The sequence below is a fragment of the Ictidomys tridecemlineatus genome, chromosome X (genome assembly GCF_052094955.1).
Source record: "Ictidomys tridecemlineatus isolate mIctTri1 chromosome X, mIctTri1.hap1, whole genome shotgun sequence".
NCBI lineage: Eukaryota > Metazoa > Chordata > Mammalia > Rodentia > Sciuridae > Ictidomys > Ictidomys tridecemlineatus.
The window spans coordinates 567,141-628,088 of NC_135493.1; the positions used below are offsets into that span (position 1 = coordinate 567,141).

The 60,948-nt window shown below is 37.6% G+C and overlaps 1 protein-coding gene and 1 long non-coding RNA gene across 2 annotated transcripts; one reads left to right on the forward strand and one right to left on the reverse strand.

Moving 5' to 3' along the window:
- Nucleotides 1-8,417: 8,417 nt before the first annotated feature.
- Nucleotides 8,418-14,680, reverse strand: LOC144371652 (uncharacterized). The gene is made up of 2 exons (XR_013431606.1): nucleotides 10,223-14,680; nucleotides 8,418-9,203 (listed from the first exon to the last, which is right to left on the reverse strand). It is a non-coding gene; the product is annotated as an uncharacterized LOC144371652 (long non-coding RNA).
- A 6,380-nt stretch (nucleotides 14,681-21,060) lies between these two features.
- Clic2 (chloride intracellular channel 2) lies at nucleotides 21,061-57,266 on the forward strand. Its single transcript, XM_005342019.5, has 6 exons — nucleotides 21,061-22,788; nucleotides 38,562-38,671; nucleotides 38,794-38,919; nucleotides 53,543-53,649; nucleotides 54,270-54,451; nucleotides 55,479-57,266. The coding sequence occupies exons 1-6, from the start codon at nucleotides 22,732-22,734 to the stop codon at nucleotides 55,638-55,640; spliced, it is 744 nt and encodes a 247-aa protein (XP_005342076.1). The 5' UTR covers nucleotides 21,061-22,731; the 3' UTR covers nucleotides 55,641-57,266.
- Nucleotides 57,267-60,948: the final 3,682 nt, after the last annotated feature.

A 60,948-nucleotide genomic window follows, 5' to 3' on the forward strand; every position in this document is an offset into this window, starting at 1 on the left:
TTCTGAGTTATCACGGACCCCTTGTGCTTACCTGCTATTGACACTGACTGTTAATATGCCTGCCTCCCATGGCAGAAGGAGATCTGCTTGAAGGCAGAAATTGTATGTCTCTCCCCTACTGTGCCCTGCCTTCAGTACTCAGCAGAGTGGTCAGTGAATTTTGATTGTGCAAACGAAGAACAACTGGAAACTTGTCCATTTTTGTCTTTCCTGTTAAGCTGTTATGTTTCTAAAAGAATAGCTACTGCTTTATGGTCCTCATAGGTGGGCTACCAGATAGGGCAAATCTACTTTCATTCTGTGTAAATTTGATGTATGGATGATCCAAATGATCAGGAGTTGAGTCACTCACCATGTTACCTTACAACTACATTTGTCTTTGTGTGTGTGTGTGTGTGTGTGTGTGTGTGTGTTTGTTACTGGGGATTAGAACCCAGGGCTTTGTGGTGCATGCAAAGCAAGCACTCTACCAGCTGATCTATATCCCCAGCCCTAACAACTACATTCAAAAGCCTGTTAAAATTCTCATAGGAGAATATTTCAGTAGGCTCGGCCCCGCACCCTGGTTATTCAGTTGCCAAAGTGTCCCCAGCACATTGCATTTCCTCAATAATAACCCTTTACATGTGTGTACCACTGCTTTAAAGATTTGTTAAAAGGTCCATTTTCATGTTCACTGACTCATAGACTCTTAATAACACCATGAAATAGGCAGGGAAGGTACTCTTACTACCAGTTGACAGATGAAGAAACAAAGGTTCAGACATTACTTGTGTTGCCACGTACCATACCTAGGGCAATTTTGTGGCAGAGCTGGGCCTAGAATGTAAGCAGGTTTCTAATACCAGTCTGGTGTTCTTTATACCACTCATTAGTTCAACACTGTTGCATTTTGTGATGTTGCCTCAATGACATTTTTGCATCTCACCCTATTCCTGCTTCTCAACTGCACCACCCAGTATTTGCCATGGCATTCTCTGTGCTCAACCAGTGCCTCTCCCTCTTTTCCAAACACATCCTCTTGCGATTTCCTGTCTCTGTATCTTTGCATGTGTTTCCACATCTTGGAGGACACCCTAACCCCAATATCACTGCAAGTTGAGAGAAACCCAAGGCATCCTCTTAATTTCACCTCAAAGGCCACCTAGCCTATGATACCTTTGCAGATTAGCCCTGCTGGATGAGATCTCTCTACCCTTGAACTCACAGAGCAATCTGTCTTATTTTGAAGGGATTTCCATACCTCTTTAATTCCCTGTAGTCTCTCACATCCCTTGTCTGTGTCCCCACAGCCCCTATTACTCAGTTTTCAAATCACTTATCTCCCAATGTTGTGAGTCTGCTTTTGCCCTATGACTGTAACCTCCATGAGACCTGGAACTTTGATTCTTCTTGGTATCTCCAGCACTGTGCACAGTGCTTGGAACACAGTAGTTGCTCCAAAAAAAAAAAAAAAAAAAAGAAAGAAATATATCGTGTGAATGAGTGGATGGATGGATGAATACTACCTAGCATGACGCCATGGATATTCGAGTTGCAAAATAATAATGGATTAAACTCAGTTTTCAACCAAATCTCACTATTTTCATCCTATCCTAGTGGGGGATAAAGGTTCTTTGTCCTGTCTCAGGCTGTCTCTTCTACTCCCGCTCTGGATTCTAGCACACCCTGCCTCCCCAGGTACCTCATTCACTCATTCAATGACCTCCTCTCGCCAGGGTATCTACTCGCTTCCTCTTCTCTGTCTGACTCCCTTCCTTGCAGTAACTAACATGCTCTGGTCTAAAAGTAAGTGCCCTCAACTGGATGGGTGTCTTCCTTCGCCTGTCCCTCACATTATAAACCATGCATCTCATGATAGAGTAACCTGGCTGGACCTTTTACTGGGGAATATTCAGTGTCACTGTCCTTAGATATTTTCTATTGGGTTGGTCAGATGGCCCACAGAAGACTCTTTCAGATGCTAGATTTTAGGGGAAGAGTCAGGGAAGAAGACTGGAGGTTCACAGCTTTCAGGATGCATGCATGCACTTAAGCCCCCTGTTTTCAATATGAGAATCCAGCCCTCAACCAGGTTTAGGAATTTCTAGTCCAGAGGCTCTTTCCTTTACACTCTCCAGGGAACGGCACTCCAGATTTCTCTCTGGGAAGGGAGAGGCCAGCCCCTCACTGGCTTTGGCTGCTGGAGGGGATTTGGGAATGAATTTACGTCTTAAACCAGTTTACAGACAACCTCATTATTTTGGTGCCTAGCCACCTTCACCTCCACTTCCAAAGTTACCTGTGGCAATTTTTGAAGATCCTTGGGGGCAGGTGATGATATACATTGGCTTTTGGCTTTTCCCACTAAGGTCTCAGGATTCCTGCTTTGTGGTCTTCTTGGATCTGCTACGTCAACTGCTAGTCATCCACGTGCTTTTCAGCATTCCAACTTTAGTTGCTGCTTCCTTTCCTGTTGTCCCCATCATATCCTCCAAATCCTGTTCCTCTAATCCTTTCAAAAATCATTTTATAGTAGTTTCAGTGGCGGTTCTGAGAGTCAATGAAGCCTCTCAAATGAAGAGGGTTCTGAGAGGCAATTAAGCTATATGTAGAACTATGGGTCCCACCTATATATCACCATGGACATGGGTGTCCACCTGCCTATTTCATTCATTTTCCACACCTGTTTCCCAAGCCACTCTTCCTAAAACTCTGCAGACCTAATTTGTCTCATCAGGCTCTCTGACCATTCTTCTGTTTCATCTCTGAATCTCCAGATCACCCAAGCCACCAAACAACTTCCTATCCATAAACCCTCAGGCCTTAAAGGTCAGATACCTTGTCAGTAGACCTGCACTTCATGACCCCTAGCATTTCCTTGCACCTTTCCAGTTCTGAGTCTCCTAACTTTGCTGCTTCTAAGAAGGCTGTTGATTTCATAGGCTAGCCCCAATCTCTCCTCTTTTCCCAAGTAATGATATTGGCAACAGTAATAAACGGCTAGTGTGTACTGACTGTAAATTATGTGCTGCTCACTCTGGTGGATGCTTTCTACCCAAGATCTCAGTTCATTCTGCATCACAGCTTTTAATTTTTTTGTACCCATCCCCTTTTTAGGTAGTTGGCATTGCATATGAAGAAACAGTGCCTCAAGGAAGGAAAGCTGATTTCCCAAAATTCGTCAGGCTAATAAGATGGAATTTAAGCCCAGGTCATTCTAAAGTCTGTGTTCTTCTTATAACACTATCCTGCCTGAGTCAAGGCATCAGAGAGGGAGCTAGAAAGCATAATCCAAATGTATACTAAATACCTGAATTGGAGAGAGTCCCCACCACCCAATGGGTAAACTGTGGATAAAGATGGATCTAGCAGAGAAAACCTTTACTAACTTCACAAGTTTACACAGCATCCACACTTGTGATCCTCTGTTGTGCACAGGATAAATGACCGTGTTTATCTACCCACACAGAAAGTAAGTTAGAACACTACTACAAATCTGTACGCTATACACCAACATGGCTTAAGATGATTTATCACAATTGCAAAAGATGCCCGATTTTTTTTTTTTTCCAGAAAGGAAGGTTGGATTCCATTAATCAAGCTAAGACTTTATACTGCATTACTGCCTGGCACAAAAAAAGATAGTGCACTCTGTAGTTTGCAAACTCGACTCAGGAAATCGGGGAAGAGTAAAATCCACATGGGAAAGATTTCCATTGACTTCTCATCCAAGATGGTACAGTTAATTCATGCTATGAAACACTTGGCAGTGATATACTGAATTTAACAAAGTAAACTCAAAAAGGCATGGCCAAGACAAAAACACACGAATGTGATCAGATGCTTGTCTCCATATTGAAGTGTCAGGCTTGCTTGTCTGGAAGCAAAGCATGGTGGACAGAAGTTAAGCTCCTACAAGGAATAGTGGCCCGAAAGTACTCTGAGCTAGATGGAGGGCAAAAGCCACATTCACTGTGTAAAGCCAAGGACTAGAATGTGGCTACCCACAAACTCGCCAACCCTGGCTATAAGTCTGAACAACAATGACAACAACAAAAAAGAACATCTACCCAACTCTGCCAGGGTCTTTGGCTCTTAGGAGCTAAAGGTGTGTGGGGATGAGGACACAGGCAATGTTTCTAGAAAATGTTTTTGAGGTCTTTTTTTTTTTTTCAAACTACTTGCAAAACTAATCTATATATGCTCATGGTTCTTTCAAGATCTTGCTGGAAGAACTGTGAAAGTGGGAATGATGATTATTGTCTATGAATGGTTGGTTAGACTGTAAGCATGGAAAGGGTGAGGGAGTTAACAAAATCTATTGAGCAATATGGCAGATTAGTTAAAAGAACTGTCGCTGGAGCCACTGTCTTCAGGTTTCTAATTTAAAGTCTGACACTTATTTTAGCCTTGTGACCTTGGGTAAGCCTCTTAATCTCTCTTTGCCTCTATTTTTTTTGTTTTTTTGTTTCCATCTGTAAAATGGCGACAGGGTTGTTGTGGAGATTAAGTGCACTTAGAACAGTGTCCAGCACATAGACAGCACTATGTAAGAGTTAGCTATTATTGTTGGGCAACAATGTGTGCTGTGAACATCTTAGTTTAATAACCACAAAGTTGTTTAAAAAACTCTATGAGGTAGGTATTTTCTGTTCTGTACCTGTATGAGAGAACTTAAGCAATGAAAAGCCAGACAAAATGACCGAAGTCGCATAACTACTACAGAATGGCAGAACCTTTAGATGCTGCCTAGTCCAAGGCTTTCACTTCTCAGAAGAACAAACTGAAGTTCAAAATAGAAGGGCATGCCTCAAGTCATTTAGTGCCAGAACTGGGCTTAGAAATTCAGCAACAGGCCTCTTCCCTTCAAGTAGTTCTCAAACTTTGGTGTGCATCAGAATCCCCTGGAGGGCTTGCTCAAACAAACTGGTGGTCTCCACTCCCAGAGTTCCTGATTTAGTAGGTCAGGGTGGGACGTGAACAGTTGCATTTCTAAAGAAATTGTCAAATGATGCTGATGCTGCTGGTCTGGGGACCACACGTTGGGAACCTCCACAGCACACCATAGTTCATACATTCTTTTTTCCTTCTCACCACGGACTCCACAGTCTGTGATCTATAAACACTTACAAGAAAGGGAAACCGGTGATGAAAACTAAAGAAAAATAAATAGCTCCCAGCAAGAAGGCAAGGTGACTGACCAAGAGTCCTGGGTTTGTGTGGGACTTTTCCAATTTTACAGTACAGGAAACTCCTCAGCCCCAGGCACTCTGAGAGGGTTGGCCATTGTAGACAAAGGCAAACAAAATTTGATGCCAGTCAGCTGCCAAACAGAAAAGGACATACAGAGAATGAGGTAATTTCTGATGAGTTTGTCTGAAAAGGACTCATTCATTTCTTCCTCTCCCAACAAATCTGTATTATGAAACTACTCTTTGTAAGGCACCATGTTAGGTGCTGTGCTCCTGACACTATTGATCCCATCCCACCAGAGAAGAAAGGTAAAAGTGAGTCTACAGTGAGCTTGGTAGACACAGACCCAGGGTTATATACTCAGAAACACCTGGAATAGGAGTGGGAAGGGAACACCCCACATGGAAACTTTTCAACCATGTTTCAATACATGATCAGCAGTCCAATAATTCCCTTCCTCCCTTTCTTCCTCTGAAGGGAGCACATCATTGAGAAGGATTGATTAAACATTTAGGAAAAGGAGGGTGTGGTAGTGAACTATTTCATTAATAATTCAGGAGAGTCAAGGTAAGGGGAGTCCTTTAGTAAGGGTGGTAAGTTGAAATTTTTGTCCTTGTCTTTACAGACCCAAGAGTATGTCCTTCACTTGTCATAAATCAATGCTAACCTCAGTTATGGTGTAATCTTCAAGGCTAATTTATACAAAACTTCAAAAAAGGCAAATGTCCTGGGGAAGACTAATGGTGACGTATTTTAGAGGAGTGCATAATAGCAAAGAGAATTCTTTAGGTCCCCAAATTAATTCTCAATCCTTTGACCTGACAGGAATAAAGATTTCAGGGAAGACTCCTAAAGATTCATGGTAAAAATAAAATGCAGAAATATTTTGAGAACACATGTTGGAGCACTGGATGGATCAATAAAATAATGCATAGACTACCAAGTGTTTCCTGGGAACTCACTGAAAAATTCAGATTAGGCTCTATTCTCTGTAAGTTTTCTTTCCTTTATGACTCCTATATTTCTTAATGATATATATTTTTTTTCTGTAGGGTGCACCCTGGCCTACATGTTGTTTCATCATTGTGCAGTGCTCAATGTGGTTATTGTACAGCTTCATTTTCAGTGAAAGCCACGGGAACAGAAGCCTCATACATTCCCCACCCATCCCACTTTCACACATCGGTCATTCAAGAAATAAAGGAAAGAAAGCATTAAATATGACCCAGTCACATCTTGGCCATTAACATAACATTCTAAGAGAAGGAAAAATATCATAAATGGAGGAAAACACATTACCTCCTAAAATGCCACCAAATTGCCGAAATACAAGTTTGTTAGTGATGGTGGTGGAGGGGGGTGGCGGGGGAGGGAGGGAATATTATCATGTGGAACCTCAGCAGTCTCTGAAAACCCTACAAATTTCCCCCATATAACTACCAAAGTGATGGGTTTGCTCCACAAGAACTGTTGTGACTTGGGAGTTTAAGTTCTTCAGAGGTGAGTTAGACAGCGATGATTCTTCGAAGAAATTAAAACACTATATTTGAATTCAGTTCCCAGGTTATCACTGAGCTTGGGTTACCAAACAATTCCTACAATGTCTACAGTTCTAGGACACTACAAAGCAAAATCTAGGGTTTCAGCCAAACCCTTCAATCCATAGGCCTATGTAAAGGGCTGTCCCAAGGAACCAATCATCTAGCCCATTGGTTCTCAAAATATGGTCTAAAGAGTCTTGGGGGGCTGGGTAATCCCAGTGACTTGGGGGCTGAAGCAGGAGGATCGATAGTTCAAAGCAAGCCTCAGCAACTTAGTGAGGCCCTAAGCAACTTAGACCTTGTTTCAAAATAAAAAGGGCTGGGGATGTGGTTCCGTGGTTAAGCACCCCTGGGTTCAATCTTCCTCCCCGCCAGCAAAGATTCTTGGGAGTTTCTGAAGCCCTTTTAGTGGGTCTGTGGGATAAAACTGTTTTTCCACATTTTTACTGGTACGTTATATATAATGGTAGGATTCGTTACATATTCATACATGGACACAATACAACAATATAATTTGGCCAGTATTGTTGCCCAGTATTGTCCTTTCCCTCCCCTCTTCCTCTCCTTCTGGTACCTTTCCTCTTCTCTACTGTCTCCCTTTATCTTTCATGAGATATCTCCGCCACCATTCCTTTTCCTTTTCTCCTTTCTAGCTTTGACATGAGAGGAAACATGAATCTTGACTTTCTGAGTTTGGAGGAATGGCATCCAGCTAATCCGCGCTCCTCAGTATTTACCCTAAAGAATTGTATTCGTCATACTGTAGCAATACAGGGATGAAACTATTTTACAATAACAGTAAGGTGATACTTTCTTTTTCACTCCCATCATCTCATCTTTTCCAGAGGTGACATGACATGTGATGTTGTCTCTGATAGCTGAGGGATGTGTGCTTCTGTGTTCTTGAATTTTAAATATTTCTGACTCTCAAAATCTAAGATAATTATTATCAGTAGATACAACCTAAACTCCAAAACTCTTTGGGATCCTCAATAGTTTTTCAGGGTGTTAAGGTGCTTCTTTCTGAAGAGCAGAGTAAACCCTCTTGAGTAAAGAGACAACCTACTGAGCGGGAGAAGTGATTATTTCCAAACAATACACATGGCATGGGGTTGACATCCAGCATATGTAAAGAACCCCAATAACTCGGTTGCCCCAAAACAGATAACCTGATTAAAAATGGGCAATAGGGCTGGGGATGTGGCTCAAGTGGTAGCGCGCTTGCCTGTCATGCGTGTGGCCCGGGTTCGATCCTCAGCACCACATACAAACAAAGATGTTGTGTCCGCCAAAAACTAAAATAAATATTTAAAAAAAAATTCTCTCTCTCTCTCTTTAAAAAAAAGGGGGGGGGGCAATAGACCTAGGTCAATGTGACTCAAAGGAAGACATTCAGATGGCCAACAGAGACGTGAAAATATGCTGAGCAACACCAATCATATCAGAAATGGCAGGCAGCGCTTCGCCTGACCCCCTCTAAGAGGTCAGTTGTCAAAGAAAAAGAAAAAAAACAAATGTTGGTGAGGATGTGGAGGAAAAGGAACTCTCATACATTGCTGATGGAAATGTAAGTTGGTACAGTGATTATGAAAGACGGTATGGAGGATCTTTACGCAATTAAAGGTAGATCTCCCATATGATGCAGCTACCTCACTTCTGGGCATGTATCCAAAGGAAATGACTATGAGCACACCAAAGAGATCCTAGCATGGTCTTGTTTATTGCTGCATTATTCACAATAGCCAAGATATGGAATCAACCTAGATGCCCATGAACAGGTTAATGGATAAAGGAAATGTCATACATATGTGCAATGGAATACTATCCAGTCATAAAAGAATCTTATCATTTGTATAAAAATAGATGAGATTAGAGGACATTATGTTAAGGGAAGTGGATCAGATAGAAAAACAAGTACCACATGTTCTCCCTTGTGGATATTAAGACCAAAATTTAGGTGAATTGTTGATTTATCAGTGTTATTTCTAGAATGGATTTCATTCTAACTATCCTAGTCAGAAGGAAAATTTACCTACTCAGTATTGCTTTGATTTCAATATGGAGAATCAAAGGAATTCTCTATGTTTCTGAAGTATAGTTACCAAAATTATCTAAAAAGGTTTAGAAAATGTGAGCTCATGTTATAGCTTAGGGGAAAGATCTACCCCACTAGATGGTTGACAGAAGCCCCCCTCTCTGTAACATGTTCCCATGCTAGAGAAAGGGGCCGCTTCTGTCTCATGGGATGGGATAGAGAGACAATATGTAGTAGATTTTCACACAATATTATTCTGCTGATATGAAATTCTGGTAGCCAAGGTGGCAGGTATGTTCTTAATCCCAATGCTGTCAAATTTAAGCCTGGAGCCCCAAGAGACGAGTGGTATTTAAGACATCATCTCTTGTTAAGTAGCAGCCACACAGTTGGCGGTAGCCAGTGAAGGATTCCCTGCCATGTAGGACTCTCCAGTTGTCTATAAATAGGACCTGTGAATGAATAAAAAGAGAAAACATCATCAGAACAAGCGCAAACCCAAAGAACCCTAAATCAGAAGAGATCATGTAAAAAGCAAAGCGTTAGGTGGTTCTATGGTTACATTCTGTGCGATATTTTTATTTTTAAATTAAGCAGACTTTTGGAAGCCCAGACGGGTGTAACCCTGTAGCAGGATAAATGGAAGTTGCAAAGGCAATAGTAGGTAATAAATGGGCCCTGCCCTTGAGGGGTTTATGTTTCTTGAATAATTGTCCTCTTTTCAAAGCAAATCATGTAATTTGATTCTTTCGTTTTCTTTTCTACTTCTCACTCTATACTTTCTCAAAGGGTTAAGCTATTTTATTATGTTTTATGAAGATATTCTCCATCCAGAGGAAATAAAGATGAAAAAAAAATGGAATCATGAAGGTGGAGGGACTCTTAGGGATCATGCAGTTAAAACCCCTCGTCATTCACATAGAGTCACAGATGTCAGAGATGGGGTGGGGCCTGCTCCCAGGTCATTCAGTGAGTGAGTGGCAGGACCACAGCCAGCACCTAGGACTTTTTTTTTCCCCCTCTGTTTCCTTTGCAACAACACGACACATACTAAACAAGTACCATTATTGATTGATTTGTTTATTTTTATTTCCATTTTTAAAAATTTTTTGGTACTAGGGATTGAACCCGGGCTGCTTTACTACTGAGCTCCATCCCCAGCCCTTTTCATTTTTTTAAAGGATTTTTTTTTACCTTTGTTTTACTTATTTTTATGTGGTGCTGAGGATTGAATTCAGTGCCTCACACATGCTAGGCAAGCGCTCTACCACTGTGCTACAACCCTAGCCCACCTGTTTTTAAATTTTTGAGACAGGGTCTCACTAACTTCCTGAGGCTGGCCTTGAACTTACAGTCCTCCTGCCTCAGCCTCCAGAGTCACTGGGATTACAGGTTTGTGCCACCATGCCTGGCTTTCTTCACTGCTTCTGTGTAACAAGCTTATTTGATATCTTTAGAGTTTAGGACATACCCTCCCAGGCTTTAGTTTGACCCAAAGCTCATTTTCAGGTCTCCTCAACTCAATTGTTAGAGTCCGGTGTGCTGTATACCAACGATGAACGACATCATAAGGCACAGTATTGATGACAGCTCGGTCATAGTTGTTGTACCTAACGTGGAATTGTGAGAAAAAAAGATCTCAAACACACAATAAAGACATCTGTTGTTTATTGAACTACTTTATATAATGGTTTTCTCTGCATTCACTACTTGTTCTGCAGATGAGCTGACAATATGTCAACATTCTCTTAGGTGCACAGGATTGGAGAGAGGAGCTCTTCTGCCTGCTGATCATATTTTGTTTCTCTCTGGAGAACCTGGGGATAGGGGATAGAAGTTAAGTCCCAGTTGGTTTTTCCCCATCTTAAGATATGATGTTTTATCTAAAGCATATTTCATAGAGTATGTCCTTATTGGTCAAAGCTCATGGAAGCATTGGGGAAAGATTTGAGCTTGCCCCTCGTCAAGCTGAGAATGGCATGGTAGGCTGTATTAACAAAGCTTTCTTTTCAATGACTTATAACTTCTCATGTGTCTCCCTTTGTGAGAGAGATGCCAGCTATAGTAGCTACTGGACAGTTCACCCAAAGATCTTAACTAATTCATTAAATACTAACATTTATATGAGCATGTGCTACAAGCTAGAAAGTGTGTTAGGCTCTAAACACACAATGATGAACATGGCAGACATGATCCCCTTATGTTCTCTTGAGGAAGATAAACGATAAACTAGAAATAAATATATAAATAATTTCAGCTAGTTGCAGATGGAAGGAAGAAAAATTGGTGTTATATGTTTAAGCATGCCTGGGAAATCTATTTCAGATGGAGTGCTGAGTGAAGGATTTTTTGAAATGACATTGGAGCTGGTACCTGTATGATGAGAGACCAGCAATTCAACCAGCTAAGGGAAGAACATTCCAGGCAGAGGGAATAGCAAGTACAAAGCCTTGGGGTGGAAAGGCATTTTATTATGTTTGCAGATCAGCAAGAAGGTCACATGGCTGGTGGTGAGTAAGCAAGGGGAATAACAGTGGAGGAAGTGATACAAAGGAAATCGCCAGGGGTCAGATGATGTGTAACCATGCAGGCCACAGTAAGGACTTTGGATTTTTTGTGAGCACCATGGGAAGCCAGTGGAAAACCCTAGCTGAGATAATGGATTTCTGTTTTGGCTAAGGCAAATTAACTTTTTATTGAAGTATAACACACACGCATGCACACAAACACACAAAAGCAGACAAATAATGATGAATTTCATGATGGGATCGTATCTCTATCGCTACCATCCATATAAATAAGTAATTAACTAGAAGCCCATAACCTTTCCTCATGGCCCTCTCCAGTCACACTCTTTCTCCTACCCAAGGGTAACTACTATCCCAACTTCTGTTGCCAAAGATAAGTATTTGCTGTTTATGAAAAACAAAACTTTATATAAAAGAATCATCATATCTACTACACACACATTGACATCTGTATGTTTCTACATGCATCTTCATACATTTTGTGTCTTGTTTCTTTCATTTAATATTAAAGGACAGCATTGTTCAGCAGTCGTTTATTCATCCTTGGTGCTGTATGGCATTTGATTTTGTGAGCACAGCACAATTTATTTATCCATTGTACTGTTGGTGAATATTTGAGTAATTTCCAGTTTGGAAGCACTACAAATACTACTGCTTTGAACATTCTATTCCATTGTCTTTTGGTGAGCATCTATATTCACTTCTGTTTGATATAATCTTAAGAATGGAATTTCTGGGCCATAAGTATGGGTATGCTCAGCTTTAGCAGACACTGACAAAGATGTTCTTTGCAAAGAGAAATAAACATCCAATGGTTCTCTTCTTGGGTATCAGACAGTGTTTATTGGTTTTAGTACATAGCACAATCAAAGCCAGTATTCTTAGTTTTCTCATATGTAAAATGAGCATAGTAACACCTGCTTAGTGGACCCCATAGGGATACTATGAAAATCAAATGAAAGAATGTAACAGTGCTTCCTCCCAGGCTTGGAAGAGCTATGCCCAGAGGGAGAATAGGGTGTGGAAGCATAGTCTCCACCAGAGTCTTGATCCCCCATTTTTACTTCCAGAAACTTCCAGTGCTGTGCTAGGTACTTCCACAAATATTTCATTCACTCTTTTTGACATTTCAGAAGAGAAGGTGTCATTAACTTCCTTTTACATTCAAGGAAACTTGAAAGTTAAATTAAATGTGCCACAGGGCTCATAAGTAGCAGAGAGGTTTTTAAATCAGGTTTCCCTAATAGTTTGACTCATTGTTTGTACCTGAGAACAGAAATCCAATGTAATTTCTGTGTACATTTTTTCCTAAAGATAACTTTTTTAATGGATCACAACTGCAATCTCTTGGCTTCAAATGGAGATATATAGTTTATGAACATTTTCATATGTAATATCTTATTGACCCTCTATGTTATAATCCTGTGAGGCAAGTAGTACAGCTATTATTATCTTACTTTATAAATAAGAAAAAATAATGACAAAGCCCTGTGATTTGCCCAAGGCCACATGGAATCTAGTATTAAACTTTTTATATTAGATGATGTTGTTTTCTAAGGCCACTAGCAGGAAGCATCCAGTAAAGTCTATTACAAACTAGCAAATAGCTGTGTAATGTTCTTTTGATTAAAATAAGACTATTCCTGGGCTTTTGCACAAAGTGATGCCATCATATTATTGTGTAACTTTTCTTTTTTTTTCTTTTTCCTGCTTTGATGTGAGGCAATAGAGGCCTGGGAGTGAGGGAAAGAAAACAAAGCAATAATTTATTTGATACAAAAAGCCATCCCTCTTATTAGTTGATATATTTTCCAAGTAAAGAGAGCTCAGTGATTGAATAGAAGATATATTTGATGGATTAGAACAAAAAGATGGCTATTTGAAGTGACCAACCAAATTGAAAAATTCTTAGTCTGAACAGGAAAAAGAAAAACATAGAGTGAGATTTACCAATATAAAGAATCTGGCATTACTAAAGAATCTATAGATGTGAAAATAATAAGAAAATATCATGAATGAATTTATGACTACAAATTTGAAAACTTAGATAAAATGTACAAATTTCTGGAAAGAGCCACCAACTAAAGGTAAAATAAAAAATCTTACTAGCTCTCTATAGATGAATAAAGGTTAAATTTAATATCCAAAACTCTCCCCAGAAGTAAACTCCATTTTTAGAGAATTTCCCTGGTAAACTCTAACAAATATTTGAGAATTATGGTGTAAACAAAAGATGATGGGCACTGTAATCAGATGGAGCACCCTTACAATTTAAGAATGTAGCATTATTGCACAAACTCTTTGGGAAACTGAATTTTGCCAGGTCAGGATGATACCAAAATGTGACAAAACTCATTATAAGAAAACTGGAGACCAATATCCCCTGGAATCTGGATGTGAAGTTATCACTTATTAAACTCAAACCAGCTATGTATACGTCAAGTTACCAATTCATTGCCTCTCAGTTCCCAATGTACCTTTCTGTATGCTCTTGATATATAAGAATCCCCCTTCTTTTATAGTAAGCACAATGTTAAGCTTTCTCTGAAGAGAGTGCTGCAAGGATGCTGAAAGAGGAAGACCTTTTCCTGCTGTTTCTGGCCCGGGCTGGGATTCTGTACTGTGAGCGTGAAGACATCTGGTAGAGGCAACTTCAGCCTCTCAGTCAGAATTTGGTCCCTCTGCCACTTTGTAGCTTCAGTGTGGTGATAACCTTTCCATAGGCCTCTTGACATGATAAACCAGAGCCCACATCATATCCTGCATGCAGCTGCCTATCTACAACTGCTGCGTGTAACCTTACCTGCTCAGACTCTCTGGGCAAGCCCCTTCTTGACCTGCACACTAGCCTCCTACATCTGCAGTGATACACACTGAGAAGACATTCTTTCTGCAAGTTCTCACTCCTCACACCCACCCCATGCAACCCATGTGCTCTGAAGTCTTCCTGCTCTCATGGACACCCAGACTTCCATGACGCACTCAGACTATCAGTTGCTAATTGCCTGCCTCCCTCCCTCCGTTCCAGAGGGTGGTCTGTTGTTTGCTCAGAAACTCCAGGTCAGATTCAGCCTGGCCAAACAAGGAAACGGCTCTGCTACCAGGTGGCTGAAGCACGCCACTCATTCTTGAAGGTCTGAACCCCTTCCAAGTTTATCCAGGTTTATCCTTCCTTACCTATTTGGCCTCAGCCCTAGGGCACCATACTGATTTTCCTTTTGTGCTCACTATTTCTATTTTGCACACTCACTATTTTGCCACAGTTCCCAATTCTTTTTTTTTTAAATATTTATTTTTTTAGTTTTAGGTGGACACAATATCTTTATTTTTTTAATTTTTATATGGTGCTAAGAATTGAACCCAGTGCCTCACGCATGCTAGGTGAGCTCGCTACCACTTGAGCCACATCCCCAGCCCCCCCGCCCCCCCCCCCCCCCGTTTTTTAAAGAGAGGGAGGGAGAGAGAGAGAAAAGAGAGACGCGGCTGGGATTGTGGCTTAGCGGTAGAGCACTCGCCTAGCACGGGCAGGACCTGGGTTCGATCCTCAGCACCACATAAAAATAAAGGCACCTAAAAAATAAGTAAATAAAAAAAAAGAGAGAGAAAATTTTATTTTAATATTTATTTTTCAGTTTTCAGTGGACACAACATCTTTATTTTATTTTTATGTGGTGCTGAGGATCGAACCCAGCGCCCCGTGTATGCCAGGCGAGCGCGCTACCGCTTGAGCCACATCCCCAGCCCCCTTTTTAAAAAATATTTATTTTTTAGTTGTAGTTTGACATAATGTGTGTATTTATTTATTTATTTATTTAGTTTTATGTGGTGCTGAGGATCGAACCCAGGGCCTCGCAAGTGCTAGGCGAGCGCTCTACCGCTGAGCCACAACCTCAGCAACCCCAATTCTTTATATTAATATTCCCTGTTTAAGTTACCATGTAGTACCTATCTCCTAACTGGACTGACACCATCAATATACAACCTGTGTGTGCGTGCACATGTTGTGTGCGTGTGCGCATGTTAATATATGCAAGTAGGGCTTATGCCAGGAGTGCAAGGTTGGTAGCTGAGTAAGATGTCCAGTGATCATCTCCCTAAAGGAGCCACAAATTTAAACAGCTGTTTATGCACCAAATTACCTTCACAAGAGCTAAGGAAGCCAGGTGAGACACCATAAAACCACAGTGCTAGGTTTAGTTATAAGAAGATGTGTCAAAGAAGGCAGGAAGGAAAGAGTTGCCTGCATCACTCCTACCCCAACTTCAAACAGTGCAACATAGGGAGAGAAGCCTCCCACTTGGAGGAGGGAGAGGGACTTAAGTCCAGATCTTAGACTTGAAACCTACTACTAGTCCTGCCAAGGTGAAACCCAGTGCCTGGCAGAGCCCCATGATTCCTGTCCCAAGGCTAGCAGTCCCCATAAACTGAGTTGCTGGAATTGGGTTAGCCAAAGAGGCCAAGGGATTGTTTCCACTACCGCTCCTCCAGCCTTAGGCAGCAGAAAAAGTACCAAGACTCCACCTCCTGGAGAACAGGACAGAGCAACTAGCACAAGACTTTGAACTCAGTGGCTGTTCCACAGCCATGAGACCCAGCACCAGGGAGAAAACAGAGGCCTCCTATACCCAGGCCAGAGCTCTCAGATGGAGCTCTAGACTGGAACCCTGGCATCTGCGGGACAAACTCGTTTCAGCCCGCATCACTGTCAGCTGTGGCATGATAGTTGTTGCACCCCTTAAACAGTGCAGATCCCTGCATCTGAAAGACCCATGTTTTGGTTTGGAAGTGAGGTGTCTCCCAAAAGCTCAGGTGTGAGACAGTGCACGAAGGTTCAGAGGAGAAACGGTTGGGTTGTGAGAACCTTAACCCAACCAGTGAGTACATCCCCTGATGGGGATTAACTGAGTGGTAACTGAAGTGGTAGGGTGAGGCTGGAGGAGGCAGGAATTGAGGCATAGCTATGGGGTATATATTTTGTATCTGGAGAGTGGAGTCTCTCTCTCCGCTTCCTGATCACCATGTGAGCTGCTTCCCTCTCCCACTCTCTTCTGCCATGATGTCCTACCTCACCTTGAGCCCCAAGGATTGGAGCCGGCCTTCTGTCGACTAAGACCTCTGAAACCGTGAGCCCCCAAATAAACTTTTCCTCTTCTACAGTTGTTCTTGTTGGGCCCTTTAGTCACAGCAGTGAAAAAGCTGACTAAAATAACCCAAGTGTGGTCCAGCTTAGGATCAGCTTGGACATCCAAGGGACTGCCCCACCAACACTACCCCAACCTTGGGCAGCAGAGTGAGAAGCAAAACCACTCCCTCTGAAAGACAGGGCAGGAAAGGGAGCACAGGACCGTGTCTTGGAACTCAGTGCCAAGCTTGTGAAACCAACACTGAGAAGATCCTAAGAGCATCCACCCCCAGGCCACTGCCTGAAAACAGAGTCTCTGGACCCACCTCAATGCCAGCGTAGACTCAGCCCCTACTAATCAGACCTCTATTTTGGCCAACATCACCTGTGACCTGTTGCAGTGGTCTTGGGCCAGAGTATGCCACAGCAGTAGAAAGCGCATAGCAGAGTGAGTCCTGGTCCTACCCCAATGTTGGGTTGGTCTCAGCAGGTTGTGGGCTCCAGATGTTATCCAGCATTGTAGCGTTGGTGAGCATGGGACTGTCCACCCTTTCCTCCCTCAACCCCAGGAAGCACAACATGGAGAGAGTAATTGTCTGCTGGGGGAAAGAAAAGGGAGGTAGGTGCCAAGTTTTGGCATAGGAGCCTGGGGTTATTGACTTCACAGTGAGGCCCAAATCCTGGCAAAATCACATGGTACTTTAACAAAGTACAGTGAATGTGAATGAGGTATGTGAGCCTAACTTGGTCACAGGTGGATGCTAGCAAGTTCAGACTATACTTCTCAGACACTCTGCAAGTTCATGACAGACAACAAACCAACTGGGGATTTGGGACAGACCTGGACATGGGCACCCTGTACTGCTGAAACATTGATATCATATCAAGCATCTTTTCTGATTACAGGGCAACAAAATTAGAAACCAATAACAAGGAAGACTTTGGAAACTATACAAACACAGAAATTAAACGACTCACTCCTGAACAACCAATGGGTCAAGGAAGGAATTAAGAAGGAAATTTTAAAATTTCTTGAAAGAAATAAAAATGGAAACACAAATACCAAAACCTATGGGATATGACAAAAGCACTACTAAGAGAGAAGTGTATTGCAGTTGACACCTACATCAAAAAAGCAGAAAGGTGGTCTGGGGCTGGGGCTCAGTGGTGAAGCAGCCCCTTAGCACATGTGAGGCACTGGGTTCGATTCTCAGCACCACGTAAAAAATAAGTGGATAAAATAAAGGTATTGTGTCCATCTACAACTAAATTTTTTTTTTAGAAAAGCAGAAAAGACCTCATACAAATGACCTATCACACACCTCAAAGAACTAGAAAAACAAGACAAACCCCAAATTAGTAAAAGGATATAAATAATAAAGATCAGAGCAGGAATAAATGAAATAGAGATAAAATTACAAAAGATCAACAAAATGAAGAGCTGATTCTCTGACAAGGTAAACAAAATTGACAAATTCTCAGCTGGACTAACTAGGGAAAAAGAAGACTCAAATAAAGTTAGAGATGAAACAGGAGAAATTAGAACTGACACCAAAGAAATACAAAGGATTTATATTAGCAAGTATTATGAACAATTATATGCCAGGAAATTTGATAATCTGGAACCAATTGGTAAATTCCTGGACACACACCTTACCAAGATTTGATCATGAATAAATAAAAAACCTGAAAAGATCAATAATGAGCATTGAGACTGATTCAATAATTTTTAAAAATCATGTATCAAAGAAAAGCCCAGGCAGCAAGGGAAACAATCAACAGAGTAAAGAGACAACCTACAGAATGGAGAAAAAAATATTTGCAAACTATATACCTGACAAAGGGTTAATACCCATAATACATAAGGAACTCAAACAACTCATTAGCGAAACAGCAAGTAATGGATTAAAGAATGGGTAATAGACCTGCATGGACATTCCTCAAAGGAAGATACACAAATGGCCAACAGGTATAGGAAAGGCTTAACACCACTAATCATCAGGGAAATGAAAATCAAAACCACAGTGAGATACCATCTTGCTCCAGTTAGAATGGCTATTAGCAAAAAGACAAAAGGGGACAAATGCTGGTGAGGACATGCAGAGAAAGGGACTCCTGGGCTGGGGTTGTGGCTCAATGATAGAGCACTTGTCTAGCATGTGCAAGGCCCTGGGTTCAATCCTCAGCACCACAGGGGGGGAAAAAAAGGAACCTCTATATTACTGTTGGCTGGTGTAAATTATTTACAGCAATTATGTAGAACAATATGGAGAATCCTCTAAAACTTAAAAACAAATCTACCCTATGATCCAGCTATCCCACTTCTGGTTATATTTCCAAAGGAGATGATATTAGCATACCAAAGAGATACCTGTATGCTCTTGTCTATTGTTGAATTGCTCACAGTAGCTTAGATATGGAGTCAAGCTGGATACCAATGAATGGATGAATGGATAAAGAAAACATGGTACATATCCACAATGGAATGCTATTCAGACACACACACACACACACACACACACACACAAATGAAATTCTACACTTGACACAACATGGATGGAACTGCTGGAGAACATTATGTGAAACAAGCCAGCACAGAAAGACAAATACCACATGATCTCACTTATACATGGAATCTAAAAATGTTTTAACTCATAAAAGTAGGTGGGAGATGGCAATAGAAGCTTAGGGGCAGGGTTTGGAGAGACGTTGACCAAAGAATGCAAAATCTGAGTGAGACTGGGAGACGCTGAGGAGTTCTATTGTGTAACATGGGAAGTGTAGCTAATACCAGTGTATTACATATTTGAAAATTGCTATGAGTGTAGATTTTACATATTCTCACCACAGGAAAATGGTAACTATGGGAGGTAATGCATCTGTTAGTGAGCTCAATCTAGCCATTGTACAATGTAAACACATTTCAAAACAACACGTTGTACATGACCAATATTTACAATTTCTATTTGTCAATTTAAAAATAAAGAATTGGAAAAAAAAGATGTTTGAGTGGCCAATAAGTACATGAAAAGATGCTCAACGTCATTAGTCACCAAGAGAAATTCAAATCAATACCCCAAGAAGGTACCCCTCATAAGGGCTGAAATTGAAAGGCTGAGAACATCAAGTACTGGCAAGGACATGGAGCAGATACAATTCTCATCCATTGCTGGGGACAGTGGTAACACGGTAAAGCTGCTTTGGTAAAACTTGTTGCAATTGCTTATGAAATGAAACACTCGTAGGTTCTGTAACCCACCAGTTCCACTCCCAGGTAATTAATTATCTTGAGTGAACTGAAAATATATATTCACAAAATCATTTTTTCACGATGTTTATTTATAGCAGTTTTTATTCATAATGTCACCAGACTGGAAACAGATCAGGCTTGTTCAAATATAATTTCACTGTATATCTGATAGCAGTCTAATATCCAAAAGAGAAAGTTACAACACACCAGAAAGCACTTACAACACAACAAAAACACTACATTTCAATAAAAATGGTGGGGTTGTGGCTCAGTGGTCGAGTTCTTCCCTATCATGTTTGAGGCACTGGGTTCGATCTTTAGCACCACATAAAAATAAATAAATAAATATAAATGTCCATCAACAACTAAAATCACATTCAAACAGTCATCTTTTTAAAAAATGGGTAAAGTATTTTAATAGATATTTCTCCAAATCACAAATACAAGTATCCAAGAAGTACCTGAAATGATGTTCAACTTCATTATGGAAAATAAAATATAAACACCAGTGGTACCACTTCATACTGATAAAGATAGGTATTATAAAATAAAACAAAGCCAGTCAACAATGAGTTTTATTGAGAATGTGGAGACCTTTGGATCCTTGTATCCTGCTGTTGAGAATACAAAAGTGTAGAACTGTCTGGCAGTTTCCAATAAGGTCAATATATATTTACTATTTGGCTCAGGCTTTCTATTTCTAAAAATATGTTCACCCAAATACTTATACACAAATATACATAATAGCCTTATTCACAGCTGTGAAAAGATGGAAACAATCAAAATGTCTGTCTATTGATGAGTAGTTTTTAAAAATGTGGAATATGATTCAGTCATGAAAATGAATTAAGTACTGATTCATGTTACAATAAGGATGAGCCCTGGAAACATTATGAGAAGAATAAGAACATAGACACAAAAGGCCACTTATTCTATGATTCCTGTCATGTGAAATGACTGTAATAGGTAAATCCATAGAGACAAAGTAGCTTAGGAGTTGCCTGGTTCTGCTGGTAGTCACAGGATGGCTTACAAGTTCGAAAATGAGATATCATTCAGTTGATGGAAATGTCTAAAGTCAGATTTTAATGATGGCTACACCTCTTGATAAGTTTGCTAAGAATCCTTGAAGTGTACAGTCAAAACAGGCCAATTTTATGGTATGTAAAAGATATCTCAGAAAAAATTGAGCCGGGGGCGGTGGCGTCCGCCTCTAATCCCAGCGGCTTGGGAGGCTGACTAGGAGCATCTTGAGTTCAAAGCCAGCCTCAGCAAAGATGAGGCCCTAAGCAACTCAGTGAGACCCTGACTCTTAATAAAATACAAAATAGAGCTGGGGATGTGGCTCAGTGGTCAAGAGCCCCTGAGTTCAATCCCTGGTACTAAAAGGGAAAAAAGGAAGAAAAAAAAAAAAACAACTAAGAACATCCTAGGAAGCAAAGAAAAAAAACATATCATCTCTTTGATGATTTGTGAGAGACCATGCAGAGCTCCTTAGGCTACCGTCTGTTGTGGCACTGCTGACTGTGACTGGGTAAGTGGTTTTCTTCTGAGGTCTGAGAGTGAAGCAGTGATTTTGTATTTTAAAATTTAAAACTTTACAAATAATATTGCTGGTTTGAAATTTGGAGTAGTGGGGTGGGGAAACAGATTTGAAAAATATTCAGCATGTGGAAGTGACAAGATTTTATACTGATTACATATAGACAGTGGAGGTGAATGAAGATGCCTAATACTGAGTATGCTTGAAGTTGCATTCCTGGCACAGAGCAGACATTTGTTGATTGTCTTTGGAGTAAACAAATAGGGTGTGATGAACAGGGTAAAAATAGATGAGCAGAATAAAAAAACATAGCTAAACAAAGCAGTCACCCGTTCTTGCCAAATGGCCAGTCCTAAACTCACCCTGAAGGCTGGTCAACAGATGTCCTGCACGATTTCCATCAGACCGTTTGAGAAATTATCAGGCCTCTCCCTCACCCAGAAAAACATTCACTATATATCAGGTCCTCCTTGCTAGAACTTGCAGGTGTGGCACAGGCTGAGCTTCCCCAAGAGTCTTATCCTACAAATTTATGTGTGGCGCAATGGCAGGTTCATGCCCAGACCATATGAGCTTGAGGGACATTTGGCCTTGTAGACAGAGGGTCACAGCGGTAGCCAGTCAGTTGATCTGTTTGGTTTGGCTCCAAGCATCCACCAAAGAGTTTATTAACTCACCAACCCCCAGCTTTGGCAGATAGAAAATACAGCTGTCAGAAACATCTTAAACATGGAGTGATTGGTTTGGATATTTTACTGCCTTCTCAGAGTTGACAAGCACAAATGCAGAAATACTCATCACTCTTGGTACATACACCAAAACAAGGAAGTGATTGGTGTCAGTTCACACTGCCAAGAAATGAAGAAATGGGAGGGGCATACTAAAGAAGCCCCCAGAATCTACCACTCCAGTGTGCATTCACAGAAGAGAAGTGAAATTTGCAAGCCAGAACTGAAATCTGGCTGTGTGGCCAAAGAATTATGGGTGTATACATTTGATGAAGTACAGTTTTTTTAAAACCCTGTTTTAGTTGGTATCATTGGATAAACATCCTTTTCAATGATAAAAATTCAAGTCATTTCTGGCCCTTTTCCTGGAAAAGCTGTGAGGTTACAGGAACAGCCATAAGAGGCCCTTTTCTGGGCATGGAGCCCAGAACTCTAAAAAACATCTGGCTGGCTTGATACACAGAAGCCAGCTCTGCATGCATGTATTTGTGTGTATGTGTTTCTCTTGTGCTGACTCATGGCATTGAAGCCTTTCTGGAAACACCCCCACACTTCTGGCCATCCACCCCTTGAGCTCCTCCTTGATTCAAATGTTAGATCAAGAAGAAGAAGGAAAACAAGTTGAAGAGCTGCTCTTAGAAATTTCTGTGTTCCACCTCTTTAAGAGGAGAGACTAGTCCCAAGTCTGACTCAGTTCACTGAAAGTAACTCTCTTCTTAAAGCATCTACATTCTTCTAGCCTTTGGATAAAACTGGAAGAAGAGTGCACTCAAATTTTTGGTTCTGAAAACTGGAAGTAAAACAGAAAGATGGCAAGCCTGAGGACCAACACTCAAACAGACCCTGAAATTGAGCTTTTTGTGAAGGTAAGTTTTTTAGCTATAATAACAGCATACAGAATGTATTATTGACATAGTGCCTAAGCTTCTAAAAACAAGCTCAATATTTGGGCTAGAGATGGAAAACAACTTTGTAATTTTTTCCTACTCTTAGTTTTAGAAGAATGCCTGGATATTTGGCTGTTCTTATATGACAACCAAAAATAGATCTTATCTTAAAAACAGAAGATGATATGGTGGAAAGAGCACTAGACTAGTTGGTAGTCAGAGTAACTAAATTCTATTTTCAGCAGCTTCCTATGTAATCTTCAGAAAAATATCTCTTCCTGAAGACCTTTTTTTCCTACATCTATATGATGAAGGAACCTGACAAAATGATCCTGAAGGGCTTTCCAGCTCTCAGTATCTGGATTTTATGAGATAGGTTTTGGAAGGTTCAAATGAGTGGAAGAAAGGACCAAGAATGACTTGAGAACTCAATTTCCACACAACCCAGAGAAAACTTTCTAAAATTCTTTCACAATGGGAAAACATCATAGCAGAGTCACATAGACACTGTGGAAGAAAAAAGACAGTAGTCTGTGTGCCTGTTATGTGAAGAGCATGAGGAGGGTTCATTTTAGAATCCTGTACTTCCTCTTTTTGGTCAGCCTTGGAGGTTTTGAAAAATATGTCTTAACTTTTCTTAAAATTACTTTGGAAAACCCCTAAAGCAGGAAAAAGAAACATGCATTTCCAAATTATTCATCAAGCAAAAACATTTTTATATGGGTTATTCCAAGTAGAAATGAAATATTTTCCTAAATCTTTGAGTACATTAACTGTTTAGTTTTACAATTTGTTTTTATTGAGTATTGGGAGTATTCAGAGTAATAATAATATAATAATAACAACAACTTGGTCCTTTTCTAAATACTTCCAAATATTTTATGTATGTTACCTCATTTATCCTAAAATCAAGTTAGGAGGTAGGTTGCTATTAATAGTAGTAATTATACAGTACCATCAGTAAGTAGTAATAATAGTAGTTACTACTTTATTAAAAGTTTTGTTATTACAATGTTGTAATAATATTGTACCTCCCATTGTAAGTATAGTAAAACATTGAATTTTAAGTAACTTGTTTCTAAAACTATACACCCAGTTTATGACTTTAAAAAGACATAAAATAAGGTATACTTATCAGATGTTAAGTTAAACACCTGTTGGCCAAAGTAGTTTTTTAAAAAGTATTTGAGGTTATTTCTCAATTGATCACATATACAATAAGGATATTATCAACCTGTCTTTTCAAAGACCAGTGAATTCCTACACAGCAAAGTCATATAAATAAGTTTTTGCTGGGCTATGGGGCATAAGAGTTACTTTTTGTATCTCTGCATTGTAGCAAAACATGTGACTATTCAGGCAGTTAGGATAAAAATTAGCCTTGGTTTTCCAACTAGCCTTTTACATCTACCAATTCCAAATAAGAGGTAATGTTTCTTCATAGGGCAACTAAATTGTTCCTTTAGTCTAACCTGTTTATTCAATTAAGTCATATTTCTCAAATCAGCTGTTGGCATTGATCTGCATTTAATCCTCATAGACTTCCTATATTTGAGTGATAATCTGGAGAGGAGAGGTTAGCAAATCATACACTGGATGTGTAAATGTTTCATTAAATAACAACGACTTACATTTAAACTAACTTATAATTTATTGAGTACTTTCTGTATGGGAAGCAATATGCTAAGTGCTTTATTACTAACCCCATTTTATGGATACATAAATGTACAGAAATTCAAGCAATATATAGTAACTTTGTCCAAGGTCACCTAACTAGTGAATAAAAGAGTTAGAATTCTAACCCTTTAAAATAGTATGTATGATCTTATTCAGTTATTTTCAATTATGTGAATACTTTAGTTAAAAACTTCCAGAATTTCATCAAATGGAATTCTTTAGGTGTCATTTATCTAATGGCATTGAAACATATTACAGATTTTCTGGAAGAAATTTGAGTTACATGTGGTCCAGGTTTTTTGTTTTGCTTTGCTTGAAGATGTGGGTCCTCAGATCTTGTACATATAAGAATATACCACAGTGAATCTAAATATTGTGTATACCCACAAGATTGGGATCCTAATTAGAATAAGATATGCATACTCATGTTTGTATAAATATGTTGGAATAGTCTCTGTTGTCATGTATAAAATGAACAAATAAAAAATTTTTTAAAGATCTCTAGAAATTTCATAGAAAATGCTGAGAGGGGACATAAGAATCAAGAAGGGAAAAATGCTAAATTTTAAAAATATTGTTCAATATTTATCAATGGTAAAAATTAAATGAATCTATGATTTCCAACGCAGCTACCTCTGGCTATGGTTTTAAAAACTCTACCATGACTTCTTCCCCATACTGCTGATGGGATTCTTAGAAGAGATTAAGACTTTCCTGTCACAATTAAGAATCTATATCATACAATGTTTATATTCCATGTAGTCAATGAAAACTTTGTCCTTCAACTCTGAATGATATGTACAAGCTTTATATCCAGACACTAAGAACAGTGAATTTTATAATCCATATTTTATTTTCTCTAAATGCATAGCCCATCATGTTGGTTTGTTGTCCATTGTTAAATGAATGTTTGCACTCTCTACCAAACACTCTAAAATTAGGGTTTTGTGATCTATACAGAAAATTGTGGAATGAAATCTTTGGGTAAAGATTGTGAATGTAATTCTTTTGTCAAAAACATTGTTTAATGTGTTTAAAAAACAAGGAAGAGATTATACTCTTCCCTGAATATTCAGACCATTTTCAAACTCTCTTAAAACTATTATAAAAATTGATTGAATTAAAAATCCAAGAAAACTATTAGTCAGGAGAAAGCAGTGTTTAATAGTGTGGGTTCTAGAGGTGACAGTCCTGGGTTTGCTGAGTGAGAAGAATATGTTATCAGCTCTTGACTAGATAAGTGTACTGAAGAAAGTCAGTCTCTGAGACTCACCATCCTCACTGCTAAAAGAAGAGTAATGACACAATCCACCTTGAAGGATCATCCTCATGAAAATTAAATACAACAATGATGAAAATCACAGTAGTCAGTTACATAGTAAATGTCAATAAATGTTGGCTATTGTTGCTATTATTATTTTTCAAGTTTAGAAACTTAGGTCACAAACACAGATAAATAGTTGTTTTACAGAGGTTCACATGCTGTCTTGGAGCTAAAGACGTTTAAAGAGGTAAGTACTTGGTCAGTTAAACTAGGGAATTATTATCTTCAAATTTTATGCGATGGCACTTTAAATCAGGATAACATAAACAACAACAAAAAAAAAAACTTGAGTTTTCCTGTGAAACTTTGTTGCATTTCACCCCACACATCAGTGTTTTGACTGTCCTTTTGCTAAAGGAGAGCCACCCTTCCTGCCATATCTAATATCAGACTTTATTCCTCTTCCTGCCTCCCACCCTTAATCATGTTTCCACTCACTAAGCCAAATTCTGATTGTATCCTTTCTCTAACTTTTGTTAAAAAAGAAATCTCTTTTATGGTTGCCTCTTCCCATATCTGTTCACTCCCTGACATCAGAGTGAATCACAATAAATATCAATTCCTCAGTCATGCCTGCTGCTGAGGAAAAGGAAAATTTGCCAAAACCCCGAAATTATCCCCAGGGTTCATGGGACCTTAATATTTCTACAAATAACAGATCAAAGAATCTTTAAGACAAAGTGACTTTTATATTCTTCTACAGGCTACACACTAGTAGCTAAGCAAGACAAAACAGAAAAAAAATGGGTCTAACAGATAAGAGATTCCGATAACCAGAAGTTCAAGATCAGGTTACAAACATGATCAGATTTAGGTGAGGGCTATCTTTCTGGTTTGTAAATGGTCATCTTCTAAGTGTGTCCTCACATGATAGAGAGCAACTTTCATCTCTTCTTAATAAGGACACTAATCGCAACATTAAGTCCCAACCCTCAGAACTCAACTAACTGTAATCACCTCCATCTCCAAATAATGATCACATTAGGGGTTAAAGCTTCAACATATTGATTTGAAGGCAGGACACAGTACAATCCATAGCAGATGGCAGTGCCATTCAGAGACTTAGAAGCCCTAAAGAAAGAGTAGGTTTCGGTATGGAGTAAAGAAAATGGATTGAAACTCAGATATGTTGAAACTGGAGTGTCTCAAAAACCTAGGTCTCTCATGAGAAGACTACATCAGCTGTAGCCCTCTGAAATGGCTTACATTTGTTCCTCATTCCTCTTACTTTTGCCCTTGAGGTATCCCCGTTTCTGTTTCCAGATAATATACAGAGAAATCTCTAGAGTCTCAAAACATCAAACTAACCACCCACTGTCCCTCATAATTTGTAGTTTTTCAATCTCCAGATCACTCTCCCTTATTTCCTGAACATCATTGTCACTCTTTCCAATACTGCTTCTATCATAATTATTGGTGATTTTGATATCTATCCAGATAAAACAACACTGACTTCTCAGATCCTTGACTTCATCATCTCTCAGTCCTTTCCCATGGTCATACCATTACCTTTGTCATTGCAATGTGTGCAATCCCCAAATAACATCATTATTTGATTTTTTGTTCTGTTCCTTTTCAGCTTTGCTATTTTAACATAGTTTATCAAATTGTAATTTACATAAGATAAAATGCACTCATTTTAAGTTTACAATTCAATGAATTTAACATATATGTACATATATACATGTAACCACTATTCCAATCAAAATATAGAACATTGTCATCACCTCAGAAAGTTCTTTTTAAGCTTTTTGCAGTCAGTCCTTCTCATCCCACTCCATAATGCCACCCACCTACAATCAACCACTGATCTGCTTTCTATCAAGATAGATTGGCTTGCCATGTTTTACAATTTTTCTATAGGTGGAATCATATAGTAGTATGTATTCTTCCTGCATGGCTTCTTTGACTTAGCATAATAATTTTGGGATTCTCCCATGTTTTGTGCATCAGTAGCTCATTCCATTTTATTGCTAAAGTATTCTATTGTATGTATTTGCCATCATTTTTTCATCCATTCACACATTGAAGAACATTTGTATTATTGCCAGGTTTGGGATATTGTGAATAAAGTTGCTATAAAGGTTCATGTACTAGTCATTCTATACATATATGCTTTTATTTCTATTCAGTTAATACCTAGAATTGGAATTGCTGGGTCATACAATAGACGTGTTTAACTTTGACAAATGTTTATAAAGCAGTTAGACCATTTTATACTCCAAACAGCAGTATATGAGAATTCTGGTTGCTCCGTATCCCTGCAAAAACTTAGTATGATCAATCTTTTCCATTTTTGTTATTCTAATGTGTTCATAGTGGTGATTTTAATTTACATTTCCCTCATGAACTAGTGATGTTAAAAATCTTTTTGTGTCTTTATTTATTATCTGTGTATATTCCTTTGTAAAGTGTCTAAATCTCTTGCCCATTTTTAAAGTCAAGTAGTTTGTTATTGAGTGTTATGAGTTTTTCATTCATATTTTATTTCAATACAAAATGTTTTTCATTGTTAGGAAATGTTCATTTTCCTAACAATTCCTTTGAAGATTTTATCTTTGATGTATTATTAAATTTTGTCTTCTCTCACTCACTCGCTGAATCACAGTCACATTGACCTTCTTTCAGTTCCTTATACATGTCATATGCAAGACTACTGCAAGACCTTTGCATATGCTATTTCCTCTGTTTAAAATGCCTTCTCCATGACTATTTACATAGTTAATTCATTTTTAAAAAGTATTTTTAGTTGTAGATGGACACAATACCTTTATTTTATTTATTTTTATGTGGTGCTGAGAATTGAACCCAGTGCCTCACATGTTCTAGGCAAGTGCTCTACCATTGAGCCACAACCCCAGCCCCTATGTAGTTAATTCTTATTCCTCCTTTTTTAAATTTATTTTTTAGTTTTAGGTGGATACAGTATCTTTATTTTATTTTTATGTGGCTACCCAGGGCCTCACACATGCTAGGTGAGTGTTCTACCACTTGAGCCACAACCCCAGCCCTCTTATTCCTCCTTTTAACTCAATTTAAATGCCACTTCCTCAATAATGACCTTCCTTAATGGATTTCACATAGTTTTCTCTGGGTTACTCTGTTACACACTCATAAAATGCACTTCTTTATTTCACAGAACTTATCTCTATTTAAAACTGAGAGTTAATTTGGGGGAATATTTTCATTTTAATATCTAGTTCATATATATATATATATATATATATATATACACACACACACACACACACACACATTATATATACACATAGTCTAGTATATGTTAAATATAATTATTTGTTAAGTGAGTACATATTGGGTAACTAAATGAATAGTCGAATGAATGAGAGTGAATAAAAGTTCTACAGATTTAACTCAATATGTACAAAATTTTAAAGCAGAAAAATGGTTGCTACTTCAATCCATTGGATAAAATGGTGGGTTTTTTAATTGAATGGTATGAGGAAACTATTAACTATTTGTAAAAAAATTAAAAATACTAAAGTAGGATTCCCAATACACCTCTCAATCCAAAATACATTACAAATAGATGAAATAAATGTAAAAAAATGAAACCATAAAAATACTAGAAGAAAACATGACAGAAGCTCTTTTTTGTTGTTGTTTGTTTGTACCAGGGATTGAATTAAGGAGCACTGAACCACATTCCCAGCCCTATTTTGTATTTTATTTAGAGACAGGGTCTCACTGAGTAGCTTAGGGCCTCACTTTTGCTGAAGCTAGCTTCGAACTTGTGATCCTTCCGTCTCAGGCTTCTGAGCCACTGGTATCACAAGCATACACCACCTTGCCCGTGACAGAAGCTCTTTATAGTAAAATACAATAAGAAATAAATAGGTGGGTTTTTGTTTTGTTTTGTTTTTAAGAGTGAAAAGTAGAGGCTTTATTAAAGGACAGTAGAAAAGACTTCTCCCAGAGGAAGAATGGGACCCAAGAGGTGGAATCTGTGGAAGTGCAGTTGTTTCCCCTTTTTATAGTTCTTTCAGTGATGGAATGTAGGTGGGCAGGCCCGAAGGGTGGGGCACAGGTGGGGCAAAGAAGTAATCTTCATTAACATTTCTTTGGGATGGACTCTGGGCCTTGGGCTTTTCCCAGACTTCATTAACATTCCAAGAGTTGTTCTGCTTTTCCCTGAGTCATTCTCAGCATGGCCTCCATTTTAGACCTCACTCTACATTAGACCCGATTTACCTAACTACACTGACTACCTAAATTTAAATCTGACTTCACTAGGACCACACTTGGATAAGCAAAGTGTTGTCTGAAGTCCTCCTGGGGGAAAAAGGTATGTAACACTCATATGAAACCTGTCCTCAGTATCAGATGGAAAAAGTCCTTATACAGGCTTCCTAGCCAAGAGATATCATGGAGCTAGTTTCCCACATAAACTGTGTACACAGAGAATAAATGTTTTCAAACACATTCTGCTTGTGTTATCTGAACAACTTAACCTCCAACGCATTAACTGCCCGCCATGTGTGCTCCATGGAAAAGCACCAAGAGGTTTGTTTCCCTCAAACCCTTTTCAAAAAAATTGTACTCATTTGTGAACACTGATCTTCCATTTGTTTTACATGAGGAGAAAGATCTCCGCAGGAATCTTCTGAATAAAGAATTCTAGTTTAGCAGAGCGCAGGCCGAATGCCTGGATGGTGGGCAGCCTCAGAGCAGTGTCAGCAGCAGCTTCAACCCAAGCTCCCCCTGTAAGGGTAAAATTTCTAAGCTGATTCTAAACTGCAAAATTAAAATGTAAAAGACCCGGGCATCGCAAAGTTCCTCTGCTACACCCAGATTCCTGAGATAGTTAAGACAATGCCCTACTGGCCATTTAGCCTAGGGCCCTGTGCAGTTTGTCACAGGGCCCGAACCAATCATTTGAATGTGTAACCCGCTTAGGAATGACCAATCACCCCCGCCTGACCTGTTCCCGCCAATGAATGTGCTAATCATGTCTCAGAGTTGTTGTTCAATTTTCCCGTGCCTCATGCTGATTTGTTCTGATGTATGCAAAGCCCCCCGCCCTCCCCAAAAAGTGTACTTAAGCTCTGCTTGACCTCTGCTCTGGGCTCTGGGCTTCTCTCCCTTCTTGAGTGAGCACGGAGCCCCAGCGTGCTGGAATGGATCCCCAATAAATCCCCTTTTGCCAATTGCATGGAGCCAGTCTCTTGTGTGGTCTCTTTCTCTGACACTCCGCCGAACCCTTACACCCCAAGCCCTCCTAGAGCCCCTGAGCTGCCCGGAACCCCTGCCCCAGCCCCATCACGATCGGCCAGCCTGGCCCCAACCCTGTTGCCAGGCCCGGCCATGGCCGCTCCTTCCTGGAGCCCCCCGCCCCACGGCCCCGAGCCTTCCTCTTTCCAGGGCGACCCCCCTGCTTCTGCATGCCGCCTGACACCAACCCCATAAATAGGTGTTTGTAATCTTGATATATATACAGACTCTATAGAGGAGAAGAATGATATATATTATGTAAATTTTTTTAACCAGGGATTGAACCCATGGGCATTTACCCAGTGAGCCACATCTTCAGCTCTTTTTATTTTTTGAGACAGGGACTCACTAAGTTGCTTGGAGCCATGCAAAGTTATTGACGCTGGCTTTGAATTTGTGATCCAACTTAGCCTCCTGAGCCACTTGGATTATAAATTTAATTTTTAAATAACATGTTTTTAAAATTACATGTAACATGCATCACAAAAAGTTAATGTCTTTAATATACAATAATTTTCCAACTCAGGGAAAATTTATCCCCTTGATAGAAAAATGGAAAACTGTCATGAACAATTAATCCACAAAAAAGTCAAATGGCCAATGTACAAATGGAAAGATACTTTTCAGGAAGAAAATTTGGCAGGGTATATCAAAATATAAAATGTGTGTACTTCTACCCAGCATTCTTATTGTAAAGATTAACCCTAAAGACACAATCTCAGATGTAGGACAAGTTATATGTTCAAGAATGTATGTTACTAAAGTCTTTAGGAAAATTTTTGTAATATTCTAAATGTCTATCAACAAAATATGGTTATATAAATTCTTGTAATGTAAAAAGTTTATCATTTATTCATCACACTTACAATTTTATATATAATGAGATCTCCTTTTTCTGACTGCTTTTAATCTTAAAAGTAATGAATCATAATTATTGGGGAGTCTCATTTTTCATCTCTGTCAGTGGAGCATATTGCCTTCTGATTACCATGTGTCCTGTGTTTCCTGGGATCATTTTTAGCCTGGCCTCCATTTTAGATTTCACTCGGTATTAGACCCGATTTATCTAACTACACTGACTACCTAACTTTAAATCTGGCTTCATTCCCCCCTCTAATTTGGGAACTCCTTACTGCTGTGAGGAAGGGGGACGAAGAGGATCTCTCTGGCTTCTTCAGGCTGAAAAGGGACGGTGTGGTACAAGCAGTTTGGAGTTCCCCTTAAAAATATCGGGTCTATCGAGTGGTCCATGCTAAAAGTCCAATTGAGAAGTAATAAGCTGGAGGGCCATTCGAGTGATAGGTGGTCTATAAGAGAAACAAGAATTCATTAGTACTGGAAACAGATCGATGCAGCAAAAAAAATGCCACAGCACAGAAATATGCCAATGAGTATAATGGCCAAGACAAAGATTAACAATGCTTTTCACCAGGAAATACCAAGAACCAGGAGCTAAAATACTGTCTCCATGACAAAGTTGCTGAGGACATGGCTTCTATCTGAGCATGTAAATCTTTAAGGATATTTGTCACATTGTCAGAAATGTCAGGGATGTCAACACAACAACTAACATTTAGGGTTACAGATGTCTTTTCCCTTAAGATATAGTCTAATAATTTAATGCCATCTGATCCTGCAAAAATCCTTTTACTGCCCTCTGTGTCTAATAGAGAAATCTTTAATTCTGCTACTCAGGGCTGGATAACCATACTAGCAAACATCAAGCCTACCTGCGTTGGTTAGAAATAAAGGCCTTAGACTAAAACTACTCTAGCAGTCCCTTTGACAGTTATCAGGCATTTCTGTCTAAGAATCTCTTTTGTAGCCTCCAGTCTACTTATTTATGGAAGTTACATTTAACTATTATTATCATTTAAGATGTCCAGGAACAGCTGTGCTTTGGCTTTGACTGTCTTTGCTAAGTGTTTAAGATGAAGCAAGTCAAACTGACTTTTGTTTCTACCTATTGTTAACAGTCAGCTGAGTTACCCTGGGAGTCCTCGGGAACTTCACAGCAGCTTTTCAGTTTTGCTAGTGCCATTTGCGCTAGGATGGGTCCAGGCCTTACTTGACCATACGGCTTCCCTCAGAAGCATCAGGGATGTCTCCCTTTTTTGATGACCCTCCTCTTCACAGCAAATGCACTGATTGGCCTTCTGCCCTCCACTGGTCTCATTAATCTCCCTGATCAGGAGGTTATGTGGCCTAGAGTTGCAGAGCCCTTTGAAAAAGTTCCCTATTCCCTGATTCAGACTGACTCAGAGGGCAAGAGCCAAATTTTTAATTTTAAAACTTAATCTTAAACATCTAGCAAATAAGTCAACAGCCTTATATTAAGGGTACTGAACTTTAATGTCTATCTCTCTATCCTGTAGGTGATAACTCCTTATCTTAAGTTAACCCAGGTTGTGAGTTCTTAAAGCAGTACCTCTTTAAAACATTAACAGGCAATCCTTAGACCATCTAAAAGCAAACTACAAAACAAAGCTAACTAGGATAAAAACATATTTAGTTTATGTAATAGCTACCTTGAATTCTGGCAGAGTTATACATTATAATGCCCTGTTTGAGGTCCTGGCAATCGTGACAAAAACCAACTTTTGGGCACAACCTTAAATGCACTGAAATCTGGTCTATTTTTTTTTATAGTTGCTCCCACATGTAGTGAGATGGGACATAGAGCCTTATCTCAAGTTAGGCGGGGTTCTTCATCAATCTTAAGTACTATTGATCTTTGCTTTTTAGACATCATTTTACAAAGCTTACATAAACTGTTGCTCAAGTTTACATGAACATTAGCTAACACAACATAATATCACATCTAAAACATGAATTAAGGGAAGGCTGAAAGCTTTTAACCTCTTGTAGGAAAGTAGCAAAGTACTTTTGTGTTTTACAATAAAACCTTTACCCAGACTAGGCTCTCATTAACTTAAAAATACATTTAAATTGTGTCTCAGTGTAGAAAGCAACATAGAACTTTATATATCTTACTGATAACAAGTCCAGTTATAGAACACAAATGATATAATTGAATCTCCAACATGTTTTTTCTTTTTAAGCCTAAAATCGCCATACAACTTTAGAACACCAGCTTGATATAATGTCCTTTTGAAGCTTTTACCTTACAGACTTGTATACCTGGAAGATATGAACACATTAGTAACATCACAATTACATTGATGATTTTATGCTAACCAAGTTTGGCTTTTAAAGAAATAACATAGCACAATTCTCTAAAACAACAGCACTTGTTTAACCAGATGTTTAATTTCTTTAAGATTACTTGCTCAAAAACTTACTTATAACCAACTTGCACAGACCTTCTTTATCACTTACTTAAACCCTCTTAATTACATAATCACATAGACTCTCTTATCCAGAAACATATTTTCCCTCTATTAAATCCATACCTAGAACCTTCTAGTTTCTCTTTTCTGTCTGTTAACCTCCTTCTGTTCACATCTTGAAACAATACTTGTAAACTTTTTAATTTAAGCAGATTATTTCACAGACATCAACATTTTATCTGTTTACCCAATTTAAATCGAACCATTTGAATCACGTGAATCAAAGATATTTGGATCCATTTTTAAATTTTTCATGAGTGCTCCTTATCTGTCAATTGTCATATCACTGCAGGATATATGGACATACACACATACAGACATACCGACATGCAACACATAACACAAGTGTAACACAACACAATAGTGAAGGCCTTGTAGCTTTTCGCAGATGAGATCTCCATTGCAATGTTTAAAAAAAAAAACTCCAGTTGATCAAAAATAGAACTTATCAGAAAAAAAATTAACTTGTCTGTAGGAACAAAATCATGAGCTCAAAAAAATATAGAACCTAAGAAAAGGCAAAAGTCCTAGAAAAAAAATTGACGGGCCAGTAATTAGTAAATGCCATACAATTTACTCTTTGGTTTAATCTAGTTTGAGTTCCCATAAAGACACTTTTACTCTTTTTTTTCCCTTGGGCCTCAGATCTGTCTCCTACTGAGTGCTCCAGGCTTCTTCTATTTGCATATCAACTTAAGTCCTGGCTGAGGTCTGGAAGGACCTGGGAAAACCGGAATTCTGGGCAGAAACTTCATGCCTAAGGCATTTTAACCTTAAGTTATATTTCCAGGTTTGGATGTTGAAAATTATGATACAAATTTAAGAAGCAATTTATCCTTTTACACTAGAAAAACTTGCTCACATAAAACTGGAAATAGGATCTCTACCATCAGAAGAAATTTCTTTAGGACCTCTAAGCCACTTTGCTTGTTCTGAAGTTCCTAAAGTAGTATTGAGTTACATTAAATTTGCCCACACACTACCATGTATATATGAAATTAAGCTTTGAGAATTTCTAAGACTGTTGTTATTTAATTATCTAATGTCATTTTAATAATCCAGACCAACATTTTAATTTAACACTTTTTTTTTCCTGAATCTTACACACTGAGGGGAACAGATATCATATCATAATTTACTATTTTTATCCCAGTTAATGCACTGGTACACCTTAGTGAAATCTTTTCAGGCTACCCAGTTCAAAATTGAAACATTAATTTTTTATCCCAAGTATTTAAGTTTTCTAGCATGAACTATCTGAAATCAAACTAAACAATTGCTTAAACCCAACTTTTAACTGCAAGATAGTGCAATGCTCTAGAAACCCATTCAGATACCAGATTGTTACAATTAAAAAATTAATTTTGTTAGACACACATGTAACCTAGATTATCTTTAAGAAACAATCAGACAACCAGATAAGAATATATCTCTCCAGGTTTTGAACTTTCATTTAATTATGACTCCCATCAGTGGCAGCATAGACTTTCCCATGAGTGGATCAGATGTTTTCATGTAGGGCAACTATAGGTGTAAAATCAAGGGTCTCAGTGTGACTGGCTTTACTGCATTCAGTGTCCCTTTTTTTTAAGTAAACAGAGGTGGTGTAGATAAGAACTGAGGACACTCCCCAGAGCTAAATGGCTCTGGCAGCTGCTGGGAGTCCCTTAATCTTATCGTTCACCCACAGGATCAGCTCCTCCAGTTTGGTTTGACCTTAGGCACTAGGCATTTTTTTTTCCTAACTTTTTAGTAGCCAGCTCCCAAAAAGCTCATCCTCTGCTTGCAGTTGTTTCGAGTGCTAGGCTTCCCCAAGAAAACAGAGTGGGGACACCTTAAAACTCCCCTCGGGAGTGTTAAAATTTGTGACTGAAAATTTGGTTCCCATCTCTAAAGCCAATTAACACCAATTTAATAATGAGGACAGGGCTTTGAGAAAAGTCAAAGCGAGATGTCAAAGTTGTTAAATCCCCAGCAGGCATCTCTATTTGCACTCAAGCTGGTTATGGGAGGGAAAGAAAACATTGCTTCCCTAGTCTCAGTATTTAGCCTTAGACGGAATTTATCACCCGCCTTGGGCTGCATTTTCAAACAGCCCAACTCCAGGAAGACCCGTTTGCTTCCTCGGCCCCGTGATCACTGCGGCCGGGGAGGGCTGTAACACTCGGGGGATTTGGGGACCTGGTCCCTTCTACCCCCACGAGGGAGGGAGAGGGCCGGGTGCCCCTGAGCTGCTTTTTTTTTTTTTTTTTTTGCTCCCTGTGGATAGGGGGCAGGGCAATCCCCTGCCGACTCCATCTCCGACTCCGCCCCACTGTGGTGGAAATTCGCCTGGTGGCAGCCAGTTGCCGGCAGAGGAGGGGGAGGAGGGGTGGTCCCCTGCCGACCTCACCCCCGATTCTGTCCGCCCGTCCCCCCATGCCTGCTGGAGCAACCCCCCCCCGGGGGAGGGGAGATGGCCAGGGGGCGGAGAGGACAGGTGGGTGGAGGGGCTGGGAGGAACAGGGACAGGACAGATCCGCCCTACCGCCGGGTGGAATCCTCCCAGTGGACTGCGTGGTCCCCACCCATGCAGGAAGAGATTCCCAGAGGTCCTGAAAGGTTAGAAGCCATGATCTGGATGACCATTCGACCCTGGCTGAGAGACAATATCTCTGACTTTGCAGATTAGAGAGAGAGATGGAGTGACTCTCCTGGGAACCATTCAACTCCGAAGGTGGGCCACTCTGAAGCGCAGAGAGACAACACAAACGTGATGCAAACACGGACACACAGTAAACGTTTAACACAAATTTAGAAGCAGAAATTAAAGACAGTCGACTTAACCAGAGGAAAAAAGCCAGACGGGTTGGCAGCAAAACACACTGACGAGGGTTTGTTCGCCCCTCTACCTGATGGGGGGCACCTCCGTCCCCCCGAGTCCCCCAAAGCGTCCCTTGGGGGGTGGTCTGTGGCTCCTGGACACGTCTGTCCGCCACTGCCAGGGGGAGCTTTAAGCTCTCCACTGACAGCCACACACACACTGCCAACCCAACCTAAGGCTCTGAGAGCTTACGCCCTCTGGGAGCTTACGCCCGCCATTGAGCCAGAGTCCGAACCCGAGCGATCGCAAAAGAGTGATCGCAAAAGACAGATGCTCTCTGGGAGCTTACACTCTGCACTGAGCAAGAAATCAAACCCGAGCGATCGCGAAGGAAAAACAAGGAGGAGGAAGTGAGGAGAGAGAGAGAGAGAGAGAGAGAGAGAGAGAGAGAGAGAGAGAGAGACGCCTTACTTACCCCCTGAAGCAGTCTGTTGTTAGGGTCTCCCTGTCCAGTGATGCGCAGTTCCCGGCCAACGCACCAAATGTAAGGGTTCGGCGGAGCGTCGGAGAAAGAGACCACACAAGAGACTGGCTCCATGCAATTGGCAAAAGGGGATTTATTGGGGATCCATTCCAGCACGCTGGGGCTCCGTGCTCACTCAAGAAGGGAGAGAAGCCCAGAGCCCAGAGCAGAGGTCAAGCAGAGCTTAAGTACACTTTTTGGGGAGGGCAGGGGGCTTTGCATACATCAGAACAAATCAGCATGAGGCGTGGGAAAATTGAACAACAACTCTGAGACATGATTAGCACATTCATTGGCGGGAACAGGTCAGGCGGGGGTGATTGGTCATTCCTAAGCGGGTTACACATTCAAATGATTGGTTCGGGCCCTGTGACAAACTGCACAGGGCCCTAGGCTAAATGGCCAGTAGGGCATTGTCTTAACTATCTCAGGAATCTGGGTGTAGCAGAGGAACTTTGCGATGCCCGGGTCTTTTACATTTTAATTTTGCAGTTTAGAATCAGCTTAGAAATTTTACCCTTACAGGACAAGTTATATGTTCAAGAATGTATGTTACTAAAGTCTTTAGGAAAATTTTTGTAATATTCTAAATGTCTATCAACAAAATATGGTTATATAAATTCTTGTAATATAAAAAGTTAATCATTTATTCATCACACTTACAATTTTATATATAATGAGATTATTTATTCATTATCTCTCTTAGCTCACAGATAGTAGAATCCATGATGTTAAAGAATTCTAACTTTTTTTCAGCAACTAGTTCATTTACCAGTAGCCACTCAATACATACTTGTTGAACAAACAAATGAATGAACTGAGGCTTTTTTAAAATCTTAATAGGCTGGAAGTGATGGGGAGAGTATTGGAAACTGTCCATTTTGCCAACGCCTCTTCATGATTCTCTGGCTTAAAGGAGTTAAATTTAATGTGACTACTGTTGATATGACCAGGTAAGAGAAATCAGGACATGTTAAATTCTGGAGATTGAAATTGGTAGACACTTGTGTAATTGTGTTTTTATAATGTGTACTTTATATAGAGACCTAACTCTACTTATTTTAAATAATCACAGAAAGCCTGAAGAGTTGAAGGACTTAGCCCCAGGTACCAATCCTCCCTTCTTGATATATAACAAGGAGTTGAAAACGGACTTTATTAAAATCGAAGAGTTTCTAGAGCAAACATTGGCTCCTCCAAGGTACAACATTTTATAGGATATTGTTATATTATTATATAATCCATAATCTATTCAATTGGCATATCTATTATGAGGATTATTGCTAATTTAAAAGTGCTTTGGGATTTCTCGGCCTACATGTCAAATAAGACACACTTATAAACCTCCCTCCAACTTCAAATACATGAAGATGAGAAATACATTATTTTAAATTATTTTTAAATATGTAACATACTTTAAAACAAGAAAGTAAATTCTCTGTGGTCTTAAGATAGAGAAAACATATGTGAGTAGAAATTAGGGGGTAAAATATTACCTGATGTCTTAAAATAACATTTACTATCTTACAGTTTTCTTGGTCAACAGGCTGGGCATGACCCACAGGGTTCTCTGCTCAGGGTCTCACAAAACTGCAATTAAGTTATTGGTCAGGGATACAGTTATCATCTGGGGCCCAGGGTCCTCTTCCATGTTCCTCCATTTTTTGGTCAAATTTAATTTCTTACAGCTAATATATGGTAGGTCTTGGATTACTAGTTCACTGTTGGTTGGGGTAAGCTTTCAGTTCCTAGAGGCTACCCGGTTGCATTGGCAGTTCACAACATGACTGTTTACTCTCTTCCTCTGAAACCAGCAAAATAAATATTTTTCTAATATTTCTCCCTTTTAAGGCTTACATGGTTAAGTCATGCCCACCCAAGATAATCTCCCATTTGATTAACACCAAGTCAGCTGATTATCTACCTAATTATAAACGTGATATCCTATCATGTTCAAAGTGCTCATCCATGATGAAGGGTAGGGCGTTTTGCAAGGCATGTATGTATACTAGGAGATGGGAATCTTTGAGGCCATTTTAGAATTCTCTCTACTGTAGCTGTCTAGAACCAGGAACCAAGTAAGACACAATTTCCATTTTTGCTTTTTATGCTACATGAATTATCTTACTTATTTTATATTCATGAAGTTTTTCATTGTCTTTTTTTATTCCAGATGCCTGGGGGGATGTCTATATCTTTGGATTTGATTTCTGATTCTCTAAAGTAAATTAGATAACCCTATTTTGACTAAACTTATACTACCATAATATTTTTTTACTTAGAGTTTGATTAGTATATAATATTCTGGACTTTTATTTTCAGTCTGCCTAAGACACCTTTAAAATCTTTGTCTTTCATGCCTAGCATATAGCAACATAGAATTGTGGTGGGGGACAGAGAAACCAGCAGGATGTGCAGACTTTTTGAGGTCCTTAAGCACAAAACCACTTTTCTCAACACAACATTTGCCAGATTCTGAAGCTGCTCAGGTTGAATGGAAAAAAAGACTAAAGAGAAAAACTTTGAAATGAACAAGTCCCCTGAGACAGAAATTTGATTTTGGTACCTTCCAGCATGAGAATTCCCTGAAGTATATTCTAGGCAATCATATAAAAATCCTAGAGGAAGAGGACCAGATATAAACCCATTTTTTCTAGGGCCCTAACACAACCTTGACTCACTATCTGTGATTCAGTTAGCATTATCAGCCACCACTCTTCCTGGAAAATGACTAGGTGCACCCCCTCTAGAAAAGGATAATTTTGATCCATTAAAATTTTATGCACATCTATCAATCAGTCAATAAAAATTACTGGAAATAACAAGTGAGTCTTTTAAAGAATAGAGTTCTTAAATTTTTTACAAAGTCTAGTTCATTAATTTTTTTTCTTTTATGATTTATGCTTTTTATGTCTTATCTAACAAAGTTTTGTTTACTTCCAGATCACAAAGACTTTCTCCTATGTTTTTTTCTAGAAGTTTTATGTTTGTCTATTATATTTAAGTCCATGATCCATTTTGGACTTAATTCCTATATAAGGTATAAGATTTACATTGAGGTAAATTTTTTTTTCCTATGGAGGTGCAATATATGCAGCCCCATTAGCTGAAAAGATTATTTATCCTATTAAATTACCTTAACAGTTTTGGTCAATAACACACTGTTTTGGTAAACTATAACTTTATAGTAAGACTAAGATATGTAGTACAATTCTTTCAACTTTCTTCATTTGCAAGAATGATGCTTATTCTATGTCTTTCCATTCCCATATGAACTTTTAGATTCAGATTGTTAATTTCTACCAAATTTCAAAATATTAATTTGTATTTTATTAAATCTATAGATCAATGTATGAATAATTTATTTTAATAATACTGAGTGCTTTGATTCATGAATATAGTATATATCAATTTAAACCTTCTTTAATATGTCTCAGCATTGTTTATAGTTTCAGAGTGCAAATCTTTCACATGTCTAGTTAATTAAGTTTCATCACTTGGATTGCTTTTTAATTTTTTTTTTAGTTATTGATGGACATTTATTTATTTATTTGTTTATATGTGGTGCTGAGAATTGAACCCAGTGCCTCACACATGCTAGGCAAAATCTCTACCACTGAGCCACAACCCCAGCCCATAAATTTATTTTTCAATATTGGGGATTGATCCCAAAGCCTTGTACATGGTAGGCAAGTGCTCTACCACTGAGCTACAACTCCAGACCCCTGTTTGGTAGTTTAAAAGAAATCATTTGAAATTTTCCATCTGTTCTTTATTAGAATATTGGAATAATATTTTAATTTTATTTTTATCTTTATTGGTAGATAATAATTGTATATATTTATGGGATACAAAGTGATACTTCAGTGAATTTTACATTCTGGAATAATTGAACCAGAGTAATTAGCACATACATCACTTCAAGTATTTAAAATTTCTTTATAGTGAGGACATTTAAAATCCTCACTTAGCTATTTTGAAATATACAATACATTATTATGTACTATAGTCACCTCACCACACAATAGCACACCCAAATTTAATCCTCTTATCCACTAGAACCCATTGACTAATGTCTCCCTTTCCCTATCCACCCACCAGCCTCTGTTAACCACTATTCTATTTTCTGCTTCTGAGTTTGACTTTGTTAGATTCCACATATGAGACCCTGTGGGATGTGTAACTCTGCCCAACTTATTTCACTTAACACAATGTCCTCTAGCTTTGTCAATATTGTCACAAATGACAGAATTTCTCATTTTTTAAAGGCTGAATAAATCCACTATGTGTATATGCCATATATTTTATAGTTTTAAAAGAGTTTATTAATGGGTTGGGGATGTGGCTCAAGCAGTATTGCGCTCGCCTGACATGCATGCGGCCTGGGTTCGAACCTCAGTACCACATACAAACAAAGATGTTGTGTCTGCCGAGAACTAAAAAAATAAAAATAAAAAAAAGAATTTATTAAACTGTTATAGCAGGATACATTTTAAAATAAAAGTACAAAATATTTCTGGAAAGGATTGTCACCAGAAATGTTATCAACCAGTTTATTTTCCCTCTCAGTCCTCTGATTTTCTTATAGCATGCATGTTTTTAAAACTTAAGCAAATTCTATTTGCATTCCCCTTTCCACTAATTTTACCAGTCTATCAGCTAGAATCTTGAGCAACTGCTGACAGTAATCTAATTTCCTGGGTTCTATTTCATACTATCCCAAGCTTCTACTACAGTAGAAGTAATTACTTTTTGTTAAATTTCTAACAAAAATATTCTTGTTAAATGTTAGTAAAGGTTGGCAATTTTCATTAAAGACATTTCCTATTAACCATGGTTAAAATGGGACCTTAGATAAACTTGATTTTAGATGAAAACTATGAAAAAAAAACAACTTACAATTAGGTCTTTATGTAAGAAATACTCTATGCAGCATGAGACAAACCATAGCTCTTACCTTTCAATTTCCTGGCTTAACAAGAAATAGCAAATTTATTTTGGGGAAGGATGGGTACCAGGGATTGAACTCAGGGTCACTCAACCGCTGAGCCATATCCCAACCCTATTTTGTATTTTATTTAGAGACATGGTTTCACTGAGTTGCTTAGTACCTCATGGTTGCTGAGGCTGGATTTGAACTCACAATCCTCCTGCCTCAGCCTCCTGGGCCACTGGGATTACAGGCATGTGCCATCACACCCAGTGCAAATTCATTTTTAAAAGGGTATACATATACATTTTTAGTTTGATGATTCCATTTGCAATAAGAATCAATTCAGATTTTAATTACCATGGAACTTTGATAATTCTAGCAATTGCAAAGCTGAATTTTATCTAACTAAAAGCAAATAACATTCTAAGATTTCATGTTTAACCTGTTAAAAATTCAATTAAGGGTTTGTGGCTTAGTGGTAGAGTGTTCGCCTAGTACATGCAAGGCCCTGGGTTCAATCCTCAGCACCACATAAAAATAAATAAAATAAAGGTATTGTGTTCAACTACAACTAAAAAATAATTTTTAAAAATTTTAATTAAATATTTCAATCAAGGGCATACTATCTAAAACTAGTATTGTTATCTAGTCATGAGTTTCTCATTACATTTTGCAGCCCCTAAATGTTCAGAATAAATGTAACATTCACATAATACTACAGTCCATAAAAAGAGTATGTTCTTTTCCTGGGTTTGCCATATTTTTTATATCCATGCAAATGTTGATGGACATTTTGGTTGTTTCCATAGCTGGATATTGTGAACAATGCTACAATGAAGATGGAAGTGCAGATATCTTTAGCAAAATGATTTCATTTCTTTGGGTATATATCTAATAATGTGATTGCTTAAATCCATGGGTTGTTTATAAGCACGGTTTTGATAGCAGCCAAAAACCTAAAAGGTGTGGTTTTAATTTTCATTTCTCCAATGATTAATGATAGTGAAGTATTAGAGTTCCCTACTATTATTATGTTGCAGTCTATATCTCCCACCAGATAATATTTGATTTATATATTTAGACACTCTTAACATTCGATGCATGCTATAGTTTGAATATAGATTTTCCCCCAAAGATTCATGTGCTAGATCCTTGGTCCCCAATTTGGTATTGTTCAAGTGGTGGAACTTTTAAGAGGTAGTGCCTAGTGGAAGGTAATTAGATCACAGGGGCACCACCCTTGGAAGGAATCAATACAGGTCTCATGGAACTGGATTACTTCCCCCCAGAGTGGGTTGTTATAAGGAAACCTGAACTATCCAAATTTCTCTTCTGTATGTGGTGATTTTCTCTCCCATATGCACTCCTACTATTGTGATACCTTCTTTCATGAGGTCTTCTCCAGAGCTAAGCAGATGCCAGTGCCGAGCAGATTCCAGTGCCATGGAACCTCTATAAGTGTAAGCTAAATAAATGATTTTTTCTTTATAAAATACCTAGATTTGGGTATTTTGCTATAGCAACACAAAATGGACTAAGGCAACGCATATATACTTATAATTGTTAAATATTCTTGATGAATATTTGACATCTCTATATAATCAGCATCTTTGTTTCCTTTAACAGTTTTGCCTTAAATTCTATTTTACCTCATGTGAGTATAACTATGGCTATTCTCTTTTGTTTCCATTTGCATGAAATATCGTTTTCTTTTTTTATTTATTTTTTTTTTGAGAGAGAGAGAATTTTAATATTTATTTTTTTAGTTTTTGGCAGACACAACATCTTTGTTTGTATGTGGTGCTGAGGATCGAACCCGGGCCGCATGCATGCCAGGCGAGCGTGCTACCACTTGAGCCACATCCTCAGCCTGAAATATCTTTTTCTATCTCTTTGTTTTCAGTCTATGCATGCTAAAGGTAAAGTGAGCTTCTTGTAAGGAGCATATATGTGGTTCTTGTTTTTAAGTCCACTCGCCACTCTACGCTTTTTGATTGCAGAATTTAATCATTAGACATTTTGGTTGTTTAGTTTGAATTTAATCAATTTGCATTCAAGGTATTTATTGATATGTAGGGATTTACAACTGCCATTTTGTTAATTGTTTTCTGGTTGTTTTGTAACTCCTTTGATCCTCTCTGTCTTGCTGTCTTCCTTTGTGATTAGATAATTTTATCTAGTGGTATGCTTTTTTTACTTTTTAAAAAATATCTACCATAGGTTTTCACTTTTTGGTTTTCTTGAAGCTTACATAAAACATATTACAGTTATTAGCAGACTATTTAAGCTCTTAACAGCTTAACTTTAATCTCATACAAAAATTCTAAATTTTTGTCCTTGCCTCGTGCATTTTGTGTTTGATATTAAAATTTATATATTGTATATTGACTATCCCTCAATGAACTATTACAGCTATAATTAATTGAATAATTTTTTCTTTACCTTCATACTAACTATATAAATAACTTATATAACACCTTTACAGTGTTAGAGTTCTATGGATTTGATTATGTACTAGCTTTTCTACTTTATAAACAACAGAGGTTTCCTTAGCTTATAGTTCTAGAGGCTAAAAAGTCCAAGTGGCACCATTATCTGATCAGCAGCTGGTGAAGACCTTATTGCTGGGAGACCAGGGAGAAGGTATGAAATGGCAAGACAAAGTAGATACTCAGGTATCTTCTTATCTTCTAATAAAACCATAGTCCTGTTGGACTAGGGTCCTACCTTATGACCCAATTTAACATTAATTGCCTCCCAAAAGTCCCACCTCCAAATGCCATGGTTGGATCAAATTTCTACCCATGTAATACCTCATAATGGGATTAAATTTCAACATGAGTTTAGTGGGAATATTGAAACCATAGCAAACTCCCTCAACTTTTATTTTTCTGGGAAAGTCATGATCTCATCTTCATTTCTGAAGGGTACATTTTCTGACTATTTTTCATTGGTAGGGTTTTTTGTTTGTATTTTATTTTTGTTTGTTTTTGTTTTGCTTTCAGCACTTTGGATGTATCATTCTGTTCTCTCTGGTTTGCTGAGAATCCTATTTACAGTTACCTTTGAGTTCCCTTGTATGTGGCATGTTACTTTTCTCTTGCTGCTTTCAGAATCCTCTCTTCATCTTTGATTTTTGACAGTTTCATTATATGTCTTGATGTAATCTTCTTTGATTTAATCTAATTGGACATTTTTAATAATCTTATACCTGGATATTTATCTTCCCCTGGATTCAGTCATTATATCGTTTTTTTAACATTTTTTTGTTGTTGTTGGACATGTTATCTTTGTTTTATTTACTGCTTTTCAGAGTGGTTGTGCTAATTTGCAGTCCCACTGACAATGTATCAGTGTATCTTTCCCTCTCAATTTCTGCCAGCATTTATTATTCTTTTTTTAATATCTTTATTTTGTTTATTTATTTATTTTTTTATGTGGTGCTAAGGATCAAACCCAGAGTCTCACATGTGTGAGGCGAGCGCTCTACCGCTGAGCCACACCCCAGCCCCAACATTTATTATTTTTGTTCTTGCTAACAGCCATTCAAACTGGAGTGAGATGGAATCTTAGTGTAGTTTTCATTTGCATTTTCGTGGTTGCTAGAGATGTTGAACATTTTTTTCATATATTTTTTACCATTTGTTTCTTTTGAAATGTCTGTTTAGTTCTTTAGCTTACTTATTGATTTGAGTTATTTGTGTATTTGTGTTGAGTTTTCTGAGTTCTTTTTATATCCTGGATATTGGTCCCCTGTTAGAGGAGGAGCTGGCAAAGATTTTCTCCCATTCTATAGGCTCTTTCTTCACTCTCTTAATCCTTTCTTTTGATGTAGAGAGGCTTTTTTAATTTTATGGCATGCAACTTATTGACTGTTGGTTTTATTTAGGGTCTTGTTAAGGAAATTGGTGCCTGCACCTATATGATGGAGTGTGAACGCTATGTTTTCTTCAAGCACTTGTAAGGTTTCTGGTATAATTCCAAGTCTGATCCAATTTGATTTGAAATTTGTGCAGAGTGAGAGATAGGAATTTATTTTCATTTTTCTACATATGCATACCCAGTTTTCCCAGCACCATTTGTGTAAAAGGCTCTTTTCTCCAACTTATATTTTTGGTACTTTTGTCAAGTATCAGTTGACTCTATCTCTGTGGGTTTGTTTCTATGTCTTATATTCTATTTCACTGTACTTCGTGTCTGCTATTGTGCCAGTACCATGCTGTTTTTGTTACTATACCTCTGCAGTATAATTTGAGATCAAGTATTGTGATGTTTCCTGCTTCATTCTTCTTACTCACTATTACTTTGGTTATTCTGTGTCTCTTATTTTTCCAAATGAATTTAGAGCTGTATTTTCTATTTCTGTGAAGAATGCCATTGGTGCTTTGAAGGGGATTGCATTGAATCTGTATATTGCTTTTGGTAGTATGACCATTTTGACAATATTAATTCTGTCTGTCCAAGAACATGAGAGGTATTTCCAACTTCTAACATCTTCAATTTCTTTATTCAGTGTTCTATAGTTGTTATTGTATAGATCTTTCGCCCCATAGTTAGATTAATTACCAGGGTTTTTTTTAGGTTATTTGAAATGGATGGTTTTCCTGATTACTTTCTCAGTAGAATTACTATTGGAGTATAAAGTATACAAAAGATATTGATTTGAGTGTTGATCTTGTATCCTGCTACTTTTCTTAATTCATTTATCAGCTTTATAAGCCTTCTTCTGAAATTCTTTTGAGTTTTCTAGATATAGAATTATGTCTCAGCAAATAAAGCTAATTTGACTTCTTATTTTTGTATTCCTTTAATTTTCTTCTCTTGCCTGATTGCTCTGGGTAGAGTTTTGAGAACTATATTGAATATAAGTGATGACAGTGGACCTCCTTGTCTTGTTCCTGGTTTTAGAGGAAATGATTTCAATTTTTCTCCATTCAGTATGATGTTGGCTTTGGGTTTGTCATGCATAGCCTTTATAATATTGAAGTAAGTTCTTTCTATCCCTGGGTCCTTCAGCATTTTTATGATGAATGGGTGAGATGATCATATGTTTCTTGTCCTTAACTGTATGTGGTGAATAACATTTATTGATTTGCACATGTCAACCCAATCTTGCATCCCTGGGATGAAGCCCTCTTTGTCATGGTGTACTATTTTCTTGATGTGTTTTTAATGTAGTTTGCTAATATTTTATTAAAGGTTTTTGCATCTGTGTTCATCAGAGATATTGTTCTGTAGCTTTCTTTCCTTGATATATCTATCTATTTTGTTATCAAGGTTATACTGACTTCATAGAATGTATTTGGGAGTGTTCCCCCTTTCAGTTTCATAGAATAATTTAAGACTGGTGGTAGTTCTTTTTTATAGGTCTGGAAGAACTTAACTGAGAATCTATCTGGTCCTGGGCTTTCTTTGTTTGTAGGCTTTTACTTGCTGTTTCAATTTCATTACTTGAAATTGATCTGTTTAGGTTTCCTATATCTTCCTAGTTCAATTTGGGCAGGTCATATGTGTCTGGAAATTTGTCAAGTCTTCTAGATTTTTAAGTTTATTGGAATATAAATTTTCAAAATACTTTATGATCCCTTGAATTTCATAAGAGTCTGTGGTATTACCTCCTTTTTCATCTCTAATTTTGTTAATTTGGGTCTTCTCTCTCTTTCTTTTGGTTAGTTTGGCTAAGGGTTTATCAATCTTATTTGTCTTTTCAAAGAACTAACTCTTTGTTGCATTGATCCTGGGTATTTTTTTTTATTTTCAATGTCATTAATTTCAATTCTGATCTTAATTATTTCCTGTCTTCTACTGATTTTTGGATTAGTTATTACTTTTATAAGGCCTTGAGGCAGAATATATTTATTTGGAATCTATTTTTTTGAGGGAGTACTGGAGATTGAACCACTGAGCCACATCCCAGCCCCTTTTTTTTTTTTTGAGAGAGAGAGAGAGGAGAGAGAGAGAGAGAGAGAGAGAGAGAGAGAGAGAGAGAGAGGAGAGAGAGAATTTTTTAATATTTATTTTTTAGTTATTGGCAGGCAGACACATCTTTGTTTGTATGTGGTGCTGAGGATCGAACCTGGGCAACATGCATGCCAGGTGAGTGCGCTACTGCTTAAGCCACATCCCCAGCCCCCTTCTTTAAAAAAAAAATTAGATGTTGATGGACCTTTATTTTATTCATTTATTTATATATGGTGCTGAACCAAGTGCCTCACACATACTAGGTAAAAGCACTCTACCACTGAGCCACAACCCCAGCCCCACTAGCCCTTCTTTTTTATTTTGAGACAGGGTCTCTCTAAGTTGCTTAAGACCTCGCAAACTCGCTGAGCCTGGCTTTGAACTTGTGATTCCCCTTCCTCAGCCTCCTGAGTTGCTGGTATTACAAATGTGTGCCATCACACCCAACTCTATTTTTTTGGTGGGGAGGGTACTGGGGATTGAACTCAGGGGCACTCAACCACTGAGCCACATCCCCAGCCCTATTTTTGTATTTTATTTAGAGACAGGGTCTCACTGAATTGCTTAGCTCCTTGCGGTTGCTGAGGCTGGCTTTGAACTCATAATCCTTCTGTCTCAGCCTCCCAAACTGCTGGGATTATAGGCATGTACCACTACGCCAGGCTTTCTTTCTTTGTAATGTAGGCACTCAGCATTATAAAATTTCCTCTTAGAACTGCTTTCATACTGATATATTGTAGATCTGTTCTCAGTTTTTCCAAGAATTAATTTCTTTCTTTCTTTTTTCTTTTCTTTTCTTTTTTTTGTACCAGGGATTGAACTCAGGGGCACTCAACCACTGAGCCACATCCCCAATCCCATTTTGTATTTTATTTAGAGACAGGTTCTCACTGAGTTGCTTAGCACCTCACTTGCTGAGGATGGCTTTGAACTGGCAATCCTCTGCCTCAGTCTCCCAAGCCACTGGGATTACAGGTGTGCTGCACTGTGCCCAGTTTCCAAGAATTTCTTTTCCCATTTCTTCTTTGATCCATTCTTTATTTAAAAGATTATTGCTCGATCTCCATGTGTTTGTGGTTTCTATTATATTTCTTGCTGTTCATTTTTAGCTTCATTCCATTATGATCTGATAGAATACACAGAATTATATAGATTATGCTCTATTTTGAAAAAGATTCCATGAGGTGACAAGGTAAATTCTGCTGTTTGTGGGCAAAATATTCTGTAGATATTTTTAGGTCTATTTGATTTATAGTATTTAGGTCAGAAATATCTTTATTGATTTAATGCTTTGATGACATGTCTTTGGTAATAAGAGTGGGTTGAAATCACCCAGTAATATTGTATTGGATCTAACTGAGATTTAATGTTAAGGAGCTTTTTATGTACTTGGGTACTCTGACATTTGGGCCATATATATTTACTATGATCATATCTTCTTCTTGGATTGTTCACTTTATCAGGATTTATCTGTCTTTCCTGATTCATTTTTGCTTGAAATTTAATTTGACAGATATGAGAATAACTATTCCTGCTTTTTTTAACTCTTTTTGAATTGGAATATTCTTTCCATCCTTCTACCTTCAGACTGTGAGTGTCTTTGCCTATGAGTCTTGCAAACAGCATAGAGTTGGATCTTGGTTTTTTGATTCTTTGTGCTAATCTGTGTCTTTTATTTGGGGAACAAAGACCACTTACATTCAGTGTTGTTATGGATAGGTGTTTATTTCTTGTCATTTTAGTTTCTTTGCTTATTTAATTCTATCTTGATTTTTATTTAGTTATTTTTTTCTTCTAGTGAGCTTCATCTATTTGAGAGCTTTTGTTTCTGAATTCTTCTGTTTGCCTTTAAATATTCTTTGTATTTCTGGATTAGTGGTGAATTCTTCTTAGTGAATTATTTTAGTTTATCCTTATCCTGCAGAGTTTTTATTTTTACATCAATTCGAAAGATAGCTTTACTAGATATAGTAAGCTTGCCTGACAATTCTTTTAAATATTTGTTAGTTATTGATAGATCTTTATTTTATTTATTTATATGCAGCTCTGAGAATCAAACCCAGTGCCTCACACATGCCAGTCAAGTGCACTACCACTGAGCCAAAGCCACAGCCCCCTGGCAATATTTTTAGAACTTGTAATACCTCATTCCAGGTCCTCTTTAATTTTAGAGTCTGAGTTGAGAAATCAGAAGTGAGCCTTATTGATTTGTCTCTAAATGTAACCTGGTGTTTCTCTCTTACAGCTTTTGATATTCTATGTTAGGTGTAATGGTCAATCTGAATTGTCAACTTGATTGGATTAAGAGATGCCAAGGATCAAGAGGCTTATGGTGTATTGATGAGGGTGTGTGTAGGAATGACTGGCATGTTGGATAGCCAACTGAAATGGAGACTCTCCCTAAGAGTGGGCAGAACCATCCAATAGGATGATGGCTTGGATGGAATAAAGGTTGGAAGAATAAGGAAACAGCAGCAAATGCAAGCTTGATTGCTGCTGAGACCCTGTGAAGATATCAGACACTCGTTCCTTCACTCTTCCAAAGCAGACTCTGCCAGTGATTCCCCAGAAGCCTTTGTTCTTGGACTAGGGTAGCACCATTAATCCCTCTTGTTCTGAGGCTTCAGCCTCTTGGACTGTGCAGCTAGCGACTGGTTCCTCCAGCTCTCCAGCCTGCAGATGGCCATGGTGGACTATCCAGCTTCTGGTCGCTTGAGCCAACCTAATAAGTCCCCTTTATGTAATTATACTTCCTGTCTATTCTGTTCCTCTAGAGAACCATGACTAATATATTAGGCATTTTGATTATGGTGTGTTTTGGAAAGATTTATTTCCTGATCTGGTCTATTTTGGTTTTGTATTCATCTTATATGTGGATGTCTATCTCATTTCTATTATGGGGATTTTTTTTCTGATAACATCTCATTGTAAATATTCTTAATGCCTTTGACCTGTATCTCTATATTCTCTTTTTTCCCAGTGAGTCTTAGGTATGGTTTCTTGATATTGTCCGAGAGTTTTTTTATATTCTGATCATATTGTATCTTTTTCCTTTGTTGCATATTATATACTCAAGTTGATATATGTTGTCTTCAAGGACTGAAGTTCTGTTTTCTAAAGAATATAATCTGTTAGTGATGCTTTTAAGTTGATTTTTAATTTGATCTATTGTAACTTTCATTTCCAAAAATATGTTAGAGATCTTTTCCTCTGAGCTGCCACCACTGCTGCTACTGGTAACCAAGCTGGCACATCTCTAACATGTTATTTCTTATATTATGCTCAAGTTTCTGACTTTCTGTGTTGGTTTTCTTTTACAGTTCAGTATTAAGTTTCAGTGAGTTCCCTTAGTACACACCTTGCTGAGAAGCAGTTTTACTGCTTTGCAAATTGGGTGATAAGGAACTGCAAGGAAGTTTATCCTTCTTCTAATCTGCCATCTTCTATCTCCAATATGTAAACTGTTTTAGATGATGATAAATACCAAAGACAAAAATAAAGCAAAGGAAGGAAGTAGTGGGTGTTAGGAACAGAAGAAGGATTTCAGCATTGCAAGGAATGTCCATAGAAAGCCTTCAATTAGAAGGAGATATCAGATAAAACGACCCAACAGAAGAATGGGAGCAAGGCAAACAACAGAAAAGGTCCTGGAGTAGGAGTCTGTAAGGCCTATTTGAAGAAGGTCAATGTCACAGGTGTGTGAGTGATAGAGATAAGAACAGATAAGTACAATGGGATCAAATCACTTCAGTTCTTGTAGATCACTGTAAGGAACTGGGCTGTGAATCTGAGTGAGATGAGGTTTCTGCAGAGTAATGAATATAGAAGAGACATGATATGATTTACATTTTATTTTAACATGATTGCTCTGGCTACAGTTGGAGGATATTCCAGAGGTATGGCAGACAAGCATGGGAATCGGATAAGAATGGTCATGTAGCTATTACAGTAAAACAGGGTTACTAGACAGGGACAATGGAGTTGATGAGAAGTGAACAGATTCTGGGTAAATTTTGAAAGGTGAGCTGACTGCAGTTGCTGATAGGTTAAATATAATCTTGAAGGGAAATAGATAATCAAGGAAGATACCTAAGTTTCATCCTGACCATTTCTAGTTGCCAATAAGAGGTTTTACTTTTAAAAAAAAAAAAAACAGGAGTTGATTTTTTTAAACTTTATTTTTTATTGTGTAAATTTAAGTTGTGCAACATGATGTTTTTTGGGTTTTGTGTTTTTAGGGGAGTGGGGTACCGGGGATTGAACTCAGGGGCACTTGACCACTGAGCCACATCCCCAAGCCCTATTTTGTATTTTATTTAGAGACAGGGTCTCACTGAGTTGCTTAGCACCTCACTAACTTGCTGAGGCTGGCTTTGAACTTACAATCCTTCTGCCTCAGCTTCTCAAGTGCCTTGGATTACAGGTGTGCGCAACTGGGCTCAGACAACATGTTTTCATATACATAATGAAGTGATTACTACTGTAAAATTTAACATATCCACCACCTCACATAGTTACATTTTTTTTTTTTTGGTACCAGGGATTAAACCAGAGACACTATATTTTCTACTACTTATCTTTGGAAACATGTTGTTTCTTTTCTTTTTTTTTCTTTTTTTTTAAATTTTTTATTTTTTTTATTGGTTGTTCACAACATTACAAAGCTCTTGACATATCATATTTCATACATTAGATTGAAGTGGGTTATGAACTCCCAATTTTACCCCAAATGCAGATTGCAGAATCACGTCGGTTATACATCCACATCTTTTCTATATCTTGTAACAAATGAGCTTTTAGGAACATGTATGGGAAATTAAGACCATTTTTAACATTGTTGCTACAGGTAAATAAAATTATAGTCACCAATTTCCTAATAAACTTTAATGAACATAAAGTGAATTATAATTCACTTGTATTTCTTTTTAAGGTATCCTCACCTGAGTCCCAAGTACAAGGAATCCTTTGATGTGGGCTGCAATCTCTTTGCCAAGTTCTCTGCATACATTAAGAATACACAAAAGGAGGCAAATAAGAGTAAGATTTCTTTCTTGAAGTCTCTATTTTTCTCCTTCTCACTTCTCACTCAGCTAAAATAGGATTTTCCTGAATATATAGTATATATATATTGGGTAACAGTTTATTTCTTCTGCTCAGTTTTATTCTCTCCTCTGATATTCCCTTGCATTGTTTTATCAGATTTAAAATCTGAGATTTAATATCACAATTACCAAAAGATCTCAATTAAATCATTTATATGTCAAATATGAACTAGCTACATCTTTCAGAATCCATAAACTGTAGCATCTACCATTTCCCACAAGCATTTTTTAATAAATTTACTATCCTCTGAGTCAGGAAAACTATATCTCTTTCTTCCACTTCCTGATTCATCTGTTGGATAACATATATTGCTTTTCTTTGTCTGACTCTCCTACCACTTCTCTTCCACAAAGAAAATCCAATATATTGCTACTCACCATTTTATCTATGTCTCACCAGTGAATAGTTGAGCATTCTGTATAATTAAGTAGATGTTCAAGAGCCAGTATAAGCTATGTATATAAACAGAAATGTCTAAATTGTGAAAAGCATATTTAGAATGTATATATGAGGATAATATAGTTATAAATAACGTAATGACTTAATTGCCTCAGATTTTGAAAAATCTCTGCTCAGAGAGTTTAAGCGTCTGGATGACTACTTAAACACCCCACTTCTGGATGAATTTGATCCAGACAATGCTGAGGAACTCAGAGTTTCCAAAAGATTGTTCTTGGATGGGGATCAGCTAACACTGGCTGACTGCAGCTTGTTACCCAAACTGAACATTATTAAAGTAAGTCTTTATACAGCAGGTTGCTATAGTATGGGAGGGGTTTGTAAGTTGCCAGCATGAAGCATCCTTTCTTTCTTCAGATAAAAGTTCTTCTTTCTTCCTAAACCAAAAGTATTTTTCACTATCTTGTCTACAGAATAAGAATAATAATACCATTCTTTTCACAGAATGATCAAGAGAAAATTCAATAAATTAAAGTATAAAAATGCTTGGAATGGTGCTCTAGATAATACCAAGTGGAAGAAGATGGTCATCATTATACAAAATTCATGTATTTGTATATGAAGATGTGAATTTGGTGTCAACATACCTTATATACAAACAGAGATTTGATAAATTTGTTGTATAAATGTGTATTAAGAATTGTAATAAAAAGAGAGCTCATATATAATGGCATAATTTGGTGTGAACATACTTTATATACAGAGTTACGAAAAATCGTGCTGTGAGTGGTTAATTATGAATGTAATTCATTCCACTAGTAAAAAAAAAAACCCGACAAATAAGTGATTATAGCAGGATTGCAGGATGCAAAGTTAATCAACAATTGGGATGAACCAAACTACTAGGTATAATTAAAGCTGTAATTCAAAAAAAGTTAATCAATAAAAATTAATCACTTTCCTGTAAAAAAACATATTATAATATGATGATTTAATTATTAATTTATTAAATATTTATTGAACAGAAATTTCACAGAATTTACTGTGTTCTATTCCTGACAAAGAGAGTTCATGAAAATGACATAATAAGGACCCTACTAAACTCTCAGTCCAGTGAGGGTAAAATGCTCTTCTTTTCTGTGTTCCCTTCTTGTAAATGTATTCATAATTAAATATAGCCTCAAAATAAACATGATCCAATCATTCAGTGTTGCCTACATTTATAGACAAAATGTTAAAATAGTAAATTCATGATTCTTTAAGTTTATAATACTTGATTTTTGAAATGTCTTTCTACATAATAGTCATATTACTGATGCCTTTTACTATTATCTTCTTTTTCCACTTTTTTTCTAAAATTGTAGGTTGCTGCCAAGAAATACCGTGACTTTGACATTCCAGCAGAATTCTCAGGAGTCTGGCGCTATCTCCACAATGCCTATGCACGTGAAGAATTTACCCACACATGCCCTGAAGACAAAGAAATTGAAAACACCTATGCAAGTGTGGCTAAACAGAAGAGTTAGAATAGTTCTTTCAGGAGAAAAAGCTATATTTGTTATTACATTTCACTTTCTACTTTATTAGGAAAATTTTTTGAAATAAGAATATGAAAAACAATATTTGCTCTATCCAACCAACTTATGAAAAATAACTGTATTTTCTGTATATGAATAACCATAAAAAAATCTGTTCATTCTATATCTTACAGATCTTCACATTTTCAGTTCATTTTTATTTATTCCCATGATAAACCACTGCAATATTGAATGACATGGAAAGTATCGAGATAATTTTACATTTTTATTAGTTTATTGTGCACATAAGTTTATTTCTGATATGGATAATGAAATCAGAGAGTTAACGTATCAAAGAAGCAAATTTTAAAAGAATTATTTTTTTAAACTACTAAAAAGACCAAGACCAATTGGTCTTAGAACAGCATTCAAAACCTAAAAATATGACCACCTCAGAGATCAGACTGTTTATATTATTGTTAAATGAGCAAGTATTTATTTGATAAAACATAATTTTAAAAAACAAGATCAGAAGCAAATAAATAGCAAATCTGCAAAGTCAACTGGATCTTTTAGTCATAGAAATAAGGAAACTAAGAGAGTTGGATGACCAAAAAGTCTTGTTGCTATTTGTGAAAAGACAAAATACTCAGTCCTTAAAGGATGATCACAAAATTTTCTATAGAATTTTAAATGTATTGTTAGATTCATGTTCTATACATCACATATTAAAGTACTCTCAAGTCATTCAAGTCTAGAAACAAAAGCTGAACTTAACTCTTTCTCCTTTAAAGGAGTAACACAAGCAAAATTATATCTCCCAAAAAGGAAACCACAGGTTGGGAACAATGATACACATGTGAAACCCTAGAGACTTGGGAAGCTGAGGCAGGATGATAACAAGTTTGAGGGCAGTCTCAACAATTTAGCAAGACATGTCTCTAAATAAAAAATGAAAAGGGCTGGGGATGTAGCCCAGTGGTAGAGTACCCCAGGTTTGATCTCTGGTAAGAAAGGACAGGGGAACACAGGGTTATATTCTAGGTTTTGAGTAAAGAATAGAGTTTAGACAAAATTTACATGAAGTAGTATTTTAATAGGTTTCAAGAAAAATAAGACATTGAGTGAAGAGTTAACACCAGGCATAGGGTTAGAAATGACCCAAAATTCTGTCCTTGAAAAATAGAGTCAAGATAAATGTTTGCCATATGACCTCTTTGCTGAAAGACTTCTGATCTGACAGATTGTACCTCATCTGGATGTGGGGTTGTAGCTTTTCTGAACAGCTCACATCTTTCTATTTTCATTAACATAATTTTTAAAAGTAAAGTTTAAGATCTATGATCCTAAAGAACAAAGCCTCTCAGTACCACACCCTGAAATTTATTAATCAAAGCCATGAGCACATATTTAAAGTATGCCACAACTAAGTTCCAGCATATAACAAGGTAAATATTTGTGACAAGTGGTTACTCAATTCCATAAGTACTAATACATCTCAGAATTACCCTCTTAGACAAATGGATTATTATCTTTTTTGAAGGCTGAATGGGGCTGACAGGACCAGAGGAAATGGACCTCACTTCCTATTATCTTCTTAGATGACATCAATAAAATTTAATTCAGTAATTATTATTTGAATGGTGTTATTAATTATTATTTTTTTATTGCAACAACTCTATTAACTTTGTAAAATCACAATTCTCAAACAATGTCATTTACTAAGGACAGAACCAGTAGGAAGAAATTCTCTATTGGGCTATAAAATCACAAGAACATATTCTTTCTGCATATTTACATTTCTAACCCTATATGTCTCTAAATCATCTGTAATTTTATCTGTTTTGGATTTTTAGTCAAAAACACTGGGAAAGCAAAGTTCCATTCTCTAATGATAGTCTGATAAGTTCAGTCAAGCTTATTAGAAATTACTCTAGTATGACTTCAAAATGACAAGCACACATTAATTTGTATTTTTCTAAATCCAGGATAACTGTTTTTATTACAAACATAGTTTCAAAAATTATTCCAAGTTTAGATATAAGAAAACACAGACCCAGAGTGGTTCAGTCATTATTTTTATTTTTGCTAGTGAAAAAAACTAAACTTTAAAGAATTCACATATACATCCTAATTTCACTCATTTAGTTAACAGTAGAGTCATAATTATTATAATTATTGCATGACTTTTAGTCACATAGAATATTCTGCCTCATAAAATAACCAGTTTGATAATGGAGACAGGCAGTTACAATATATGTATTATGAAAAGTGTTAGTACATCCTTATGTGTTCATTTCTGTTCTCTCTCCCGCCCCCCCCCCCTTCATACATTGAGATCTCCACACTCTCCCTTCTCTTTTTTTCACTTCTATTCTGTCTTTGGACTTATCCTATGCTTCAGACTCCTCTTCACTACTTTCTTTTGTACAGTCTTCAGTGATAGCTCTCACCCTTATCCCTCCTTAACAACATTATATCCCTAGGACTCTAAAAGGCTTTCTCTTCTTATGGCATGGGGGTCATTTCTTCTTCCAAATTTTAAAACCCTCCCTTCAAACTCTCCAAGCTGTCTAATTTCCTGACATTTTGTTGAATCTGCTACTTGAACATGTCCAGGGCAAAAAGGTGTTACTTGTGTGCCACAGGGATAGGAGACCATATTCAATGCTTGCCTTGTCTTTTCATCTTTTCTGTCAGTTGCCTCAGGACCCTATTCATCAGTCTAAGCAAGTCGACTAACTATTACTCTGATCATTTATAATGAATTCTAAATTTTTTAAATGGTGGAGAAAAATCAGGCACCCTCAGGGTAAGGCCTCCCACAGCTTCCATTGTTTGGAAGCATTCTGTCCTTAATTGCATTGAGGGTTTAAGACTATCATGAGGAAAGTAATCATGCTTTGGGGAAAATGTTAAAGACCTCCTCTGGAATGTGGAAGCCCAACAGGTTACAGTGCTCACAGAGGTGTATATTAAGACAATAGGGTAAGGAATCTCCAGGTGGAGACCCAATGGAAGATAGAGTGCCAATAACAATGCCTAAGGCCAGAACACCACCAGGTCACATGCTGAGAGGGATAGAGGGACACTTCACCCTCTAATATACTCTGGACTTGTCTTCCAGATGGGTAACTAGATAGATGTCCATACCACAAGATTCAGCCCTCCGCTACATCTTCAGAAATTGGGATAAGTTTAACCCCAAACCCATAAAAAAGATGTTCTTTGTCTCATTTCCTTTGTCTTCCTTGTGAAATACTTTCTTTTCTGCTTCTTGTGACTTTGGTTTCTTTCTTCAGTGTTCTATAGTTTTCATTGTAGAGGTCTTTCACCTCCTTGGTTAGATTTAGTCCTAGGAATTTTTTGAAAGTATTGTAAATGGGATGGTTTTCCTAATTTCTTCCTCAGCAGATTTATTGTTGGTATATAGAAAAGTATTGATTTTTGTATGCTGATTTTGTAATGTGCTACTTTTCTGAATTGATTAGCTCTAGCAGTCTTTTGATGGAGTTTTTTTTTAATCTAGGTATAGGATCATATCATCTGCAAAAGTGATAATTTGATTTCTTCTTTCCTATTTTTATCCCTTTATTTCCTTCTCTTTCCTAATTGTTCTGGCTAGAACTTCTAACACTGTAGGTGTGGTGAGAGTGGACATCCTTGTCTTGTCCCAAATTTTAAGGAAAAAGCTTTCAGTTTTTCCCCATTCACTATGTTGTTGGCTTTGAGTTTGTCATATATAGCCATTTTTATGTTTAAGTAGATTCCTTCTATCCCCTGTTTCTTCAGTGCTTTTATCATGAGTGGGTGCTAAATTATGTGTTCTTAATATGTTATTGGGTGTGATTTACTAATATTTGATTAAGGATTTTTTAAGTATTTATTTTTTAGTTTTTTTTTTAGGTGGACATAATATCTTTATTTTATTTTTATGTGGTGCTGAGGATCGAAATCAGTGCTTCACGCATGCCAGGCAAGCGCTACCACTTGAGCCACATCCCCAACCCAAGGATTTTTGTTTCTAAGTTCATCAGGGATATTGGTCTGTACTTTTCTTTCCTTAATGTGTCCTTATCTGATTTTGGTATAACATGATACTGGCTTTGTAGCAATAATTTATTTATTTAATTTATTTCCATTTCATACAATAATTCAAGGACCATTGGGATTAGTTCTTTAAAGGTCCGGTAGAATTCCATCTATAATCCATCTGGTCCTGGACTTTTCTTTGTTGAAAGGCTTTTAATTGGTGTTTCAATTTCATTACTTGATATTATTCTATTTAGGTTTTCTATATTTTCCTGATTGAATTTGGGCTGGTTCGATATGTCTAAAATTGTGTCCATTTATTCTAGGCTTTCCAACTTGTTGGAGTATAAATTTTCAAAATATTCTCTAATAAATATGGATTTATGTGATGTCTATGATTATTTTTCTTTGTTATCTCTCATTTTATTAATTTGGGCCTTATCTCTTTCTTTTAGTTAGTTATGCCAAGGGTTTAACAATCTTGATTATCTTTTCATAGACCCATCTTATTTCAGTGATCCTTTTTATTGCTTTTTTTATTCTCCATTTCATTGATTTAAGTTCTGATCTTATTTACTTCTAGTTTTGGTTTACTTTTTTTCTTATTTTTCAAGGATGTTGAGATACATCATTAGGTTGTTTAATTGGGATCTTTCTGATTTCCTTATGTAGGCACTCAAAAGCTTTCCTCTTAGAACCACCATTATAGTGTCCAAGAGGTTCTCTTATGTTGCATTGCTATTATCATCTAATTCTAAGAACTTCTAAAATTTCTACTGGGATTTCCTCTAGCATCAACTCATCATTCAAAAATGTATTGTTCAATCTCCATCAGTTTACACAGTTTCTATAGTTTTGCGTGTATGTGTTGATTTCTAATTTCATTTGTTATGATCAGATAATATGCAAGAAATTATATCCTTTTTTGTATTTGCTAAGAGTTGTTTTGTGGCCTTAAATATTGTATAGTTCAGAGAAAGTTCCATGAAATTCTATAGATATCTGTTAAGTCTGTTTTATTTATAACATTTTTAAGACTGAACAGTCTGTATTGAGTTATGTCTGGATGAGCTATCTGTTGGTGAGACAGTTTTATGAAATCACCCAATATTGTAGTACTGGAGTCTGAGTCTGATTGGAGGAGTTTCTGTTTTATGTATTCATGTGCAACAATGTTTGAGGCATAAATATTTACTACAGCTGTATCTTCTTGTTTGGTTGTTCCCTTTGCCAGTGTGACATGACCTTCTTTGTCTCTTCTGATTAATTTTGGCTTGAAGTTGAC

Bases quoted from the DNA above. Each gene is read 5' to 3' on its own strand.
- Clic2 (XM_005342019.5), top strand. From the start codon at position 22,732: ATGGCAAGCCTGAGGACCAACACTCAAACAGACCCTGAAATTGAGCTT. The intron at 38,920-53,542 runs GTACAACATTTT...TTTCTTTTTAAG, and splicing joins CAAACATTGGCTCCTCCAAG to GTATCCTCACCTGAGTCCCA. The intron at 53,650-54,269 runs GTAAGATTTCTT...TAATTGCCTCAG, and splicing joins ACAAAAGGAGGCAAATAAGA to ATTTTGAAAAATCTCTGCTC.